This window comes from Spinacia oleracea, chromosome 1 (assembly GCF_020520425.1).
Source record: "Spinacia oleracea cultivar Varoflay chromosome 1, BTI_SOV_V1, whole genome shotgun sequence".
In the NCBI taxonomy this organism is placed as follows: Eukaryota; Viridiplantae; Streptophyta; class Magnoliopsida; order Caryophyllales; family Amaranthaceae; genus Spinacia; species Spinacia oleracea.
The window spans coordinates 73,915,275-73,987,363 of NC_079487.1; the positions used below are offsets into that span (position 1 = coordinate 73,915,275).

At 37.3% G+C, this 72,089-nt stretch overlaps 2 protein-coding genes, 2 long non-coding RNA genes and 1 other non-coding gene across 16 annotated transcripts; 4 read left to right on the forward strand and 1 right to left on the reverse strand.

Moving 5' to 3' along the window:
* Positions 1 to 7,307: 7,307 nt before the first annotated feature.
* On the forward strand, positions 7,308 to 7,414 carry LOC130466479 (small nucleolar RNA R71). Its single transcript, XR_008926704.1, has one exon. It is a non-coding gene; the product is annotated as a small nucleolar RNA R71 (small nucleolar RNA).
* Positions 7,415 to 12,113: 4,699 nt separating this feature from the next.
* LOC110793504 (putative pentatricopeptide repeat-containing protein At1g12700, mitochondrial) lies at positions 12,114 to 15,982 on the forward strand. Of its 2 annotated transcripts, none has more exons than XM_021998388.2 (4): positions 12,114 to 14,089; positions 14,195 to 14,245; positions 15,363 to 15,520; positions 15,642 to 15,982. In XM_021998388.2, the coding sequence occupies exon 1, from the start codon at positions 12,251 to 12,253 to the stop codon at positions 14,012 to 14,014; it is 1,764 nt and encodes a 587-aa protein (XP_021854080.1). In that variant the 5' UTR covers positions 12,114 to 12,250; the 3' UTR covers positions 14,015 to 14,089; positions 14,195 to 14,245; positions 15,363 to 15,520; positions 15,642 to 15,982. The 2 variants fall into 2 exon arrangements, with proteins under 2 accessions (XP_021854080.1, XP_056690316.1); XM_056834338.1 differs by having other exon boundaries at positions 15,722 to 15,982.
* A 4,054-nt stretch (positions 15,983 to 20,036) lies between these two features.
* Positions 20,037 to 35,544, forward strand: LOC110793503 (uncharacterized). Of its 8 annotated transcripts, XM_021998382.2 has the most exons (11): positions 20,295 to 21,827; positions 21,926 to 21,984; positions 22,934 to 22,992; positions 24,741 to 24,821; positions 31,414 to 31,574; positions 32,835 to 33,108; positions 33,181 to 33,268; positions 33,351 to 33,478; positions 34,070 to 34,151; positions 34,223 to 34,355; positions 34,525 to 34,752. In XM_021998382.2, the coding sequence occupies exons 5-10, from the start codon at positions 31,425 to 31,427 to the stop codon at positions 34,257 to 34,259; spliced, it is 759 nt and encodes a 252-aa protein (XP_021854074.2). In that variant the 5' UTR covers positions 20,295 to 21,827; positions 21,926 to 21,984; positions 22,934 to 22,992; positions 24,741 to 24,821; positions 31,414 to 31,424; the 3' UTR covers positions 34,260 to 34,355; positions 34,525 to 34,752. The 8 variants fall into 8 exon arrangements, with proteins under 8 accessions (XP_056690328.1, XP_056690319.1, XP_056690323.1 ...); XM_056834355.1 differs by lacking the exon at positions 24,741 to 24,821 and having other exon boundaries at positions 20,285 to 21,827; XM_021998385.2 differs by lacking the exon at positions 24,741 to 24,821 and having other exon boundaries at positions 20,285 to 21,576.
* LOC130465559 (uncharacterized) lies at positions 28,234 to 39,285 on the reverse strand. Of its 4 annotated transcripts, none has more exons than XR_008925670.1 (3): positions 37,291 to 38,070; positions 29,817 to 30,351; positions 28,234 to 28,446 (listed from the first exon to the last, which is right to left on the reverse strand). It is a non-coding gene; the product is annotated as an uncharacterized lncRNA (long non-coding RNA). The 4 variants fall into 4 exon arrangements; XR_008925668.1 differs by having other exon boundaries at positions 28,234 to 28,563; XR_008925669.1 differs by lacking the exon at positions 28,234 to 28,446 and adding an exon at positions 28,710 to 28,848.
* Positions 39,286 to 40,062: 777 nt separating this feature from the next.
* Positions 40,063 to 42,130, forward strand: LOC130465945 (uncharacterized). The gene is made up of 3 exons (XR_008925968.1): positions 40,063 to 40,800; positions 41,143 to 41,206; positions 42,084 to 42,130. It is a non-coding gene; the product is annotated as an uncharacterized lncRNA (long non-coding RNA).
* Positions 42,131 to 72,089: the final 29,959 nt, after the last annotated feature.

A 72,089-nucleotide genomic window follows, 5' to 3' on the forward strand; every position in this document is an offset into this window, starting at 1 on the left:
ATATTAAGCTAAGGCAAATAATCAAACTGGAATATAACAATATTAAGGGAATCTAGGGCAGCGGTTCACCATAAATGCAGACCGGGATTGGACAACGGACAATAACAATTAATTAACAATCATAACTAGGAAAACATGCATCTCTCGAATCTTATGAATTCCTTAGGATATAACAACTAGCGGGCTCTCGCTACGTACTAGAAATAATTCCTATCTAATAGCCACAGACCAAAAACATCAGATTTATACCTCTCGGCGCATAATCTAAGGTTAATCAAACTCAAATCAAAATAGTCCGGCCGAACAGAATTGACGAGCAATAATAATAAGCTATAGAAATTATAATCAATCAATCAAATAATCAAGTCCACATATAATCCCAATCATGCATTCATGGATCTCCTAAACCCTAGAAATTAAACTACTCACTCATGATAACTAATAACAAAGCGATTAACATAATGGAAAACATGATCAAAGCAATAGAATAAATTAAAGTAAGAAACAATACCGACTTGAAGAACAATGGAAATTGAAAGCTTGCGTTTTTATATAAATCGAACTAAGTGTTTGAATTGATGTAGAGAGAAAAATAAAACTTAGAGAAATAAACTAAGGGTCTTTTTGCTGGAAAATAAGATGTTTACTAAAAATAAAAGGGCTAGTATTTATAGTTTGCCCAAAATACAAGCCAAAAACCGGAAAGAAAAAACGCGAAAAAGCATAAGGGGTTGGCGTCGCCCGATCGGGCGGCTCTTCGCCCGATCGGGCGAATCACTCGATAGTCGGCCCGATCGGGCCAAAATCCGCCCGATCGGGCGGATTGCGAAATCTCCACAAAGCCTCCAGATTGACCGCCCGATCCGCATCGGGCGAGCTGCGCCCGATCGGGCGCGCGTTGATGAACTTGCCTTGCTTATACTTCCTTCCGATGGTTGCATTTCGCCCTCAGCTTCCAGGGCGATTTGCAATCTTCAATGTATCTCGCCCGTATCACCAAGTCTAACTCCCGGGGCTCAACCATAAGCATCTAAGGCTCCCGAAAGTCGACGATGGAGGTCCCGAACTTCTCGGACTCATATAGTGGCCTTGATCAACAATGAAACGGGTCTAAAACGACCCATTTCTCATAATCAAACCTGAAACTCAAGGCACACTCAATAACACACATTAGTACTAGAAACGGCTCCTAAGAGCACGTTTGATACATAGAAGTACTAAGGGACGGGGGTAAAAACTCTATATAAAACGCATATATCAAACTCCCCCAAGCTAGATCTTTGCTTGCCCCTAAGCAAAGAAATCATCGATGAATACATAAATCAACTTCACCCCAAACACATCTTAAAACAATGGATACGATTCAAGGCAAAATCCAACAAGCATGCATCAATGTCAACCAATCAAATTCATTCAGCCGCCAATCCACCTCAACAATCGTCACGCAAAGCGAACTACAAGTGTACAATGGAATTCAAGACTAGTGCTCACACACTCGTCACTCATTTATGTGGCGGATAAAAATTGTACCCGTTCGCTCCCCTCCCAACATATATGTGTACAATGCCCTCCCAAACTCACAACACTCGTGTGTCTAGAAAAACATGCACTCAACCTAGTAGTCGACTCGGAATGTGTCATGTCATAACTTGCATTGATAAACAACTACTTTCACATTAATATGACTCTATGCACAAAGGTCGGAAGGTCTTCAAAGCTTGTAATGATAGGCTTAGGTAGAGGTGCGGTAAATTTGGGTATAATGTGAGCTTTAAAGCCTTGGCTTTGGGGAGCATAAATCCTAAAAACAACCGTGATCAATCAACATAATGACCATAATCTCCCACTCAACACATGACAAAACAACAAATAGCCAACACCATACTTTCTTGCATTTTTTTTTCACAATTGTAACCAATCACTCATAAGGATATGAATTTGCAGAACTTGATTGAAACAACACTTTGAACTTTTTATGAGAGTAATAGATTTTTCTCTTTCTTTTCCTTTTCAATCTCTCTTTTTTTTCTTTCTTTTTAGAAACCTTCACATTTGTTTTGTTCTTTCATCTCTTTTCATTTTCAACTCATTTTCAACAACAAACATGATAAGACGAACTCCTTTTTCGATACCTACTTTGTGCTCAAAATGTAGCACATTACAACTCCCTCACCTCACTACTATTAGCTCCCCCAAGCTAGGTTTGGGACTAGTAACCAATGGGGTTTTTCATGGGCTTGTAATATGGCTAGTCACCGAATAAAAGGGCACAAGCAACAACATGGGTAGAAAAGGAGGGGACAAATGTATCTAATTTCATCTGAAGGCTACCTAAATAGAAAAATGCCTTCGTCCTCCACAATGTGCATGTATATGAGTCATAAAACACTACTAATAGTTGCAAATCAATACTCAAAATCAATGACACACCAGGAAGCTATCACACATCCTAACCAAATCAACTAGTCAAGCACCAAGTCCACAAATAGTTGGTCAGAGTTGACTCATGTTAAGGCATCAAAGCAATCGAATATCAAATCATGGCTAACGCATCCACATTGCTCGTCATCAAATACCAAGAATCAAAACAATTTTCAATCAAAGGGGCACAGGGAAGCATGATATTGTATTCATCGGAACGTATTTTTGAATTTTTGTATTTTTGTATTTTTGTATTTTTTTTTTTTTCTTTTTCAAAGCAATAAACTAATTTAGAAAGCATTAAACATACCAAAATAAACACACTAAAATAAAGAAATGCGAAAATAAAAGAAAGACATACCTACAATGTACAAGTAGTGTGAAACCCCCCCCAAACCAAATCAGACAATGTCCTCATTGGCTCAAGGGTATCGAACCTCATCATCAACATCAGCATCACTGATGGCCTTGGCCATCATCACCATCATCATCACCATCATCTCTGCCACCATGCCCACTAGGACCCGCTCCCCACCCTCCGTACTGGGTGGGTGTGAAGGTGCCCATAGAACCCGGAGCTCCATATCCCTCCGCGGGATAGGTAAACCAGGTAGGGTGCTCGTAATCTGGGGCAATATAGCCCTGCCTGGCATACTGATCATAAAATGGGAACATGGTCCTCTGGTGATCAGCTGCGAACTCCCGGAACCCGAGCTCAAGTCTGCTCAACCTCTCATCAATGGACCCCTGATCCTCATGAACTACCGGGCCACTCTGGGGCCTCCCCGTGTCTCGACGCCCCCTCCTGAAGTAGGTGCGAGGCTCTGGCTGGTACTGATGGGGCTCTGGCTGAGGGTCAGGCTGAGGCTGGGGGTCAGGCTGAGGCTCTCGCTCAAATCCAACAAATAGATAATGAGCCTGACCGGGTCTGAAACTAGTGCGGCCCTGAGGGTCAGGCAAGGTGAAAAGCCTGTTTCCCTCGAACATCCAGTACATGGCTCCCGGCCTAAATAACCCGTGCTCCCCCTGCAGCCTACGGAGTCCAGCAAAATAAGCCAAATCAAGCAAGTTGCTACCCAGAACTGGGATCTGGTTAGCCTCAGTAAAATTGGCCGTGGCCATGGCTATGTGGGTGATCAACCCACCAATGGTAATCTTGGTAGTATGTGTGGAGGTGGCTATGGGGTAAAATTGAGAGGCCATGTGATGTGCAAGGTTCATTTTGTAGCTCTCCTCTCCTTCGGAAACGTAGCCACCTAGGATCTCTAGCTCCGTACTTCTAATGTTCTGGGTCTCATCCCTACCAAAGATAGTAAATCCTAGGAACCTGTAAAAGACAATGGGTACCGGGTGTTGAATCTTGGAAGCATGCAAATGTTGCATACTCGGGGGTTATCATTGCCCGTAAGCTTTCCCCACATGGTACAGTTATTGTGAGTCTCCTTGGGTTTCCTACTATATGTGGTAGACAATCCAAAAATCCTACCAAAATCAGATAAGCTCATGGTGTAGGTTCGGTTCATGACACGAAATTGAACCGATGACACGGTTCGATAACCATCCCTACGAATATTAAAACTACTCAAAAATTCTAGAGTCAACCGCCTAAATGTGAGACGGAGCATACCATACATGCTACTCATACCAACACCAACAAAAACACGTTTTACATCACGCTCAATTCCCATTTCATGCAATGATTTTTGACATATAAAGCGAGTAGGGATTACCTCCCTCAATTTGAGGTGCATGAATCGTGCTCGTTGCTCCTCCGTAATAAAGATGACATCCGGAAAATCTGTGTCGGGCTCGAATTGCGGTGGTGGAGGTGGTGGTGTCGGTTCCCGAGCTCGGCTTGTGGAAGCCTCATGTTGATTTCTTGGTACCCTCGTGCATTTTCTTTGTGGTCTATTTGCCATTGATGAAAAATCTGAATTTTTGAGTTTTTTGAGTTTTTTTGGGTGAATTTGGGGATTTTGTGGGGATGAGTGAAAACTTAAATCGATTAGGTGTAGGTTGTAGAGGATGATGAGGGGATGATTTTGATGAAAATTTTGTTGAATTTGGTGGAGAATTGAGGGAGATATGGTGGTTGGAAGTTTTTTTTTGAGGTTGGGGTTTAATGGAGGGAGAGAGAGAGAGTTAGGTTGAAGATGAAGAAGAAGTGAAGAAAGAAAGAAGAAACCGTGTACTTGTCGCTGAAATCGCATCTCGCCCGATCGGGTAGGTTCTATCCTTTTCAAAAGTCTGAAGCTGAGTGAGGCGACATTCCGCCCGATCGGGCGGTTTGCGATCCTTTTCTTCTGATTCGTACGCGCCCGATCGGGCGCAGCTCGCCCGATCCGGATCGGGCGATTTGCGATTGCCTCTTTTCTTGACTTTTTCTGCCCAGAATTCCTCCTTGACTTTTCCACAAATTTTCCTCAACCGCCCGATCGGGCAAAATAATTTCGCCCGATCGGGCATTCCACTCGCCAGTCCGCTCGATCGGGCATGCTGCGCCCGATCGGGCAGAAATAAGCTTTATGAAAATCATCCGTGCGCGCCCGATCGGGCGCAGCTCGCCCGATCCGCATCGGGCGATTTGCAGTGTGCTTGGCCTTGAGCTTAATTTCACTTTCTCGAACTTGGGGCTTTAGGCCTGCACATTAAGAAACACCCAAACAGCGTAATGCCCTCTTCTCGCCTCACTAACACCAAAAACAATACTTAAACACACGTAGGTAATAGAAATACTTAAACACACGTAGGTAATGGAAAATACTAACTAAGCACACAAAAATTAGAATCAACAATCAAGCTTATACTACTAAGGCTATAAATGGATAATGAAATACTCATCCCCTATTAGATTGATGTAATGTCCCCATTACACAATCTCCGCTTATGCGCAGACAATAGACATGAAAGGGATGAGAGCCACGACAGCTCATCGAATGGGGGCACCAAAGATGGTGCCACCTGGTGTCACATCGATTACCTTGGATGAGCTGTGTGGTGCGGGAAGTGACAGATCACGACCCCGATCGTGAATACGATGTCCACCGTTTACAGAACTTTCGGCCCCTTGGGTCGTGGCATCATCAATCCGTCCCTTCTTTCGAACCCATGCCGAAGAGTGTATACTCCGATCACCTCCACCTGCAAGACAATTTGAAACATGTGCTTTTTCCGAGGAGTTATTTGAGTTAGTATGAGTCAATTCGGTATTAAAATAATCATTAGAAATATTGACTCCAAAACATGACTCCTCTACCATAGGGTTCTTAGCAACATGGGTTAAATTGAAAGTAACCTTATCATCTCCCACATTTAGCGTCAACTTGCCATTCTTGACATCTATGATTGCCCCCGCAGTGTGTAGGAAAGGCCGACCTAAAATAATAGGAATTTGCCTATCCTCTTCCATGTCTAAAACAACAAAATCAACAGGAATAAAGAATTTACCTACTCTAACAGGCACATCTTCTAAGACACCTAGGGGGTATTTTACAGATCTATCGGCCATTTGCAGAGTTATGTTGGTAACTTTTAAATCACCCATGTTCAACTTAGTACATACAGACAGGGGCATGACACTAACACTGGCACCTAAATCACATAAGGCTTTGTCAATAAAAAGGTTGCCAATATTACACGGGATAGAGAAACTCCCGGGGTCCTTCAACTTGGGTGGAGACTTATTTTGTAGTAAGGCACTGCACTCCTCAGTAAATGCAACAGTCTCCACCTCACTAAATGCTCTCTTCCTAGTCAAGATGTCTTTCACGTATTTAGCATATGCAGGTACTTGAGTAATTAATTCAGTGAAAGGGACTGTTACCTGCAGATTCTTTACCACTTCTAAGAACTTACCAAACTGCTTTTCTAGCTTGTTCTTTAGCTGACGATGAGGGAAGGGAAGTTTGATAGGTGGAACTTGTATCTCAACTTTCTTCTCAACCCCTGTGTCAGCTTCCTTATCCTTGACCACCTTCTCACTTTCTCTTGGCACAACACCACTAACAGATACTTCAACCCCTTCCTCTATAGTCATAGGTGGCCCATCATACTCATATCCACTCCGCAGAGTGACAGCATTTACAGACTCTCTGGTCACAGGCTGTGAAGGGAGTTGACCTTTGGGTCTCTCTGCAAGAGCGGTAGCCATTTGTGCCAACTGTTTATCCATGATCTTGTTATGAGCAGTGAGGGCATCGATTTTGGCATCCTTTTCGCTTAGAGATTTCTGCAATTCCAACATCATATTCCTCATCTCTACAAGCATGGGATCAGGTTGTGTGGGTTGAGGTTGTGGTGGTAAGCCAGGTGATCCACTAGGTTGCGAGTTGTAGTTGCTCCGCGGTTGGTAGGGTTGTTGTGGTGGTAGAGGGTGTTGAATTTGGTGGGGGTTCTGAACATTAGTACTCCTATATGATAATAGGGGGTTATTTTTATACCCCTCATTGTATGAGTTGGAATACGGATTGTTCTGCTTGTAGGACTGGAATGCATTGCATTGTTCGATGGAGTTTCGGCATACCTGTGCATAATGGCCCTGCATCCCACAACTATTACAGACATTAGCAGATTGGGCACTCATTGCAGCGACACTAGCATGTTGGGTGGATTGGGAAGATGCGATCTGTATATTGTCGAGCTTGTGATGTAGGGCAGTTAGCTGAGCAGTAAGTTGTTCAATAGAATTCATCTCATGCTTAACACCTCGGTCGGCAAAACCTCTAGGATTCCCATATTGGGCACTATGGATGGACATCTCCTCAATCACCTCCAAAGCTCTAGGCACCTCCAGTTGCATAAATCTTCCACTGGCAGCTGAATCCAAAAGACACCTAGACTCATTACCCAGACCATTGTAAAACTGCTGAACCAGGAACCAGTCATCCAAACCATGGTGTGGGCACTCTCTTTGCAAGTCCTTGAATCTCTCCCAAACTTCGAACAAACTCTCATCTACTTGTTGAGAGATACCTAATATCTTACCCCTCAGACGAGCTGTCTTCTCAGGTGGGAAATATTTAACATAGAATGCGAGGGCCAAAGAATTCCAATCGGTGATTTTCATAGCTGCGCGGTTGAGACTGTTAATCCATAGCTTGGCCTTCCCACTCAATGAAAATGGAAAGAGTATCTCCATAGTCTGCTCCGGTGTTAAATTCTTCTGCTTAATGGTGGCACAATACTGAATGAAAGACTGAATGTGGAGATTGGGATCTTCACCCTTTTCCCCACCGAATTGGTGTCTCTCGATCATGTTTATCAGTTGGGGTTCAATCTTGAAATTCTCGACCGCAATGGAAGGCATGATTGCCTTGGGAAGCATAGACAGACTTGGTTTAGAATAGTCTGTAAGCCTTGGCACAAGTGGGGGTGGTGGTGCTTGGTCACCCATCTCTGAATCTGTATGGAATAGATTGCTAATCAGATGGTCGGATTCAGAGTCAGAATAGTCTCTCAACTGTTCAACGAATCTACGCCGTCTACGAAAGGTCCGTTCAGGTTCAGGATCGAACGAAGTCAGATCGCTGGTATGGACAGTCCTGGGCATAAACAAGCAAGAACTAGAAAACAGTCGTGAGATCCGGTCTCAAGGAACGGGAGTCCCTTGAGAAGTGACAAACAATAATCCAGAAAAACAATTAATAACAGAAAATAAAACCGTTTCCCCGGCAACGGCGCCAAAATTTGACAGGCTAAATCGCACTCCTATCAAAGATAAACCTAACGTTCACCAACTAAAAATGTAGCAAGGGAAGCAGGGATCGTATCCACAGGGAAACAATGTTCTTTCCACTATTAATTAACTAATCTAGACTACTGGTAACAAAGAATTGGATTGGTTTGTATATTAAGCTAAGGCAAATAATCAAACTGGAATATAACAATATTAAGGGAATCTAGGGCAGCGGTTCACCATAAATGCAGACCGGGATTGGACAACGGACAATAACAATTAATTAACAATCATAACTAGGAAAACATGCATCTCTCGAATCTTATGAATTCCTTAGGATATAACAACTAGCGGGCTCTCGCTACGTACTAGAAATAATTCCTATCTAATAGCCACAGACCAAAAACATCAGATTTATACCTCTCGGCGCATAATCTAAGGTTAATCAAACTCAAATCAAAATAGTCCGGCCGAACAGAATTGACGAGCAATAATAATAAGCTATAGAAATTATAATCAATCAATCAAATAATCAAGTCCACATATAATCCCAATCATGCATTCATGGATCTCCTAAACCCTAGAAATTAAACTACTCACTCATGATAACTAATAACAAAGCGATTAACATAATGGAAAACATGATCAAAGCAATAGAATAAATTAAAGTAAGAAACAATACCGACTTGAAGAACAATGGAAATTGAAAGCTTGCGTTTTTATATAAATCGAACTAAGTGTTTGAATTGATGTAGAGAGAAAAATAAAACTTAGAGAAATAAACTAAGGGTCTTTTTGCTGGAAAATAAGATGTTTACTAAAAATAAAAGGGCTAGTATTTATAGTTTGCCCAAAATACAAGCCAAAAACCGGAAAGAAAAAACGCGAAAAAGCATAAGGGGTTGGCGTCGCCCGATCGGGCGGCTCTTCGCCCGATCGGGCGAATCACTCGATAGTCGGCCCGATCGGGCCAAAATCCGCCCGATCGGGCGGATTGCGAAATCTCCACAAAGCCTCCAGATTGACCGCCCGATCCGCATCGGGCGAGCTGCGCCCGATCGGGCGCGCGTTGATGAACTTGCCTTGCTTATACTTCCTTCCGATGGTTGCATTTCGCCCTCAGCTTCCAGGGCGATTTGCAATCTTCAATGTATCTCGCCCGTATCACCAAGTCTAACTCCCGGGGCTCAACCATAAGCATCTAAGGCTCCCGAAAGTCGACGATGGAGGTCCCGAACTTCTCGGACTCATATAGTGGCCTTGATCAACAATGAAACGGGTCTAAAACGACCCATTTCTCATAATCAAACCTGAAACTCAAGGCACACTCAATAACACACATTAGTACTAGAAACGGCTCCTAAGAGCACGTTTGATACATAGAAGTACTAAGGGACGGGGGTAAAAACTCTATATAAAACGCATATATCAGTAGACATACCGCGTTGTACAGGGAAGACTTGTCCTCATAATCGGCCACCAAATCCGCAACCTCCTCATCCATCACATTTTTCAGAGGCACCTCAGGACGCTCATCCTCGTCAGACACTGCAATCGGCTTAGCCCGAAGACCCTTATCCTTGGGTTGTTTGTCAGGCGACTCTAAGATAGAGTCGCTTGGAGTACTAGACTCACTGCAACGCTCATCAGTGTTCGCATCAACAACCATGGGCTCCTTCCCAGGCCGACGACCACATGTAGACGGCTCTCCAGCATACGTCATTGGCCTGGAAGCTACAAAATTTTCAGTGTTAAGTTCCATATTCACCAAAATCGGCACCACAAGGGTGAGAAAACTCCCGATAACTCCTAATGTGGTAACGAAAGGCTAAGGGTTCTACATCCAGCACCAGCTTTGAATTAGGAACATTATGCGAATTAGGCCGCAATTCCCTTTCCATCCGAGCTCGTAGATCATGAAGTTGATGTTACCTTTGTTCAGCGACAGTCAGCGGCGCCATAAAATCGGAACGTTTCTCGACGTAGGCAAATTGGGAAAAGGGAAGAGAATTAGTCCTAGGAAAACCCCAGCCTGCAGAAGGTCTGCTAGGGCGTTCAGGCAGGACGGTTGGTTCAGAGTTCACACCCAACCCAATACCCTCTCCTTCAGAAACACTACCAGAGTCGACTAGAAGGGGGAATCACCAGAAGACAACCCATCATCATCATACCCAATCCCACTAATCCTATTCGCACTATCACCACTACCCGACATATTTAAGGAAAATAAACAAATAAAAGTGGATTTTGAAAGAAAAGGAAGAATTTGTACCTCGATATCATCCAAAAGCGAGGCGGGAAGAATTGCAGAAGTAACCACTAAGAATCCCACGCAATCGACAGAAAGAACGACTAGAAGAACAACAACGACAACTAAAGCAGCGGGTCTAATAAATGAGAAAGTTGAGACGGAGAGATTTATAAATAATAATTCTTTCGAAAGGAGGAATAAAAACCGATAAAAATTAAGAATGAGTGCTAACATATATGAGTCAAAGGACGATAGCCGAAAAGTCACCATTAATGTCAGTTGAAAAGACATGGGGTCAAACACGTCAACGGTTAAGATTTCACATCAAACGAAGCAAACTCGTAGATCACGACACTTGGCGAATTCAAAATCAAATTATCCCGCCCCACATCCAGCAAGAAGAGTAAACATCCACACTCAGCAAAGTAATCCAGTCATCTCCAGAAAAGCAAGGGGGCTAGTCATCTCTAGAAAAGCAGGGGGCTAGTCATCTCCAGAAAAGAAAAGGGGCTAGTCATCTCCAGAAAAGTAAGGGGGCTAGTCATCTCCAGAAAAACAAGGGGGCTAGTCATCTCTAGAAAAGCAAGGGGGCTAGTCACATCCAGAATTAATGAGGAGCTAGTCAAGCAGGCAACCCAGACCTGATGGGGGCTAGTTATGAGATAAAGTTTGGGTGACATCTACTCAACTAGCACCTTTTTCCCACACTCTCCTCTTTTTCAGAGCAACTACAACAGTAAACGTACTACAGTCACTCCAAGGGGGCTAGTTGTACAGGGTCTTCCTATATTTTTTTAGAGCAACTACAGCAGTAAACGTACTACAATCACTCTGAGGGGGCTAGTTGTACGGGATGCCCTACCGGCATGCCGGCAGGACACCCTCCATTGGCAGAATGGTCATAAAGGCCATCCAGAGACATTTGGTCCCAGTCGGCACTATAGCCTAATTAGGTCCAGCCGACCTAATTAGGAAGGTAAGGCCACGTTAGCCTATAGCTATCCTATGGATCATAATCCAGATTGTCCGTACGAGTCACCCGCCTATATATACGACCCTCATTAATTGCCAAAGGTACGTAAACTCACCAATCATTCTAAAATTCATTAATTGCAGAGCAATCAACATTACTGACTTAGACATCAGAGGGGTGATACCTGGACCAACCCCGAGGCCAGTTAACCCATTTCACTATGCAGGTTACAGTCGGACACAGGATATACAATCTCAGGCCAGGCCTTTCAACCGTTCCAACTCCACAACTGGAACACTTTGTATAAATAAATAACAACAAAATGCTTTGGAAAAAATATTTGCAACAAGAATTAAAAATATATATACTATTTTTATTAAGATTTGAATGAAAAATATATATTAAATGGATGCATGGATGATAAACGGAAGAAGGGAGGGTCATTCTATCTGATCCCATCCATCACCCGTATCTCATCTGTTTAGTTTGGATATACATACATATAATAGTTGAGTGCGTCGAGGCGGATATCGGGCATGCAACAACAAACACATATCAACTAAAAGACAAACAGCTAAAAGACAAAAAAGGAAGTACCATTCATGTAAAAAAAGTACCATTCTAATACCATTCTGTAAAAAAAAGTACCATTTGTGTTTAGAAAAGTACCATTTAATTATTATTTTTGTCCTTTTTCCTATTTTGTCTTATGTTCTGATATGTATTTGGACACACATATCAGATATGTGTTTTTACTTCCTCATAATAGTTGCGGCCTTGCTGGTGGGTCGGGTGAAACAAACCTGGCGTGAAGGTGTGCTTGCGTAAGGTTGTCCGGGCACGTGCCTCGCCCTCTCTAACAGTATGCATCGGCTGCAAATTTGAAGCCGTAATTTGCTCGCATGAACTGAACTGAGTCTGAAAGAAAACAATGAGGATGCTTCGCCACACTGGTAACATTCTCTTTCTTCATCATTTTTCCATGTATTCTCTATTTCAATTCCGTTTCCGAAATTACTGTATCGGTGTAAATAAAATCGATAATATTGTTGATCGTCAATTATTCATCAATTATGTTAGAGAACAATCCAAATTAGGGTTTTCCGATCTCAGTCTCCCCCTTTCCATTTTCCGTCAGATGACCTCATTGCACCCCCTCCCTTCAATCATTGATTTCTGCCTACTCTTTACCGCCATGTCGAAATTGAAACGCCTTCAACCTTATTCAACCATAATCCCTCTCTCCAGGGAGCTTGAGTTATTCGGGGTTCGCCCAGATCAGCATTCATTGGGTATTCTTGCTAATTGTTATTGTCATTTGGGTCGTGTTGATTTCGGGTTTTCGCTTATGGGTAAATGTCTTAAGCTTGGGTTTCCCCCTAATTGTGTTACATTTAATACCTTAATCAATGGTTTTATCCTTTGTGATAAGCTGCCCCAAGCTAATGAATTATTGAATAAGATTATTAATCAGGGTTTTCAACCTAGCATTGTTACCTATGGTGCTTTGGTTAAAGGACTTTGTAGGATTGGCCGCAATGCCGGTGCTATTAAATTGCTTGAAAGGATGCAATCTGGTCCTTTGAAGCCTTGCTTGTTCATGTACACCATGATTATCGAGAGTCTTTGTAAGGACGGGTTGTTAAACAAGGCTTTGGACCTATTCTCTAATATGAAAAGTAAGGGTGTTAAACCTGATGTTGTTATTTATGCCTCGTTGATTCGAGGTCTCTACAAGTGTGGGTCTCAGAAAGAGGCTAAGCGTTTGTTGTGTGAGATATTAGAGAGCAACATTGCACCCAATGTTCAGACCTTTACCACGCTGGTTGACATGTTTTGTAAAGATGGAAGTGTTGATGAAGCACACGCCATTGTAGAGTACATGACTGAGTGGGGTAAGACTGCAGATATCGTCACTTACGGTGCATTACTTCAAGGATACTGTTTGCGTGGTCGGATGAAAGATGCCGAGAAGCTACTTGATCTCATTGCCCAAACTGGTTGTGAGGCTGATCTTATAATTTTGAACACTATGATTAAAGGATATTGCAAGACTAGAAACATTGATAAGGCCTTCGACTTATTCCAAGAGATGTTTCAGAAAGGGATGACACCTGATGTTGTTGCCTATACCACTCTTATTGATGGCTTTTGTAAAGCGAGGAAACTCCTGCCTGCACGTAAATTGTTCAAGGAAATGCAATCGCATGGTATTTCTCCTAATGTTGTCACCTATGCTTCATTGCTTAACGGCCTGTGCAAAAATGCTCTGCCTGATGAGGCAATGGCTTTACTTGAAGGTATGGAGGGTAATGGTGTTAAGCCTGATATTATCATTTACAATAACCTAATTGATAGCCTGTGTGAGGCTGGAAGGTTTAATGATGTATCGAATTTGTTATCTGATCTTTCGTTCAAGGGTTTGCAGCCTGATATTAAAACATTCAATATAATGATCAAAGTCTTCTGCAAGAAAAGGCTCATGAGTGAAGCAACTGAATTACTGACTGGAATGGAGGAAAAGGGATGCTTTCCAAATAGTCTAACCTATAATACAATTATTAGAGGATTTATTACCTCCAATGACTTATCAAGTGCATTATACTATCAAGATGTTATGGTTAACAAGGGCTTTGAAGCTGATGTTAATACATTATCTCTGTTCACTGGCTGCAAAAGTTCAGAATTGGCATGAATTTATGATGATTACAATTATTGGGAGTTTTGAATTTGGTGCTCAGATACCCTATACTGTAGGATTGTGCCTCAGGTATTTCTGTAGATGTTCTATGGTTGAGTTGTAGTTCTGTATCACTTTTATAAAACTTTGTATCACTGATTATTCACTGCATAATTCTTGTCTAATTGTATTCAGTTTGAAGCCTTCAGTCAAATGACTTTGCTGGCGATCAACCTTTTACACATGGTATTCTCTTTCCTCTGTCCTCTGTTTGTGTCCGAGCTCACACCATTCAACTGTCTTGTCGAACGATGAAAACTTTATACCCTGGAATTAATTTTATGCGTTCATACTTATATACTTTTGATACAGTAGTTTGAACTGAACTTCTTGTATGTTATACTCTTCTCTTTAAAGACATTTGGTTACAGTGGAAGATATTGTGAAAATTATAACCCGTCAATGGAATTGAAATCAGAATTTAGAGAACCCCCACCAAGCAATTCTACATATGGTCAAGATAAAAATATCCTAACTGCACTACTATAGCAGAAAAATTCAAATGATGCATGCTCACGACTCATGAGTCAGTCACCATGGCAAGTATAAGATGGCTTCTTGTCGATTGAGTTATCATCAATCAGTTAATTGTTAAAAAAGTAATGCATCGAGGAATGAGAACTCACATAAATTTATGATTTGTTTATAAATACGAACCGTTGAAGAAATTACTTCGTATGTTTTTCTGATGATCCTATCTGGTCAGTCACTAAACACAGAACTTTTGAAATGCAGTTTTGCCACATTTCCTGGTCCTTTCCTATTCTAGGTAGGAGAAGTGTTTGAAAGTGTTGAAATCCAGCATCCTGATGTAAATCACTCATGTTGCAACCTTCAATAGTGATTTTTTATGTGAATTTGGTTGAGGATATTATGAATCTCTCGATCCAAATGTCTGGTTGCTGAGCATCTTATTTCTATACCTTGCGTGGGAAAACAGTGCACTAAAGTTTGTATTACTAACAAAGTGGTACTTAGATACTTAAAATGTGAGCTATGACCAAAGTGTTTGATTCTGAAATTCTGGGAATATAAGTGTCAAAACGTCGAGGCTTTTCTTTAGTACCAATCAGCAACCCTTTCTGTTTACTCTTTCCTTAAAAAAAACAGGTCTTTAGGGGAATGATTTATTTATGAAAAGAACAGGTGTATTGCTGCTCAGCTTCCTAGGATTTTATTGTTAGCTTCACAGAAATAGATCCTTTTGTTGGTGCAAGTTTGTTTGATCCAAGAAGTCTTGACACTGCCATGATTCAGAAACTGATTACCTATTTTAATTTACCCTGATTATGCCTCTTCCTAGTTGATGGCATAGCACTTGGATCAAAGAAGGCTGATGCAGAATTGCAGACAGTGAGGAAATTTTCAATAGGAAACATTGATTGAATTGTTTATCAAGAAATTTCGAGAAGCTCTCTGCAGTAATGAAGGCTGATGCACACAACTTGAGCTTCTTATATGGTATGTAAATTTGGCTATGAATTGTGTCTCGTGATCCTTTAGGAGATGCGAAATTCAACTCACTTAGATCATGGATTTATGATTCATTGTGGTACTCAATATTGTTTTGGTTCGGAATTAGGTACATTACATATAGGATTCTTCGATTATCCAAGGAATATTAGGAGTGAAAGGCTCATCCTTAATACATCCCTTTTCCAGAAGTTGGCTAGGTAATCTGCTGCAACAAGCGGGAATTTTCTGATGGGAATCGTGAGAGGCAACTTTACTTGCACAAGCACATCTCCCTACCTGGAATTCATTGCAATTCAAAAGCACGAGATCATTATGAATATTTCTTTGTTTTGTTTTTGGCAAGAGATATTTCTTTGTTTTTTTTTGGCAAGAGATATTTCTTTGTTTTTTTTTGGCAAGAGATATTTCTTTGTTGAAGAGTTAATACGAAGTATTGGATTTCTATCATCATTATCATTATTATTACCCCATTGCCTCAAAGAGGCTCCCGCAAGAAGCGGGGTAAGGGTGGGTCGGACGTACGTAACCTTACCCCTGCAATTGCAGAGGTTGTTTCCAATTGACCCAAAAGCGATAACGGGACAACAATGGGACGACCATCTTCTACTTCATGGAAAGGAAGCGAAGAGGTATTAAGAGCCATTTTGATTTAGTCCATCACATCCCACAACCAAAAGAACAAATGAATCTTTGGCTCCATCCACTAGAGGAAAAAACCTCAAGTGCGGGCTCATTTTAAGGGGTTTAGTGCGGGCTTTTACATGTGCAGCACATGGCCTGCCCGCACTTGATGTTTCTCAAGTGCTGCCAAAATATTGGCAGCACTTGATGTTTCAAGTGCTGCCAATTTGGAAAATGACCCCGCACTTAACATATTTTGTGCTGCCAATTTTAGAATATGAGCCCGCACTTGATATATTTGGTGCTGCCAATTTTGAAAATGAGCCCGCACTTGATATATTTGGTGCTGCCAAATTTGAAAATGAGCCCGCACTTGACATATTTGGTGCTGCCAAATTTGAAAATGAGCCCGCACTTGACATAGAAATGGGCAGCACAAGCATAAAAATGAGCCGCATTTGGCCTATAAATGAGCCGCACTTGATCTAGATTTGTTGTATAACCGATTTTCCTGCTACATATTACAATTGGACCACGCCACTGATTAACCTCCATACATCATATAAAAAGCACCCAATTATATAGATAATTAAATTAAATAGTATATAATTGTAAATATAAAAGTCAATTACATTACAATCATATGAAAAACTAGCTAGCATCCATAATTTAAGATTCAGTACAAGAAAATATCAAAGACAATCACTGGTAATGAAGTTTGCCAACATTTCTCGAACTTCATCTATCTTCCTCAAAGGTGAAAGGCCGCTCCCTCGGATTATTGAATACCTTAAAAAAATCAACCATCAAAAAATATATATACACTTTAGTTATATTATAAATATTGAATTGTACAATAAACTAAGACTTAATTTGTTCATAATAAAGAAATAATGAACCGTATAATAATAAAATTGGTTAATTTCAGTCCCAACTTTCATCTAATGAACTTAAATAAATGTTTTAAAGTCCTTCCATGTTTAATAAACTTAGTTTTATGTTTCAAAGACTCATTCTCACCCCATTTTGGTGAAGTTATACACATTTAAGCCTTGTTAGTTCATTATCGGTCACGTTTTAACTAAAATGGCTAATTTCGGTCCTAACTTTCAACTAACGAACTTAAATGAGTATTTTAAAGTCCTTTCATGTTTAATACACTTAGCTTATGTTTCAAAGACTCATTCTCACCCATTTGGTGAAATTATGCACATTTAATTAGACTCATTTGATCATTATCGGCCACATTTTGACTAAAATGTCTTATTTCGGCCCCAACTTTCAACTAATGAACTTATATGAGTATTTTAAAGTTTTTCCATGTTTGATACACTTAGTTTTATGTTTCAAAGACTCATTCTCACCCATTTAGGTGAAGTTATGCACATTTAAGCCTCGTTAGTTCATTATCGGTCACATTTTGACTAAAATGGCTAATTTCGGTCCCAACTTTCATCTACTGAACTTAAATGAGTATTTTAAAGTCTTTCCATGTTTAATACACTTAGCTTATGTTTTAAAGACTCATTCTCACCATTTTGGTAAAATTATGCACATTTAAGCCTCGTTAGTTCATTATCGGTCACATTTTGATTAAAATGGCTAATTTCGGTCCCAACTTTCATCTAATGAATTTAAATGAGTATTTAAAAGTTTTTCCATGTTTAATACACTTATTTTTATGTTTCAAATACTCATACTCACCCATTTGGTGAAATTATGCACATTTAAGCCTCGTTAATTCATTATCGATCACGTTTTGACTAAAATGGCTAATTTCGGTCCTAACTTTCAACTCATGAACTTAAATGAGTATTTTAAAGTCTTTCCATGTTTAATACAATTAGTTTATGTTTCAAAGACTCATGCTCACCATTTTGGTGAAGTTATGCACATTTAAGCTTCGTTAGTTCATTATCGGTCACATTTTGACTAAAATGGCTAATTTTGGTCCTAACTTTCAACTAATGAACTTAAATAAGTATTTTAAAGTCTTTACATATTTTATACGCTTAGTTTTATATTTCAAATACTAATTCTCACCCACTTTGGTGAAGTTATGCACATTTAAGACTCATTTGATCATTATCGGCCACATTTTGACTAAAATGGCTAATTTCGGTCCCAATTTTCAACTAATGAACTTATATGAGTATTTTAAAGTTTTTCCATGTTTGATACACTTAGTTTTATGTTTCAAAGACTCATTCTCACCCATTTTGGTGAAATAATGCACATTTAAGCTTCGTTAATTCATTATCGGTCACATTTTGACTAAAATGACTAATTTCGGTCCCAACTTTCAACTAATGAACTTAAATAAGTATTTTAAAGTCTTTACATGTTTGATACACTTAGTTTTATATTTCAAATACTAATTCTCAACCATTTTGGTGAAGTTATTCACATTTAAGACTCATTTGATCATTATCGGCCACATTTTGACTAAAATGGCTAATTTCGGTCCCAACTTTCAACTAATGAACTTATATGAGTACTTTAAAGTTTTTCCATGTTTGATACACTTAGTTTTATGTTTCAAAGATTCATTCTCACCCAATTTTAGTGAAGTTATGCACATTTAAGTTTCGTTAGTTCATTATCGGTCACATTTTGACTAAAATGGCTAATTTCGGTCCCAAATTTCATCTAATGAACTTAAATGATTATTTTTAAGTTTTTCCATGTTTAATACACTTAGTTTCATGTTTCAAATACTCATTCTCACCCATTTGGTGAAGTTATGCACATTTAAGCGTCGTTAGTTCATTATCGGTCACGTTTTGACTAAAATGGCTAATTTCGGTCCTAACTTTCAACTAATGAACTTAAATGAGTATTTTAAAGTCTTTCCATGTTTAATACACTTAGTTTATGTTTCAATGACTCATTTTCCCCTTTTTGGTGAAGTTATACACATTTAAGCTTCGTTAGTTCATTATCGATCACATTTTAACTAAAATGGCTAATTTCGGTCCCAACTTTCAACTAATGAACTTAAATAAATATTTTAAAGTCCTTACATGTTTGATACACTTAGTTTTATATTTAAAATACTAATTCTCAACCATTTTGGTGAAGTTATGCACATTTAAGACTCATTTGATCATTATCGGCCAAATTTTGACTAAAATGGCTAATTTCGGTCCCAACTTTCAACTAATGATCTTATATGAGTATTTTAAAGTTTTTCCATGTTTGATACACTTAGTTTTATGTTTCAAAGACTCATTCTCACCCATTTTGGTGAAGTTATGCACATTTAAGCCTCGTTAGTTCATTATGGGTCACATTTGGACTAAAATGACTAATTTCGGTCCCAACTTTCATCTAATGAACTTAAATGAGTATTTTAAAATCTTTCCATGTTTAATACACTTAGTTTTATGTTTCAAAGACTCATTCTCAACCATTTGGTGAAGTTATGCATATTTAAGCCTCGTTAGTTCATTATCGGTCACGTTTTGACTAAAATGACTAATTTCGGTCCTAACTTTCAACTAATGAACTTAAATGAGTATTTTAAAGTCTTTCCATGTTTAATACACTTAGTTTACGTTTCAAAGACTCATTCTCACCATTTTGGTGAAGTTATGCACATTTAAGCTTCTTTAGTTCATTATCGGTCACGTTTTGACTAAAATGTCTAATTTCGGTCCCAACTTTCAACTAATGAACTTAAATGTGTATTTTAAAGTCTTTCCATGTTTAATACACTTAGTTTTATGTTTCAAAGACTCATTCTCACCATTTTGGTGAAGTTATGCAATTTTAAGTTTCGTTAGTTCATTATCGGTCACATTTTGACTAAAATGGCTAATTTCGATCCCAACTTTCAACTAATGGACTTAAATGAGTATTTTAAAGTCTTTCTATGTTTAACATACTTAGTTTTATGTTTCAGATACTCATTCTCACATACTTTGGTCAAATTATGCACATTTAATACTCGTTTGATCAAATTTTTTTTTACTCAAGTAGCTTAGTAATACTTGTGTCTACTAGGAGTACTAATGTGTCACTAGAAAACTGCAACACTTATAGGAAGAGTAATAGGACTAATTCGAGATAGTTTTATGAGTTGCAGAATGGCTTTTGAAGTGTTTTGTGTTTGGTATGTAGGTGGTACAGTTAGTCTGTGAGAGGAAGCTGTAGCTGTGTGGAGTGGGATCCTGGCATAAAAATTAATTCTTACAGACTCACTGCCAGCTGATTAGTGTACATCTTAATTTTAGCCATCTGATACTCTTCTCTTTTTCATTTGGAAATATTTTTAATTTGATGCTCAGATCTACCCTTTCAACTGGATTTTGAAATTTTGATCTCTTTAGTAGACACCTTTGGGATCTGGTTGCAATAAAAGATGTACTAACTGACCAACAAACTTAAGTTGAAGAGATAGAAATCTTAGAATATGTTGGGAACCCATGGTTTCTACTTATTATGAACTGTAATTTCTTCTCCTGACATATGCGACTGCATTCCCTACAATAATAGAGGAGGGAAGACAACAATCAGCAGTTGGTAATTCTAGATGTGAACTTGTGACGGAAAGTAGTGGTCGGGATACTCTCTGTTTCACAATGAAGTTAAATCTTCTTTGCTTAACACATCTATTCTAATATTTAATAGCAGGGAGGTTTAAGTGTCACGTGGCCTCCTCCTGATTTTACAGATTTATTTTTAATTTTTAATTTTTTTTAATTGGAAGCCTTGCGACAAAAAAAAAAAAAGAAGGCCAACCGACACCTTCTTCTTCAACTCTCCAACAACTCTCTCCTCCAACTTATACATCGTTCATCAATTCAATCACCGATTTCTTTTAAGCTTAAAACATCAATTTAATCATCCCGATCTGCAGTAAAACTATATCAAATCACAAAAAAAAATTCCAAAAAAATAAAGATCTGCTGTGATACATCTCCGTAATTTCCTTTCCTCTACCAACACTGCTCAACATCAACTATGGTTTTCTGTTGGAATCGTCTCCTTATATGTTCGATTTTCTATTTCAATGGTGATATTAATTCGGGTTTCGATTAACCCAATTATTTTTCTGGGTTCGATGTTCATAATTGTGAACAAATTCGTTCCAATTCATCTTCGATCACGAGCTTCACAAATTAATTAACTATGGTTTTTTGTTCGAATCATCTCCGTATATGTTCGATTCCTATTTCAATGGTGATATTAAATCGGGTTTCGATTGACCCAACTACTTTTCTGGGTTTCGCTGTTCATAATGGTGAACAAATTCGTTCCAATTCATCTTCACGAGCTTCACGGATTAATTCCAACAATCGAATTCATTTTGATGTGGCCGAGGTTAGAATCGATCATCAAAGTTACTTTTGATTTTTCATGGAGGATTGCTTTAATTCGACAGGCAGCTCTGTTTTACTTCAATGGTAGCTTCACAGGTAAATTCTCTCATACTAATTTTTTTAAAAAAAAATTAAGAGGAAACTGATATGTATTAAGTGGGTAAGATTCGTTATATTTTTCCTATTTTCTATCATTAAAAAAAAATAAAAAAAATTAAAACGGAATGTAGCGATTCAATTGGTAACCGCTTATCTGAACTTTCTCAAAAAAATAATCTTATATAAGGTTGAATGCTAGAAACCGAATACATAAGAAATAAGAAATTGGTCCCAATTGGTTTCAAAATGTAAGTTGCTTAATTGTATGATGTGCCCGACAATTTTACTCGATTGTATACCATTATTGGCAATCAAGTTAACATAATCTCTGTTTTTTCTTACACAGAAATGAATCATTGTAGTGTTTATCGTAGTCGACTTTCTACCTTTTTTAATTCTATTTCGGTAAGCATGTTAATCCTAAATGTTCTTTGACATGTTTATTGCACTTCATTTACTTTTCTGATTTTTGTTGTGTTTATGGGTTTAGATTCTATCTGGCTTTAGGCTTTTTGTGTGTGATCTGTATGGGTTAATGTAAATGTTTAGAGAAATCTATTATTAATTTTGGTTAAAGGTGTTGTATAGTCTGCACTTTAGAATCCCCTCTGCAATATGGGTCAAAGTTTTATTGTCCATGTTCTTCGAATAGTTTGAATGATTGATTTAACTTCACTTTTCTATTTTCTAAATGGTTATTTTGTTGTTCTCGAAATCCTTGATTAGAAATGTGTTATTTACGCCCAAGTAATCTAAACCTTATACTAAGTATTACTTGATAATTTAGATCCTTTGTCAGTTTATTTAAGAATTGATCAAGATGTTAATCCTAATTGGTTATTTATAAATTTATTATTATAGAAGTTCAATAATTTGTCAGTAAAGCAAATTCAGTAAGTTTGATTTTTAGATATCATAAGAATTATAGAATTAATGAAAGCAAAGTATGTGATTGTAAATCTGGAATTCATCTGTAATTCTCTGGATTTTGGCCCATTTATATTTCAGTTTTCCCTCTATTTCTTTTTGGCTATGGATTCTAATGAATATTTTACAGTGTCCTTTCACTTCCGTAGCCATTTCTCTGTTAAGCTTTTGGCTATGGGTATTTGATTCTGGCCTGTTGCACTTCGATTGTAAATATTTCTTGCATTCTATTATTTATCTTTCATTCATTGTTTTGTTTTTTGTTTGATTAAGATCTTCTGTTGGAGAAATTTGGAGCAGTCTTTTCATGGGTTAAATGATAAATTTTGACATGAATTTGATTTTCCCTTTATCATATTATATACTTCTTAAGTTGCATCATTCTATTACTGCTAAATTTTCATAATCTCTGTTTTTTCTTACACAGAAATGAATCGTTGTAGTGTACATCGCAGTGGAGTTTCTACCGTTTTTAATTCTATTTCGGTAAGCATGTTAATCTTACTTGGTTATTTTTTCAGTAAGTTTGATTTTGATATATCATTAAAATTAGAGAATTAATGAAAACATCCCTACCCGTCTAGAGTCACAGACATCCTTTCAATTTCTGAATATGATTTTCATATCAATATTTTAGGGAGAGGAGGCAGATCTCCTTGAGTTAAAAAAGTCAGTCATTTTCCAATTAGTGTCAAGTGTTCTAGGAAATTGTTGGGTTTTGTTGTCCTACAGTAATATTCAAATAAGTATGATTTCAATTATTCTATTGATGTGTTGTCATGGTATGATTGATATTCTTTAAGTGGTGTGATCATGTTAAACAAATTGTTATGTTAATTTACAGGTGTTCTGGTAATTTGGAAAAAATTGGACTTGATTTGAGTGGCAGTATTTTCAGGTTTCATTAAGATGTTTTTGATGGATTATCTGTCAGAATGTTTTTGTGTTAATGGTCTCTAATTTGGATAGAATTAAACGGTTAAATAAAACAGAAAGAAATCATGCATGTTATAAAACAGAAATAAATCATGCATGTTAACTATTGTCAAAAAGAAATGCAACATAGCCAATGACAGTAATAGATGGCTGAAAAAATCACTTCTGGAGTGCAGAGTAAATTTGTACAAATTTATTTAAAAAATCAGCAAGAATGATAAATAATTAGATATTAGAAAAACTGTACCGTAACATTCTCATCCTGGTCAATTTTATAGTGCATATCAGTGTTTACTTTTAGGACATGGTTGATCACTTGCTTAATGGGTTTATCCCATTCTCATGTTTTTCACAATTAGAATTATAAATTTCTGGAAATTTTAGTTTAAGGATGAAGGGTTTGACGAGTAGCAGTTTGTGAAGTTCTTAAGTGTGTTTCACAGGGGAAAGAATTTGTGCATCTTAACCTGCCTTTAATTCTTACCTATATGCTAAACCAGTTCCTTGATACTTGGAACCTTTGACAGTTAGAACTGCATTCATGACATAATGCACATACTAAGAACTTCACTAAGATCTCCAGTAAGTTTGAACACAACCTATAGATTTTAAATTACCTATTTTAATGAGTAGCAGAGACTAATGACAAAGGATAGTGAAAAAGAAGCTATGTATGACCTCTTTCATCCATAATCTTCGAATACCTCAGTAAATAGTAAATGCTTACACTGTAGGAAAACTGAAATGCATATACACACATGGTGTCATACATCAGACCTTATTAAATGCAACAGCACCAGATGCAACAATTCTCAAGATATTGTGGATAATTCAATGGTTAACATGAAGAGCAGAACAAAATTCGACCATTACTTACTCACAAACATTGTTGTCTAAGTAGTGCAACAGTGGCTACCACTAACTTCCATCCCTACTTCCTATCCTTAAGAAAAAAAATAACATATGAAATTCTCATCCTGGCCTTCTCTTTGGTGGAGTCCCGTTGCCATACTAACTCTAATAGCCATACTATCTCCATTAAACAGGGGGGTTATACCAATAAAGAGTATGCAATAGGTTTCCTAAAATAGAAATTAAAGGTAAATGATTGAGTATTGAAGGAAACGGAATGGTGTTTGCATACATTTATGTCATTTATGTAAAAATGGGACTAAATAGAGACCAAGCTTTGTTGTTGTAAACTAATTGGCACACAGGTGTGATCTGAATTGTTCTTTTGAGGTTTTTTTGATGATTTATTGATCTTCTGTGATTTATTTTTTTGACACGTGTTCTAGGCATTTGCAACAAGGTAGGAATTTATCTGGGTTGCAGGAATTACAAGTATCTTTTTAGGAATTGCAAATATAATCCATCAGGTAATATTTTGAATTGGATTTCTTAAATATAATCCATCAGGAAATATTTTGAATTGGATTTCTTATGGATTATTTGCCTTTTTAGATTAAAGAATGTGAGTATGGTAATGGTCTCTAATTTGGAAATGAAAGAAAAATGTCCTTTTTAGATTAAAGAATGTGATTATGGTAATGGTCTGTAATTTCGAAAGGAAATAAAAATGTTCATTAAAACAGATATAAATCAAACATTTAAAGCAGAAGAGTAAAATGAAAAGAAAATTCCAGATATGCAGATAAGGAGACAGTAAACAGAAACAGTTGGTTCCATTAAGATTAAAAAAACATAGACTATTAGAAGAGCTACATGTTGATACGCGTAACAACTACAACTGCATCTGCATCTGCAAACACTTCCTTAAAGTTCATTCCTAATATATTGTGAATTGATCAGAAGAGTTAAACTCGCAGTGGTTGGTAAATTAAGTGGGAAATTTATAGTTGTGCCTTTTGGTTTAACTAGAAATATGGGAGTTTCAAAGAAGAAAAGGGATGGAGGATTGTGGTGCTGTTATTTTTATTATGTTTTACAGTTATAAACTATAAAATTTAAAAACTTTGCGGTTAGGTAAAATGAAATAGAGTAGATTATACATTCGATTTAAGTAATAGGTTTGGAAAAAGTATATATTTGGTTTTGAGATAATTAAAACTTGAGTTTTTCTTTTTAAACTTATTGTTTACTTTGATAACATCAGTTCATAAATATTTATTTTTAATCCTTTTTTTAATAGATGGAGGAACACCCAATGAATCCTTACAGTCTAAGATGGTCATACGGACAGACCATGGTTGAATATTTAACAACACTAATAGAAACATGCAACTTTTGGGGAATAGTTATCATTGGAGGAAATAACAATTTCACCACCGGACCAAGAAGAGTTGATGTTGTATTGAAAACAGTTCCAGACCTAGAGCCTTGGATCCCGGCCGATTAAAGAAAAGTATAGCGACGTATTAACCAATGGCGGAGATATACACCCAACTAAATTCAAATATTATGGGATTTCTTACCTTGACGCTGATTTCATGGGAACATATCTAATAGAAAAATTGGCCGAATGGGAACAAAATCAAGACAACGAAATGGGAGAAGTAATCAACATTGAAGCATCTTAATGGAATAATATACAAATTGGAAGCTAAGATGTTTATAGATATATATGTATTTAGATATATAGCCTAGCTTAAGTTGTATATTTGTGAAGTAGTCCCACATTATTTTCTTCATGCAATTATTAAATATGCATATAGACAACCTAACATAGGTTGTATTTCTTTATTTACTGCTAATTTAATGTATAAAATAATTGTTATGTGTTTATGATAAAATATTGTTAATTCGGTCTATTTTTTACGAATTACATGAGTATTTTATATATGAATTACATGTGTATTTTATAATCTAATAATCACATTTGCATAATGTTTGTCACTCTTTTTGCGTTCTAATTATAATATAAGGTTTTTTACAAAGTTAAATGTCCTAAAAAAATCACAAATCTTAAAATAGCTGCAATATGATAAAAACATTGACGGATTATAGGCATAATAACTAATGAATCAACAATTCAAATATTCACAACTAAATTGTTTACTTAATCTTTCTTATTACTTTATTTGCCACATAATTCAATAACTTAAGGATGGACAAAGTAAACAAAGCAAAGCAAGCTCGGTTCTTAAGGAAGTGCATTATGAAACAAAGAAGGAATTAAAAAAGGAATCTTCAAAACCAATCTGAGTAACCAACAACTTCTCATTTAATAGAGAATATTGGTAAGAAAAAAATTAACATTCATTATCATGTTTTAATTAAATTCATAAATAATTTAAACAAACTTGTTCTAACAAAGAATTAAAAAATAATTAATAGGAAATGAGACAACATCACACATGAATATTGATTTTTTAATAACGTAAATAAACTTATAATCATACTATCTACTAACAAAACAAATAATTAATCAGTTTATATAAACTCCTTCTTTCTTAAGGAAAATACACTGAGGTGTGGAACTTTGGCAAACCAACGCATACGTGCAGCGATTGTGGAGCAATTATGTGGTTTGAGGAGCGTGCCAAAAAGGATTCAAACAACAGTCTAACAAAATTTTCAATCTGTTGTAGAAAGGGAAAAATTAAGTTACCTCTTTTACAAAACCCTCCAATATATCTACAACAACTCCTCCAAAGTGAAGGTCCACAACTCAAAAAGCTTAAAGAACAATCTAGGATGTTAAACTCCATATTTGCATTAACGTCAATGGGAGGAAAGGTATAGAATCAATCAAGGAAATTCACCATATGTGTTTAGATTGAATGGCCAAAATCACCACAAGATAGGATCATTACTACCACAAATCGGTGAACGACGAAGATTCACACAATTATACATTTATGATACGGAAAATGAAATTTCAAACAGAATTAACAGTTTGGGCAACAATGGACAACACTCAAATTTAAATCCAGATATTGTTGACGGTCTGTCAAAGATGTTTGACGAACACAATGAATTAACTAAGGCTTTCTGAATGGCAAGAGAGAGGTTTGAAGCAAATGATCTTCAACCAGTCCGCCTTAGATTGATTGGCACCAGACAAAAAGATGGTAGACAATATAACCTACCAACATCATCAGAAGTTGCTGCCCTAATTATTGGTAATGGTGACAATGAAAAAGGCCACCGTGATGTAATTGTGGAACACCGATCAGAAGGCCTAAAAAGAATATCAGAGTTGCACCCTAGCTTTATGGCCATGCAATACCCAATATTATTTCCATACGGTGAAGATGGATTCCGAACAAATATTCCTCATGCCGATCAAGAAACAACAACAAGGGCTAGGAAAATGGTAACGATTAGAGAATACTATGCATTTCGTTTCCAATAAAGACGTCGTGAGTCTATATCAAGATTTAAACTTGGAAGATTAAATCAACAATATTAAGTTGATGCATTTACATGCTTACAAGAGTCACGATTAGAATGGGTTAGGGGAAACCAAAAATCAATAAGAAAGGAAATGTTGCGAGGACTTGCAGATGTAGTTTCGCGTGGTGACACAACCCCTTCATCTATAGGACAACGCATAGTGTTACCTTCATCTTTCACAGGAAGTCCAAGATATATGTTGCAAAACTATCATGATGCACTAGCAATTTGTAAATGGGCTGGCCCGCCGGATATATTTGTCACGTTCACTTGCAACCCAAATTGGCAAGAGATCATTAAATTTTTGACAATAATTTCTGGTCAAAGGCCAGAAGATCGGCCTGATATTATAGCTCGAGTGTTTAAAATAAAACTTGAAGAGCTAATGGAAGACCTAAAAGATAGAGTCCATTTTGGAGAAGCCAAAGCAGGTAAAAGATAATAAAATACATTAACAATAACATTAATTCTATATTTACTTTAATAATCTATTAAATGCTATCTTACTTTTTACAGCAATATACACAATAGAGTTTCAAAAAAGAGGATTACCCCATGCACACATTTTATTGTTCTTGAATGAAGAAGATAAACCAAGGACATCCGAAGACATTGATAGAATAATCAGTGCAGAACTGCCAGATCCTGAAAAAAACCCAGATGCATTTAAAGCCGTGGTTCAACACATGATTCATGGTCCTTGTAGGGTGATAAACCAACGATCTTCATGCATGCAAGAAGGAAAGTGTACAAAGTACTACCCTGAAGAGTTCACAAATAAAACAAGTATTGGTGAAGATGGTTACCCAGTCTATAGAAGAATAGATAATGGGAGAACTGCTGTCAAGAATGGAAATGGAAATGTCATTGACAACTCTAACATTGTACCATACAATATTGATTTGCTCATGAAATATGATGCTCATATGAATGTGGAGTTATGCAACAAATATAACACTACAAAGTATCTCTTCAAGTACATGAACAAAGGTCCTGACGTGGTAGTTGCATCAGTTAAGCAAACAAACGTTGATGGGGTTCCGGTTCCTGAAAATGAAATAACTGTTGGTGAGATACAATCTTACCTCAAATGTAGATATGTATCGGCAGCTGAAGCATGTTGGAGAATATTTGGATTTGAAATCCAATATAAATATCCCCCCATAGAAAGGTTGAGTTATCATTTGGAAAATGAACAACCAATTGTGTTTGAAGATCATGAACATTTAGATGGTGTGTTGGAACGAGTAGGAGAAGCAAGAACTCCATTTACACAGTGGATGGAAATTAATAAAATTAGTGCTAAAGCACGTGAGCTTACTTACGATGAATTCCCAACAGAATGGGTTTGGTTACGTGACGAAAAAAGGTGGAAGCCACGGACATTAGGAACCAAAATTGGAAGGATCTATTATGCGCACCCGACCTCTAGGGAACAATACTACTTGAGAATGCTTCTCAACAAAGTAAGGATCCACCAGCTTTGCAAAAATTAGAACTGTGAACAATGTGGTATATTCCACATTCAAAGAAGCTTGCAATGCTTCGGGACTGTTAGAAGGAGATAATGAATGGCATGAAGCACTAATTGAAGTTGCAACTTGGGCAAATGCGATACAAATGAGGAATCTATTTGTCACACTATTGTTATTTTGTGAAGTCTCAAATCCAAAAGAGTTATGGGAAAGACATTGGAAAGAATTATCCGAAGACATTGTATTTAGGCAACAACAACAAAGGTGTACCACCCACAATTTGACCCTATCAGACAACCAAATCCAAACCTACACTTTGTGTGAGATAGAACAAGTCTTGAATAGAAGTCATCACTCCCTACGGGAATTCCCAACTATACCATTTCCGGATATGTCACTTCTACTAGATGAGACAAATAGGCTTATTATAGAAGAACAATTGTATGACACAGAGTATTTAGCAACAGAAGCTTCACAACTTGAAAGTGGTCTAAATCAGGAACAAAAAGAAGTATATGAGGCAATAGAAAAGCTGTTTACCAAAGAAATGGCGGATTATTCTTTGTCTATGGAAGTGGAGGAACTGGGAAAACATATTTGTGGCGTACACTAATTTCCAAATTGAGGTCACAAAACCATGTAGTCATAGCTGTAGCATCATCAGGAATAGCAGCTCTCTTGCTACCCTCCGGAAAAACAGCCCACTCAGGTTTCAGCATCCCGATAAACATACATGAGAAATCATGCTGCAGAATCAGCCAGGGATGTAGCCTAGCATTCTTGATACAGAATACTAAACTAATTATATGGGATGAAGCTCCTATGGTACATAGACACGCATTTGAGGCACTTGATCGCACATTTCGAGACATAATGCAAGGCATTAATCCTGCTGCCAAGGATCAGGTTTTTGGAGGGAAAACAGTAGTATTGGGTGGTGATTTCAGACAAATATTACCTGTTATCCCTAGAAAAGGAAGAGCTGAGATTGTTGATGGATCAATTAGCAAATCCAACACCTTATGGCCTCACTGTAAAGTATTCAAGCTGACCATGAACATGAGATTACAAGGCACTGCAGACCAGATTGGAAAACAAGAATTAGCTCAGTTTAGTCAATGGTTTTGGATGTTGGGGATGGAAAAATACATGCCATAGTAATGGAAGGGGAAGAAGAACAAAACTGGATAGAAATCCCAGATGATATCTTATTGAAAGACAATGGTGATAAAAAGAAGGCCATAATCCAAGAAATATATCCAGACCTCTTAAATAAGTATAGAGACCTAAATTACCTAACTGAAAGAGCAATACTTACCCCCAAAAATGAAGGAGTAGATGAAATCAATAATTATATACTGGGAATGATTCCCGGAGATGAACATATTTACAAAAGTGCTGATAGAATTTGCCCATTCACAAACACAAGTACAAATGATGAAGTTCTTTATCCAACAGAATTCCTCAATACTTTGCAATTCCCAGGAATACCAAATCAAGAAATACGATTGAAGGTGGGTTGTCCTATTATTCTGACACGTAACATTAGTCAAAGTGAAGGACTATGTAATGGAACAAGGCTGATTGTGAGCAGGTTAGACACAAGAGTGATTCAAGGTAAGGTAGTAACAGGTACAAATGTAGGTAAACAGGTGGCCATTCCCAGGGTTGAAGTGTCACCAACTGATAGTACGCTGCCTTTCACTTTAAAACGCAGACAATTCCCGGTCAAAGTGTGTTTTGCAATGACAATAAACAAAAGTCAAGGCCAGACATTTAAATGTGTTGGAGTTTACTTGCCAGAGCCTGTTTTTAGCCATGGCCAACTATATGTTGCAGTTTCAAGAGTCACAAGTCGAGGTGATCTCAAAATTTGTATAGGCAGAGATGGGAATACGGAACAAGAAAGCAAAATCACAAAAAATGTAGTATATAGGGAAATATTTGAAACTTTGTAATATCAAAAAACATAAAAATATTATAAAATACTAACAAAAAACACAAAAAAATAACTCCAGGTTTGTGATTGTTTCTGTTAATTATATTTTATTATTTCCTTTAATGAAAGCATGTGTTTTTCAATTAAATGTATTTTTCCATTACTATATGAATCTATTGACATATGTTAATAATGCAGGGGTACACAAGATGGAACCTACAAAATACTATGTTTCTGATCTGGATGCATCAAGGAAAAAATGGAAGATAACAGCTCGACTTACTCGCCTATGGGAAGTACGATACGATGCTAAGAATGTTGAACCAGATACTCTCGATATGATACTCCTTGATGAGCAGGTAAGTAGACTTTATCTTTAAAAAACTATCATTTTTCCAAAACTAAATTTGGTTCAAAAAAATACACACCTCTGTAAATATAACACTTGATAGGTTCAAAACTAACACTAACAGGTAATGCAAACTAAATGGTTGTGACATAATAGAAAGAATAACTAATTGTAATTAGAAAGTGTAAACAGTTTTAAACTGAAAATCCATATCCATAATTAATATTGCAAACGAAGGTTGATCAAAATGTCAGAAATGATAAAAACAGGTAGTGAAAAAAAAATAGGAACACAAACTTCCATAGCCGCTTAATGAACTAAAATTCCAACAGAATAACATCAAGTTATTCAAATTCCATGGACACAAGAATTTTGGCATGAACAAATAGTACATTCAGAAAGAACAAAGGGGTGTTCTTTGTTGTTGCCCTTTTCGATTGTTGTTTTTGTCCAATATTTTCTTTGTTATAGTTTATGTGAGATGCATAGCAATTAGTGGTAATTCAGTTCAGATAAAAGCAAACTTTGGGTCATATTTGATGAAGTGAAGTCACTTTTCTTCTTATTTACATCTATGATCATCATAAATGAATTTCCGGTCTTATTGTTCTATATGAACTAGGTGCAGAAACATAATAATTTAATCACTGATTGGGGCTTCCTATCCTCCTGGATCAATAGAGTAGGAGTAATTCATCGCTTATGACTTTCCAATAATTATTGTTCCCATTTATTGAAAGATCCATAATTACAGACATTGCTCTGTAGTCAAATATGAGTTTTATCAGCATGTGGCTCATGTTAATTGTTTCATTTACAGGAAATTTGTTTTTTCTTTGATCTGGACTTTTCTTCTGCCATTTTGATACACCATTTGAGGTTCATGGGTTTGACTTACTTGATTAAATCTCAGCATTTAAAAGAATATGTTAGCAGTAGTGGAGAAAAAGCCAAGAAACAAAACAGTAATGTGCCTGCCTATTGGTCAGAAACTTAGCAGGGATAATTTTAGTCTGTGAAGCTGGCTTTTTTATTGTAAAATATACGGCCCACTTAACCTTTTAAACTGGATGAACACACCCAAATCACTGCATAGTTGATCTAAATTACTTAAAATATGAAAACCTTGATTTCTAAGCCTGATACATTGAAAATCATTATAAGGACTACTCAACTCACTCTATCTTATATTTGAGTTCAAAATAAATTAGCAAATGACATGTTTTTGGGGAATTGTTCTTTTAAATTAACTTCCTTTCTCAATTTGTAGGACAACCATATCCAAGCAGCTGTGCCTAAAAATCTAATTACTCATTTCAAGGACAGGCTACATGAAGGGAGAATTTTTACTTTCAAACATTTCAATGTTACAAAAACTAAGCGCAAATTAAAGCCTGTTTCAAATGAATACATGATATGGTTCACTTCATTCACTTATATAACACCGGAAGAGGAGAACATTGCTCAAATCGCAATACACAAGTTTCAAATTAAACCTTTGGAGCACTTGCAAGAGCGAAGCGGTAGAAATGACATACTTACAGGTGATTTTAGAAAATAGGAAATCTGATTAAATGAAATATATCATATAATTGACTAACTCTAAACATGTGCAGATGTTATTGGACTTCTGACCGGTGTAGAGAATACGGTGACGGATGGAGAAGGAAATGTACGAAAGAAATTGTACATTCAAGATCAAAGGTCAGAATATAAAATATAACGTGTAAAATAATAGTTCTTTCAATTATCACATTAACATTTACATTAATACCTATTCATATAGGAAACAACAAGTCACAGTCACTCTTTGGAACGAAGTAGCAAATTCATTCATACAGGAAAACATGTTGCTGACTGGAATTGAAGCAAACATATTGGTTATAACAGGAACCCGTGTCACTCAATACTTAGGTAAAAATTATTTGTAATAATCTGTCATGATATCCTTCTGTCATTATGAAACAAGTCAACAGAGATGAAATGTGTAATACAATACAGGCTTTTAAAAAATAAAATGGACAGACGATGAGTGCATATGATTTAATGAGTTGCAAAATGGAATTATAAATTAAGTTAATTAAGTCTGCTAGGTGTTGCCGTAGACACTCTGTTTGTGAAATTTTTGTAATTTCCCTTCAAACTTTTTCCAAGTGTTTACAATTAGAATAATATTTTCTTTAAACTTCTTCATACATTCAGTCCATTCATACTTAACATGAATACATATGATGGTAATTTAGTCTCATATTCATATGGTTAGCAGCTTGGTACAACATTGGACTTAGTAACTGGTGTTTTACAAACTAATTTGCAAAATTGGCACATTATAATGTTTATTTGATTATACACAATCGTTTATGAAAGCAACTTCTGAAATATAAGACATTAACAGGAACAAATACATAAGTCCTTGATGAATATGTAACTATGTAACTATGTTAACAGTTTTTAACGATATAAAATATATAAATGGTAACTAATACAAATAACTTTTTCGTACAGGAAATTACCAGTTGGGATCTTCAAGTGGAACAAAAATTTACAGGAACTTGAATATTGCAGAAGTCGAGGAATTCAAAAAGGCGTAAGAAAAATTAATACATATAAAGTGTGGCAAAGTTGTTAAACCATATAATAATAATTTCTTAATTACAGTGTAGGTGAATTTATTCCTGAAGTTACACAATTTTAAATTCCACAACCAGAAAGCAAAATGGAAATAATGAGCAAAAATCGCAAAACCATAGAAGAACTACAACAGCTTTATTTGGAACAAGAAGATAACCAGGTAATATTGAATTTCTTCAGTTTTACAATCTCATTCTATATATATATATATATATATATATATATATATATAAAACATAAAGTGCACATGACCATAAAGCACTTTATGTAAACCATAAATAAGACATGTACTGTTATTTTGCACTAAAAAAACTATATTTGTTACATAGGATATACCAATGACATACACTTGCAAGGCACAAATCGAAATGCTTGATGTGAGAGATTTTGGATGGAAATATGAGTCATGTCGAGTTTGCAAGACAAAGCTTGATGAAGACCATATGTGCAAAAAGTGTGGAGTCATAGATGAATTCCCAACTCAAAGGTATATAAAACAAAGACACGCAATACAAGATTTTCTTCTTTTTCCAAATAAGTCGGAAAATTTATAAATACAATTTGTTATTGTAGGTATCGAATAGTGATAACAGTCAAAGAAGGAGATGCGTATATGAGGATCGGTATGTTTGATAAAACTGTGGAAAAAATTGTACAAATGCCAATATCAGCAATGATCAAAATAAGCACACAGGTAAATTATCCAAATAATTCGTTAATACTAAATCGTTATAACTAAATCATCAATCGGCGACTAACAAAGGATCACCGCAATTTGTAGCAATATGGAGATGAAAAAGTTCATGAAAGATTTGAAAATTGCATTGGAAACTCATTTGTTTTTAAAGTACAAGTAAACAAAAGAGGATTCACACAAGAGCTCACTGCTATAAAGGTATTCACCCTAGATGAAGAGAAGGAAGATAACCAAACTCAGTCCACAGACCTTACACAAACCTTGGTGAGTTGACGTCATTGTTATACAATTTAAATTATGCTTGCTATAACTTTTTTAATTAAATATGTATGTCCAGGTGCAAATGGCAACAAACAAGCGGAGCGCAACTGAAATAGAAGCCTCTACATCAATATCAACACACCAAGGACTTAAAAAGATTAAACAAGAAAAGTAAGTAACCATAACAAAATACAAAATTAAAATAATATATGTATGAAATGGAAAACTAATACCACTTTTTTGCAGATTAAAGGGAAAAGAATAAGGTTCCTGGGTGTGGAATGGAGGACATCAACAACACAAGAATAAAATGTTTTCGTGTCTTATATTAGGTGTTGTAAAAACATTGGACATATTGCTTCTTAGATAGTAAATATTATGTTTGATATTATCTATTAATTTGGTAGAACTTCAAAAAAAAATGTAATTCTAAAACTTATTTAGCTATTGTATAAAGGATTTACCTTTCATGTAAGTATTAGACAAAATAAAGACTCCTGTAAGTTATATAATTTATTATGCAATAAAATAAAAAGATTAAAAAACACCCTGTCTTTGAATAAGTGTTAGGAAAAAATTAGTGTCACATTTAGCAATTAAAAGGTATACATAATTTTCTTTGTTGCTCAAACTGCAAATCAATAGGACGTTCCGTGCATCGCACGGGCTTGAAACTAGTTAGTCTTAGTTCTTAACTATAGTGGACTTAGTTTATGGAAGTGGCGTAGCTTTTCTTCAGGTAGTATAAATATATGATGATCAATAACATCAATTCTTTCCCATTTCAAATTAGGGGATGTGATTTTTGTTTAACTATAAATTCCTGTAATTGATTAATTTTGTTTTAACATTTAATCGGAACCTAGCACGAATAAATACTATCATGAGATACTAACCTCAGCAGATTATCTAGCAGTAATACTAATTACATACAGTCTCACAGCAGTACCCAAATTTCACACTGCAAACCTTGAACACTACCTAAACTAAGCACCTTATCAGTGCTCTAAGTAGTAACCACTATCTAGTAGCATATATAGAGCTTGTTGCACCATTTTTTAATACAAAGTACATTAAAAAAAAATTATTCAAAATTAATGTAACTACAATTTAATTTCTAATGTAGTCATCTATTAAAACAAATAGACCTTTTTGTCTCTCCAGCATGGCAACATTTATAAAATGACTTCAACCCAAAAACAAATATCTATGTTTTGGATGCTTTATTTAAGCAGAACACCTTCATTAGTAGCAGCCTGTTTAGAATAATATAAAGATAGAAGAATTTATCTCCATCATATTATTTCATACTAAAAGCTTCCAGTAACGAAAATCGAATGGAGTACAAAACAGGGGAGGAGGGAAGAACCTCTTTCTAGTAGAAGCAACATTTCTCTACAACTATATCAACGTTAGATGTATTTCATAGTTAAACAAAACTCATTAGGCTGTGAACTAACCAAGCTTAAGGTAAACATTACTAATGCTACTAATACATTGATCATCGACATATCAAAATGATCCTTAAGGCCTGAGATTAATCCTGAACTCCTGATTGTTTATTTCCTGAAAACAAAGCCTAGAAGAAAAAAAAATAACACATAGCACCCTCTAACAGTCTTAGCCCTCCACCATAGCACTCATACTTGCTAGTGAATGGTGATTGTTATTTTGTAATCTCTCATAAATTATGCTCCAAGCTCAAACCTTACAAAAACTCGACCATTTTGGAGCCTAAAAACATCCAATCTATTGCAGAACAAATGCAAAATCCCCACAAGAAATCTACCAACCAACACCGCAAAGTAGCACAATGACATTCTTTTGGCTTTCTGCTAAATCACCACCTGAACAAACCCTTTATTGTTCAATGTGTAATTTAGTAAACAACAGCCAGCACAGTGAGCATTACAAAGCAAAAAAAGCATGACTAAATCGTGGTATGCTAATCAAATAATTTGGAAAAACACCAAAACAAGCACAACAGGATATATTTAACAATTTGAAACCTATCCTATCAGAAAAATCAAAACATACTGTATAAAACGAATCTCGCAACACCAAAAACCCAGAATATATTTAACATTTTGGAAAATTGCAAATAAAATCAACAGAAAAATCGATTGTAGATAATTACCGAGAATTGCAGCACCAGAGAAGGGGAGTTGGTCGGCAGAGGCGGCGGCGACGACTATGGATACAACACCAATTACAAGAGACGCTGCGGTAACGGAACAACAGTGGCGGTAACAGCAGTGGCGACGCGACAGGAAGAGGAAGAGATCGGTGGTGACGGAACAGTTGCGGCGGCGCGGCTTGTCGTGGTGTGTGATGTGAATTTTGAGTTTCGGGCCTTGTTAGAAACCAAAGAAAAAGAGAACTACGGAAGGGGAAGGAGGAGAAGCTGGAGAATGAAAAAAAAGAGCTTAGGTTTAATGGCAGAGATCCAGAAAAGGGGAAGGAGGAGAAGAGGGAAAATTAAATTTTTTTAGAAATATTTTGTGCGGCTCCTTTCTGAAATGAGCCCGCACCTGACTTTGAAGCCCGCACTTGAACTTAAGTGCTGCCAATTTTCTTATTGAGCCCGCACTTAAACTTAAGTGCTGCCAATTTTCTTATTGAGCCCGCACTTGTGAAAATGTATTTTTTTTGTGCTCTCAAGTGCTGCCAATTTATTAAATGAGCCGCATTTGAAGAGAAGCACATGACGATTTTTCCTCTAGTGATCGGAAATGGACAAGAAGTATTGGATTTCTAATCTTTAAAAAATATATTTTCAGTTGATTCACTATTGTATTTAGTGATATTGATACGGAGATAGATTAGGAAATACATAGTTTCCTAATATCTGTTGAATACGTTTTTTTTTGAATGTATCTGTTGAATACGTTGGATGTAGAATGGTAGTGTTAAAGTCCTAGTATTACGTTAGAATAGGAGTCAGTGTTTGGGTAGGAGTCAGTATTTGTGTAGGAGTTTGCTTCCTATAAAAGATTACGTTGATGATAATAATATTCAAGCTTGATGGGCCTAGGTTAAGGTTCTTTTTTTTTTTTTTTTCTTTTCCCGCAAATTAAATTAAGACGAATTACGTGAGATTGAGAAAATAAGCAAGTTTGGGAGTTAAACCCTCCTATTGCCGTGAGATATGGCAAAGGGGTATGATGAGAAAACCCCACTAAAGGCAGAAGAACTTGTCAAAACACAACCGAAGATCTAGCGAAGGTCCGGGAAATTTCATCGCACCAATTAAATTATGTGGCATCAACATTGCAATGATGGGAGGTAGTGGGAGTGGGAGTGGCAGCGGCAGTAACTCAACAAACAAAAATAGCAGAGAGTAATGCAGGTGGCATGCAGATGGTCTCGTGGGAGTGTCTAGTACACAAGTGTAACAAATTCTGGATATACTAACATCAAAATCCAAGGCAAACCTGCAGTGTACGACAAATACTATACTTTGGATTGTTGATACAGGAGCATCAAATCATGTCACCTACGATCTGTCGATTTTAAAGAATGTGCAGACAGTACCGGATTGTCCCGTTGGACTCCCGGACGGCCAATTCACGAATGCGAATCAAATCGGTTTGATGGAACTAGAAGGGGGATTGGTGCTTAATAATGTGTTGTTTGTGCCTAGATTAAATTGCAATTTAATTTCTGTAACGCAACTAAATGATGAATCAAATTGTTCTGCTCAATATACTGACATAATATGTGTTATACAGGACCGATCAACGAGGAAGATAATTGACTTGGGTGAACGAGCATATGTAGTTTGTTTTTTCCGTGGTATTTCATCGGTCTAAGTGCGTGCAATTGAGACTGATTGTGTAGTAGATTTATGGCATCAACGCATGGGACATCCGTCCGAAAAGATTTTGAGACTTCTTCCTCCAGTACGAATTGCGGTTCGAACAAGTAATAAAGTATGTGATATCTGTTCTCGTGCAAAACATACTAGAAGTAGTTTTCCTGTTAGTGAAAATAAAGCTAGTAGAATGTTTGAACTAGTCCATTTGGATTTGTGGGGGCCCTACACAACTCGTTCATCTTGTGGAGCTAAGTATTTTTTAACTATCTTTGATGATTTATCTAGATGTGTATGGATTTATTTGCTTCGTAATAAAACCGAGGTTGAGGATATGTTTATGAATTTTGTTGCAATGAGTAAACGTCAATTTAATCAAGAAATTAAAATAATACAAAGTGATAATGAGACGGAGTTTAATTGTAATACCCCGAATTTTTAAAGCTTGATTAATTATGCTAAATTATTTTTATTTAGCTTAAAACCGTTTTAAATCTTAATTTCAAACTTTATTTTAATTAACGAAGTTTTATTGCGATTAAGTTTTTAATATCGTTACACGATTTATTTATTTTTCAGATTTTATAATTTAATTTTTACGAGCTTAAACTACCTTTTTAAATCTTGTTTATTTCGAATTTTTGATAATTTCGGAACGTTTTTATTTTATTCGAAAATTAAATGTATTTTATTGTTATCGATATTTTACAAAAATTATTTGAAAATCTGATTTTAATAAAACATTCCTATTTATATCAATTCCTAAATATAGCAAAGAAATTTTCAGAAATTTTTCCTAATTAAGTAAAATTACCAAAATGCCCCTAAGGAACAAATTGGCATCTTTCTTGCTCCTTCCTTGCTATTCACGTACAAACAAGAACATACAAACAACAACAAGAATGAAGGAATTCCTTCATTCCTCTCTAACCACAATCCAGTCTACATTCACTTGCTTAATCCCCAAGTATTTCAGCTTCTTCTTCACTCAACTTTTCACTATAATCAGCCATATATGTTTCATTTTTTCTCAACCAAAAACTGAAAATCAACTCCTTTGTTTCCTTTGATTCCAACCACCACCGTCAACCAACATCCACCACCACCACCATCATTTACTACCCACCACTGACCACCACCACCTTATCACCCCTCAAATCAATCTCCACCCCAAACTCCTCCCTGTTCCTTCGACCAAAACCGGCCCGCAGTGCCGCGTTTCCTCACCCCCTTTTCGTCTCTCTTCCACGCCACCTAGTGCCACACCACCACTCCGCAACCACCTCCGCCGTCTCCCCAAACCGTCCCCAATCCATATGGACTGTGAACCACCCCTTCCCCGCCCAGAATTGACCGAAAAACACCCCTCAAACTCCCCTGCCTCCCTCGTCTTTTCCCTCTGCCGCACCACCCAACCTCGCCGCCACCACTTCCCAGCCACCGCACCACCCCTCTATTAAATTTCCGCCCCCAAATACTCCGGCGAACCATTGTTCCGCCACCCAAAACCACCCAGAAAATCAAACACAAAACTCCCCTGCTTCTCACCCAAAATCGCGCTCCTCCTTCTCTCTCTCGCTGCTCCGACGCCGCGAACCACCCACCGCCGCTGTTGCCTTCACCGGCGCAATTCAGCGGCACCGAGCCACTCAGCCGCCTCCTCCCTTCCCTCTTCTCTCCCCTTCGTGCTCCCTTGTGCCCCTCCCCTGCTTCCCTTGTTATTTTTCGAGATTCCCAGGAAACCAAAATCCCATTTGGTTTTTGCTGCTTTTAATCTCTTGAACCATTATCCAAATTAAGCCCAACCCTTTGTTTTGGCCCAAATACCCCAAAGTAAGCTCTTTTTATTTATTTAAACACTCATATTAATCAATTGTTATCATACAAATTTAAATGATGATTTCAGATTTATTTTGTGACTGAAATTTTGATGTAAATAATATTTTCGTTAATTTATGAAATTTAAATAAACCGATTTATAGAATATATATATATATATTGATTAAAATGACGTTTAATAATATTTTGAAGGATTATATTTTTTATTAAATTAATTATTTCAAAATTCACTACCTATAAATTATTATTGATAAAATATTAGTTTTTTTTATAAAATATTAGTTTTTAAAGTATTTATCGTTTTAATACTAATTCGATAATTCGATACTTTGAAAGAAATCAGACTCGGAGCTCAGGACGAACGAACCAAGGAAAAAGGCCTAGCAATCATGGAATTAAGGTAACGGTTATTGCTAGTACCCGCAATCCCTTCGAAATGTATTTATGAATGATGTTATGAATGATTGATGTTTTATAATGATGTTTTATGATTTGCGGGATTACAAGCATGATTTGATTGAATTATTTTATGGTAATGCAGCTTTATGCAAATTATTGATTTAACGAATTATTATTCCTGAAAGAATGATTTTATGAAATAACGAAATTTAATGGTTTTGTTGAACCACCCTGAATGAATGAGATTTTCCTGATTAATGTTCTATTAAAAGAAATGTAAACATGATAAATAAAAGTGTAAGAACTGGTCAAGTTCCCCTGATATGGAGCCCAGGCTCCCCCTGATAAGAAGCACTGGCTTCCCCTGATATGGAACCAAGGTTCCCCCTGATAAGAAGCACTGGCTTCCCCTGATATGGAACCAAGGTTCCCCCTGAAATGAAGCACTGGCTTCCCCTGTTATGGAGCATTGACTCCCCCTGAAATGAAGCACTGGCTTCCCCTGTTATGGAGCATTGACTCCCCATGTTATGAAGCACTGGCTTCCCCTGTTCGTAGGAGACGTCCTACCATGTTTTCCTGTAAAGTCCTGACGACCAGAATAATACTGTTAAAAGGAAAAAGGTTAATGAAATGATGTTCCTGAATTAATATTCCTGAAATAATGTTCCTGAAATGATGTTTCTGAAATGACGTTCCTGAAATTAATGTTCCTGAAATGATGTTTTTGAAATGATGCTTCTGAAATATTGATTTATTAAATGTTTTACTATATTCTATTCTCCCTGTTTATTAAATAAAATGAATTGAAATGATGTCACGATGCTAGGGTAACTTGTTACTGAGTCTTCGGCTCACCGTTTTGTTTTCCGTTTTAGGTACTGCTGGGGACCACGGAAACGAGTAGTGGCGAGGATTTCACTATGTTCACCTAAGTTACTGTTAAGTTGTAACAAGTTTAAGTGAAGATTCTTAATTAAGTTACGTACTTTGATTAAGGAATTAAAAAGGATTATTATGTTAATTTTGGAGTTTAATAGCTTATGATTGATGGTTGCCTTGAAATTCCCAAGAGGGAGTTTCGGCAGTAATGTCCCGACCGAATTAGGGTAATTCCGCTGCTAAGTATGCTTTAATAATTGAATTAGAGGTCGGGGCGTTACAGTTTGGTATCAGAGCCAAGGTTCTGGACCATAAGTGTTAAACCTTACGGGTTTTGCGCATAGTAGAATTCAATAGGCTTTAAGCAAAGAGTTTTAAAGAATAAAAGAATATGTTAAAATCATGTTAAGTTAAAATGAAATGAGTGTGAGTGTAGGAACGAGCTGAAAAGGGATTATTTTCCTATTATGTATGTTTTCCTGATTGAGCACGTTATGCAGAATGTCGACTATCGAGGTGACTAACGATATTAACGATGGAGCTCACAACGAGCACAACGTCCATGTCAACGATGACGCTATCTACGAGGATGTTGCCCATGATGATCCCTATGACGATCAACCTATCGAAGATCACAAAGAAAGGATGGAACGATTAGAAACCGTTAGCACGATGTTAGCTGAATTAATCAAAGATACTCAGAAACAGAAATCGACGAATGCGAACGAAAATGCGTCAATGTTCAAGAAGTTTTCATCCCTGAACCCACCATCTTATGATGGCAAGCCCGACCCTGTAGAATTTGAGGATTGGATTAATCGCATAGATCAGTTGTTTGAAACCTTGCAATGTCCTAAGGAATGGAGAGTCGATTTCGCTGTGTTTTACTTAACGGGTCAAGCAAGTTTATGGTGGAAAGTTAATAAGGAAAGGAAGAATGAGCCTAGATTTAGTTGGACCGAACTGCAAAAGTTATTAAGAGACAAGTTTTATCCACCATCCCTGAGGAAACAAAAGGAAGACGAGTTTTTGCACTTGCAACAAGGAACAATGAGTGTTATGGAATATGCAAACAAGTTCATGGAATTGTCAAGATTTGCACCAGAGCTGGTATCGACAGAGCAATCCAGGATGAACCGTTTTGAGCGAGGTCTTCATTTGAAATACCAAGATAGGTTGGCAACTCAAAGGTTTACTTCCTATCAAGATATGGTTGATATTGCAATTAATGTTGAACGGGTTGTACTACTTCGAGAAGCGCAAAATGTTGGTGATAAGAGGAAGAATGATAATCAAAACCATGGAGGAGCTAAAAGGCCAAACCAAGGAAACCATAATTATAGAAGAGACCAAGGTCATAATGATAGAGCAACTCGTAGTGTATGGTGTGCTAAGTGTGGAAAGAGAAACCATACTGAGAGTGAATGTCGTGCAGGAACGAAGACGTGTTATCGATGTGGAGGAAAAGATCATTTTGTCAGGGACTGCCCTAAACCACCTCCCACGGATACTGGAAGAGCAACCTCGACCAATCATGAACGAAACAACAATAATGCTAGGGTTAATCATGATCCACCACGACCACCAATATCTGGAAAAGCTTACATGATGAGAGCTGACAAGGAAGAAGAAGATGACGCCAACGCTGATACCATTTCAATTTAGTTCTTATGTACGTTTGAACCTAAGTTTCTTGTTTTAGATTTGAATCATGTCATAGATATTTTGTCAAGGACATGTTATGAAATGTTTAAGGATCATTAATGTCCTCAAGGAAGTTTATGAAAGAATTAATAAAAGCATGATTTTGTGGATATGAATTGTTTTAAGGAACTTTTATGTTTATGAATTATTTAAGGTTGAATGATAGAGTAAACAGGAGTATGAGTTTATATTTCATAAATGGAAAATCATCACTTAACTCAAGGTTATTAAAGGTTCAAAGCATTTAAGTTATGACTTATGGGTTATTTCCCCGCACCCTTCATAATGATTGTTTGTGGTTGTAAGTACCTAAGTGTATTTTCATATATGTTAAGGAAGCCAAGCTAGAATATTAAAAAGTTATGCAAAAATATTATGTGATCGAGACCAAACATGATTTATGGTGAAAATATGAAATTGAGGTTACACGTGGAGTTCTGAGGATCTTACCAAAGGAAGTAATCAGGAATTAGTCAGTCAGTAAGGTTGATGGTGTTTTCAGTATACCTTTCCACATCATTTATAGGGATTGTTTTTGAAGGAATGCTTGATTATCTCCATAAAGAAAGCTAAGCGAGAGAATTAAGGTTTTGCAAAATGTTAAGTGGAAAACATGATTTATGGTGATCGAAAAGATGAAACTAAGTTTGCATAAAGTTTTGGGGATCTTACCAATGTAAGTTATCGAGAATTAGTCTGCCTATGAGGTTGATGATATTAATGAATGTTATGAAATTCAAAAAGAATTATGAATGATTGAGGAATACGATGGAATTGAGAATAGAAATCGACAAAATGACATGTCTGTAAAACCAGGTAGTCTAAACTAAGTTTCTGGAAGCTAGATTGTTTATGATAAAGGCATGCTTGATGGCTTAGCATTATCCGCCAAATTCGAGGTTTGTAGACTTAAAATACTAAAGGATAAAGCGAAGTCGTATATTTACGATGTATTTCCTGTCACGTGAATGGACTCGAATCCCTGCAACGAACGTAGGCAACAAAGTCGTTTGACGTAGAAGAAAAGATTGGAAATCGAAATCGAAACGAATCGAATCGAATAACGAAAGTCAACGATAAGTTTCCTGCAACAAAGAAGCCCAATGGCAAATGAAAGTGAAATGTCTCTAATTGTTCGCCCATAAACGATATGATGTATGAATGACTATGTTTTCTATGGTCAACCATGCTCGTGTGTTAGATCAAATGATTATGAATGTTATGCTTATGTTGAATATGAAAATTTTCAGTTTATGAATTAAGCCCTTATGATATGGATTATGTTTATGCTGACATGATTGTACTGGTGATCTAATTATTATTCATGGAAGCCGCCTCCGATGGAAGTTCTCCTGAGCTCAGAGTACGAGATTGATATAATAAATGACTTTTACTAATTATTTGATTATTGAAATTGGTAGATAAATATTATCTTCATTACATATACGTATATTTTCAGAATTATAATTTTGCATTAAAAAGTTACTATTTTCGGTAGAAAATATTTTCAAACAAGATATCACAAAGTAAAATGCATGGGAGCGTAGTCTATGCTAACAAGTTTGCCCCTTTTATGTTCTTTGCTCCTCGATCCTATTTTATGAAGTAAAGTGGAGATACTAAAGATGATGGCGGAATGTAATTGGCCTTAATGACGATTAAGGATTAATATATAATTTTGCCCCTTTTGTACTCTTTACTCTTCGATTCTAGGTCCCGAGTTGAAGCGGAATCCTAAAAAGATGATGGCGGAATGAAGGCTAGACATTGTCGGGATTTAAATGGTGAGATCTTGGTTTTAAAATAAAACATCATACTTTTATTCGAGCGTTTTCAACTTTCAACAAACATTTTATAAATCTAATTTTCAAGTTTCGAGGACGAAACTTTTTCTAAGGGGGTAAGAATGTAATACCCCGAATTTTTAAAGCTTGATTAATTATGCTAAATTATTTTTATTTAGCTTAAAACCGTTTTAAATCTTAATTTCAAACTTTATTTTAATTAACGAAGTTTTATTGCGATTAAGTTTTTAATATCGTTACACGATTTATTTATTTTTCAGATTTTATAATTTAATTTTTACGAGCTTAAACTACCTTTTTAAATCTTGTTTATTTCGAATTTTTGATAATTTCGGAACGTTTTTATTTTATTCGAAAATTAAATGTATTTTATTGTTATCGATATTTTACAAAAATTATTTGAAAATCTGATTTTAATAAAACATTCCTATTTATATCAATTCCTAAATATAGCAAAGAAATTTTCAGAAATTTTTCCTAATTAAGTAAAATTACCAAAATGCCCCTAAGGAACAAATTGGCATCTTTCTTGCTCCTTCCTTGCTATTCACGTACAAACAAGAACATACAAACAACAACAAGAATGAAGGAATTCCTTCATTCCTCTCTAACCACAATCCAGTCTACATTCACTTGCTTAATCCCCAAGTATTTCAGCTTCTTCTTCACTCAACTTTTCACTATAATCAGCCATATATGTTTCATTTTTTCTCAACCAAAAACTGAAAATCAACTCCTTTGTTTCCTTTGATTCCAACCACCACCGTCAACCAACATCCACCACCACCACCATCATTTACTACCCACCACTGACCACCACCACCTTATCACCCCTCAAATCAATCTCCACCCCAAACTCCTCCCTGTTCCTTCGACCAAAACCGGCCCGCAGTGCCGCGTTTCCTCACCCCCTTTTCGTCTCTCTTCCACGCCACCTAGTGCCACACCACCACTCCGCAACCACCTCCGCCGTCTCCCCAAACCGTCCCCAATCCATATGGACTGTGAACCACCCCTTCCCCGCCCAGAATTGACCGAAAAACACCCCTCAAACTCCCCTGCCTCCCTCGTCTTTTCCCTCTGCCGCACCACCCAACCTCGCCGCCACCACTTCCCAGCCACCGCACCACCCCTCTATTAAATTTCCGCCCCCAAATACTCCGGCGAACCATTGTTCCGCCACCCAAAACCACCCAGAAAATCAAACACAAAACTCCCCTGCTTCTCACCCAAAATCGCGCTCCTCCTTCTCTCTCTCGCTGCTCCGACGCCGCGAACCACCCACCGCCGCTGTTGCCTTCACCGGCGCAATTCAGCGGCACCGAGCCACTCAGCCGCCTCCTCCCTTCCCTCTTCTCTCCCCTTCGTGCTCCCTTGTGCCCCTCCCCTGCTTCCCTTGTTATTTTTCGAGATTCCCAGGAAACCAAAATCCCATTTGGTTTTTGCTGCTTTTAATCTCTTGAACCATTATCCAAATTAAGCCCAACCCTTTGTTTTGGCCCAAATACACCAAAGTAAGCTCTTTTTATTTATTTAAACACTCATATTAATCAATTGTTATCATACAAATTTAAATGATGATTTCAGATTTATTTTGTGACTGAAATTTTGATGTAAATAATATTTTCGTTAATTTATGAAATTTAAATAAACCGATTTATAGAATATATATATATATATATTGATTTAAATGACGTTTAATAATATTTTGAAGGATTATATTTTTTATTAAATTAATTATTTCAAAATTCACTACCTATAAATTATTATTGATAAAATATTAGTTTTTTTTTATAAAATATTAGTTTTTAAAGTATTTATCGTTTTAATACTAATTCGATAATTCGATACTTTGAAAGAAATCAGACTCGGAGCTCAGGACGAACGAACCAAGGAAAAAGGCCTAGCAATCATGGAATTAAGGTAACGGTTATTGCTAGTACCCGCAATCCCTTCGAAATGTATTTATGAATGATGTTATGAATGATTGATGTTTTATAATGATGTTTTATGATTTGCGGGATTACAAGCATGATTTGATTGAATTATTTTATGGTAATGCAGCTTTATGCAAATTATTGATTTAACGAATTATTATTCCTGAAAGAATGATTTTATGAAATAACGAAATTTAATGGTTTTGTTGAACCACCCTGAATGAATGAGATTTTCCTGATTAATGTTCTATTAAAAGAAATGTAAACATGATAAATAAAAGTGTAAGAACTGGTCAAGTTCCCCTGATATGGAGCCCAGGCTCCCCCTGATAAGAAGCACTGGCTTCCCCTGATATGGAACCAAGGTTCCCCCTGATAAGAAGCACTGGCTTCCCCTGATATGGAACCAAGGTTCCCCCTGAAATGAAGCACTGGCTTCCCCTGTTATGGAGCATTGACTCCCCCTGAAATGAAGCACTGGCTTCCCCTGTTATGGAGCATTGACTCCCCCTGTTATGAAGCACTGGCTTCCCCTGTTCGTAGGAGACGTCCTACCATGTTTTCCTGTAAAGTCCTGACGACCAGAATAATACTGTTAAAAGGAAAAAGGTTAATGAAATGATGTTCCTGAATTAATATTCCTGAAATAATGTTCCTGAAATGATGTTTCTGAAATGACGTTCCTGAAATTAATGTTCCTGAAATGATGTTTTTGAAATGATGCTTCTGAAATATTGATTTATTAAATGTTTTACTATATTCTATTCTCCCTGTTTATTAAATAAAATGAATTGAAATGATGTTACGATGCTAGGGTAACTTGTTACTGAGTCTTCGGCTCACCGTTTTGTTTTCCGTTTTAGGTACTGCTGGGGACCACGGAAACGAGTAGTGGCGAGGATTTCACTATGTTCACCTAAGTTACTGTTAAGTTGTAACAAGTTTAAGTGAAGATTCTTAATTAAGTTACGTACTTTGATTAAGGAATTAAAAAGGATTATTATGTTAATTTTGGAGTTTAATAGCTTATGATTGATGGTTGCCTTGAAATTCCCAAGAGGGAGTTTCGGCAGTAATGTCCCGACCGAATTAGGGTAATTCCGCTGCTAAGTATGCTTTAATAATTGAATTAGAGGTCGGGGCGTTACATTAATTGTCTACAAGGTTATTTTTTTAAGTAATGAAATTTTGTTTAAATCATCATGTGTTGGTACCCCTCAGCAGAATGGGAGAGTAGAACGAAAACACCACCTTTTAAATGTGGCACGAGCATTGCGTTTTCAAACACAATTACCTATGAAATTTTGGGGGGGAGTGTGTGTTGGTTGCATATTATTTAATTAATAGAACACCTACTCCATTGCTTGAAAACAAAAGTCCGTACGGGATGCTTTTTGGTAAAGTTCCCTCGTATGAGTTAATTCGTGTTTTTAGATGTTTGTGTTACGCTCACAATCAACGGAGTAGAGGAGAAAATTTTGATTCGCGAGGTAGACGATGTATTTTAATTGGTTATCTGTTTGGAAAAAAGGGGTGGCAATTATTTAATTTGGAGAGTCAGGAATTTAGCTAGAGGCTGCTTCAGTTCAAGTGGAATTAATAATGTTAATCCAGAACTTACTCTTGACTGAACTCGTAGGGTCACACAAATAGTAGGTGAATGGATCAAGTATTTAAGTGAATATATTATTCATTAAGTATTCCATTTATGAACATTCGGAAACGACGGATCTCGGTTCCAGTGGGAGTTGAAATCGTCAAAAGGCAAAATAAAGAACACTCCGGAAATAATGATATTGCCGGAAACGGAAATATGGTTCATGACGGAAATATAATATTATCCAAGTCGTAGTTGTTGCCGGAAACGGAAACATGGCTCGTATCGGAAAATATTATCGTAAATAGAAATTGCCGGAATCGGAAATATTGTCGGAAACGGAAATATTACCGGGGAAATATTGTTCAAAAAGGAAATTATTTTCGGAAACGTAAATATTTGTTCGAAACGGAAATGAATTCCGGAATCGAAAAACGAAACGGAAGCTCGACGAGCGACAAGCCGGCAAGCGAGCTGATCCATCGCTCGACGAGCAAGGCAACATCCATAGGGCCGCGCCCTGCAAGCAAGGCCGCAGCCATGGGCCGCGCCAAGCTACAAGCAAGACAGCAGCCTCATGGGCCGCACCAAGCTGCAAGCAAGGCCGCATCTCATGCGCCGCGCCAAGCCTGCAGCAAGGCAGCAGAGCATGGGCTGCGCCCAACCTGCGAGCGTCGTGTGCAAGGCCTGCCGGGGCATGGGCCGAGGCAGCACGCACACCCACGTGGCCCATTGTGGTTGCTTTGGGTTGTTCGTCTTGGGCTCCAAGAAATATCCGATTGCTTAATTCCCAAGTAACCTTGGATTAAGTATTCCTAGTTTTACTAGAATTCAAATAATTAAGAGTTTAATTATAGTTGCGATTCTAATTGAATAAGAATTTCAATCCCAGTAGGTTTGGTAATTCTATTCCTAGTAAAAACTCAAATACCTTATTTCCTACACTATAAATATAATGCTAGGGCCTCATAATTAAAACACATCAATTGAATTGAAATCATATTCTTTATTCCCATTGTGTTCAAGGGAGAACATAATACAAGCCTACCCGAATACATAAAACCTTAAGTAAAATCCTGGTTGGTTAAACCTAAGGCGTATCCGAACGTGCTGTGGACTTTGTACGGAGGGGCAAAGTTTGGGGCTCTATAAACTTGTTCTTGTTCGGTTCTGGAGCAGCTAGAGAAGGCACGCATCACATTGTATGTCACCTAAATTATGCTAATTGACTATGTGACAATTAATTTGGATTATGGCTTTATGGTTTTTCCGCATGAATTATATTGTTGTATTGTTCATAACCTAACAGTGGTATCACGAGCCTCCAATTAATTCCATAATCAATTATGGTTAACATGGATTAAATTTTATAAACTTGCAATGAATTAAAAAGGGTGATTAATTTCGTGTATGTAATTAATTGCAAATTCGTGCGAATATTTGATTATATGTTCGCAGGATTTTTCGGCAGTTTTGTCAATAATGGTCGAAATCTTATGTTTTTATAGTGAATTTCTCATGTAAACGACGTTTTAAAATTTTGACAAAAATCAAAGATTTGATGCCGAATCCAGAATTCCCAAATTCGAAGTCCAATTATGACTTTTTGGAGCTTTTAATTTTTCAAATGCAAAATTTGTAATTTTTATGATGTTAAATTAAATATTTGCGAATCTTGTATGTAAATCTTGAATCTATGATTGACCCTCCTGTATATGTTTAACAATTTTAAGGTCTAATCTTGTTAATTATATAACCTAATTTCTAATTATAATTAATTCGTTGAATTTCAAATAATTTAGAATTTGTTTTGAATTTCATAATTAATTGATAATTTAATTATGATCGTATGATTAAAAACCACCATAAAATTTGTTAAAATTGAAAAGCTTTAAAATTTTATGACCTAGATTTTAATCCCTAAGAATATATGTAATCGGAAATTAATTTGAAGATTTTTCGCCTAAATTTAGTGAAATTAATATGATTATTAATTTGTCGTTAAATTTAAATATAAAAGTTATTAATTTTTACAAATCTGTCACAAATCTTGCACGCACGAAGCAATGGAAGCTAAGTGTTACCCTTAAGGGGTGTTGCATAGTGCGGGCATGCGACGACGAGCAAGGGAGCTCGTTGCCCATACGGTACGAGGCAGCGAGCAAGCACGATCATGCGCGTGCGGGCACAAGCCTGTGCGGTGTGTGCTTGTGCGGGTGATCGAGCAAGGCGAAGATGCGTCGTAGCGCAAGGCAAGAGGCAGGCCAGCAGCACAACGAGCAAGGGAGCTCGCGTGCCGCATCGCCAAGCCCCCTGCCCAGCGAACAACATCAAGCACATCAAGGGCAGTTGCGTTGCTTGCTGTGGTGCATCACTCGACCAGCAACAAAGCAGGCCATGGGCGCTGCACTTGTGCACACGGCCCAAGGGCGTTGCGGTGTGGCTTGCTTGGGCGAGGCGTGGGCTTCGGCCTACGCCTTGCCTTGGCACGTTGGGTCGTTCGTTTAATTTTTCGGTTGAAAACGATTTTAATTAAATTTAATTTCGTAATTTAATTTTTTCTCTGAATTTAATTTTGATTAATTTACTTATTATGAATTATTTTATACTAATTATTTTAATAAAATTAAAACCTTGATAAAATTATATTTAATTAATTTTAATCAACTGGAAATAATATTAAGGGATTTAAAATTATTTTATGTAAGCTTTAAATTTTAATTAAATTTGTAAGTTTCCGGTTGGACTAGAAAATACAATTTTATGTTTAAAATTTATAAAGCATTAAATTCTTAGTTTTAGTGGGAGCTTTTAGTCATTAAACTCTTGATTAGGTCTATATTCCTTTAAGGTTAAAACAACTCGATTATAACTAATAAGGTTGAATAATTTGTAGATTGTTGGAACCTTTGATTAGTTGCTGCAAATATTTATGTGATGCATGATTTTTCTACTGACTTGCTATGTAGGCCATTCGTTGATAAATGAATGGATGAATGGTATATTGTAAATGTACTTTTTTGCAGGTTATGGAAACTGACTAGTATCGCCCAAATAGGATACTAAATATGGTATGCGTACAGCGTACCATTAATTTGAATGTAAAATTGGTCTTATGCACTAAAGTTTTTATTTAAGTATGGTATGCGTACCATCAAATAGTTGTAATTAGTTTTAATTATAACATATCCTATTTGAAGAAAATGACGCCTCCCGTGGTGAAATTGAAGACGGAGTTTCCAATCCATTTTTAAAGACGGAGTTTGAAGTTGAAGCTTCAAGATGAAGTCCGGCCATACTAGATCACATTTAAATCTTATGCATGCTTTAAGTTATTTATTGCTTTAAATATGTCTTAATAATGCATGAGATTATGGCTTGATTATGTTGCATGATTAAGGATTTTAGTTCACTTAAAATATAACCAACATAGTAAAAGCCTTAAGTTCCAAACTTTAAAAATTGAGTTAAAAGGTGACATTCTAAAATAACGCTTACTTGGATAACCTTTACATCAATCTAAGTAATAGTTTTATGCCATAGCGAGGTGTTACTTGTTGATTCTAAAGAGGTAAGGTACACAAATAATTGTGAGTACATGTTAGTTTTGGTGAAACTCAAAGATATTTATAAGGAGTCCTTTTATGTCATGGCAAATGGGATAGGTTTACCTAATAAGTTCTTAGACGTACCTATCAACCAAGAGTAGTTTCTAGACTATTAGCAAAGGATTTGCTTACCTAAAATATTTTACAATTGATTCAGAACACATAATGTGCTTGATTCTTCAATGATTTAAGGATATTGGAATCATTTTATTCACACCTGTCGGAACACAAAAACTTGATTAAAATGCGTAATAAAAATTGAATTATGCATGTATGCTAGAATTTAAATTTATTAAGAGAAAGTATGAATGGTTATTTAATTGTTTATTCTTTTCAATTGTAGTTTTAATTATGGCAAACAAAAATTCATTCAACATCCGGTCAATTCTCGAAAAGGAGAAGTTGAGCGGGAAAAACTTTCTTGACTAGCAAAGGAACTTGCAAATAGTTCTTATGCAGGAAGAAATGGAGTATGTCCTGGAAGAGGCGATGCCCGAAGCCGCGGGCGAAGGGGTCACTCAGGCAGCCCTCAATCGTTGGATTGATGCCAACAAGGATGAAAAATGTCTAATGCTTGCAACCATGAGTGCAGATCTACAGAAAATGTTCATCAACTCAGATGCTTTCACAATCATCACTGAGTTAAAGAACATGTTCCAGGACCTGGCTCGAGTCAAAAGATTCGAGACTCATAGGCAAATTCTTGACACCAAGCTCAAGAAGGGTGAGCCCATAAGTCCACATGTTCTCAAGATGATTGGATTAATTGAGAATATGAGTCAGCTGGATCAGCAGTTCTGATTGGTACCTGCTCTTTGCACTGACTGTGAACGAAACATCCGGCCTTGTACAAATCATAGCATACATGATGGATCCAATAGCCGAAGCGTATGGAATTCCACTCATCTTTCTATGCTCATCAGATGTATTGGGACATCTTAGATATGTGCCATGTGTCATGGGTAGATGGCCTCTCTTGGCTTACATCATATTGAACCTAGCTAGCACTTTGTCAATGTAAGTGCTATGGCTTAGTCCAATCATCCACTTAGATCTATCCCTATAGATCTTGATGCCCAATATGTACTGTGTCTCTCCTAAGTACTTCATTGAGAAACACTTTCCAAGCCAAGTCTTTACAGACTCCAACATAGGAATGTCGTTTCCAATAAGTAGTATGTCATCTACATACAAGACTAGGAATAAAATTTTACTCCCACTGACCTTCTTGTATACACAAGATTCATCCTGATTCTTGATGAAGCCAAACTTATTGACTGCTTCATCAAATCGTCTATTCCAACTCCTTGATGCCTGCTTTAATCCATAAATGGATTTCTTAATCTTACATACCTTTCCTTGATTCTTTTGATCGACAAACCCTCTGGTTGTGTCATAAACACAGTCTCTTCAAGAACACCATTCAAGAAGGCAGTTTTGACATTCATTTGCCATATTTCATAATCATGAAACGCGACAATCTCAAGGATTAACCGAATAGACTTAGACATAGCGACTGGAGAAAAGGTTTCATCGTACTCAACGCCGTGAACTTGCCTGTAACCTTTTGCTACCAATCTAGCCTTGTATATGTATACAATTCCATCTTTGTCTTTCTTCAATTTGAAGACCCATTTGCATCCGATAGGTGTAAACCCATCCGCAAATCTACCAAATCCCATAATTTATTTTCAGACATGAAGTCTATCTCGGATTTCATGGCCTCTAACCATTTAGTGGAGCTTGGGCTCGTCATAGCTTGCTTGTAAGTCATAGGTTCATCACTATCTAATATGAGAACATCTAAGGTTTCAGTCAAGAGGACGCCTGTCCATCTGTCCGACTGAACCTTAGTTCTATGTGACCTACGAGGGGCAACAACGTCTTGAGGAACTACTCCCACTAGCTTTTCTAAAGGCCTTGGAGGTTCTTCACCTTGAACTGCTTCTAAAGAGTTCTTGGTTCGTTGTTCGTCTCGAATCTCTTCGTGGTCTATTATTCTCTCACTTGTCAATTTGGAAATATGATTTCTTTCCAAAAAGACACCGTCACGAGAAACGAATACTTTATTCTCTGACTTGTTGTAGAAGTAACACCCCTTTGTTTCTTTTGGATACCCAAAGAAGAAACATTTGTCATATTTTGGTTCGAGCTTGTCCGAAATTAATCGCTTGACATATGCTTCGCAACCCCAAATCTTTGGAAAAGACAACTTTGGAAGTTTCCAAGTCCATAATTCGTATGAAGTCTTTTCTGACGGAGCACGATTCAGTGTGAGTACTGCTGTTTGCAACACATGTCCCCAAAACTGTAAAGAAAGTTCGGCTTCACCCATCATTGACCTGACCATATCGAGTAAGGTCCTGTTTCTCCGTTTTGACACTCCATTCCATTGAGGTGTCCCCGGAGCAGCCAATTCAGAAAGAATACCGCATTCTTTTAGATGATCATCAAACGCGTGGCTAAGATATTCACCTCCTCAATCTGAACTTAGAGCTTTGATTTTCTTGCCATGTTGATTCTCTACTTCATTTTGAAATTCTCGAAATTTCTCAAACGATTCAGACTTGTGTTTCATTAAGTAATATAGCCATATCTACCGAAATTGTCCGTAAACGTTATGAAATAGCTGAAATAACCTCTCGCTTTCGTTCTCATAGGCCCACATACGTCCGTATGTATTAGCCCTAGTAGTTCGCTTGCTCTTTCTCCCACCTTTGAGAAAGACCGCTTTGTCATTTTGCCAAGTAAACAAGATTCGCATTGATCAATCTTCTCTAAGTCGAATGATTCTAGAACGCCCTTCCTTTGAAGTCTTTCCATGCGTTTTGTGTTTATATGGCCTAATCGACAATGCCACATATATGTGAGATCGGAATCACCAGTTTTAGCCTTTTTGGTATTTATGTTACAAATGTGTTTGCTCGTATCTAGCACATATAGACCATTTTCTCGTGGTGCTGAACCATAAAACATTCCATTTAAAGAAAAAGAACAACTATTGTCTTTAAATTGAAAACTAAAACCTTTAGAATCCAAACTTGAAACGGAAATGATGTTTCTGGTGATACTAGGAACTAGTAACAGTTTTCTAGTTCCAAAACAAAACCACTAGGCAAAAAAATAAAATAAGATTCTGCGGCTAATGCAGAAATCCGTGCTCCATTTCCCACGCGTAGATCCATCTCGCCTTTATCAAGCTTTCTACTTCTCCTTAGTCCCTGCAAATTGGAACATAAGTGTGAGCCACAACCAGTATCTAATACCCAAGAAGTAGAATTATCAAGATTACAATGTAACATACATACCTGAACTAGAAGGAACGTTCTCGTTCTTCTCATCTTCCTTTCTCTTCAAGCAATCCTTCTTCCAATGCCCCTTCTTGTTGCAGTAGAAGCATTCAGAGTCGGAAGGAGAACGAGTCACCCTCTTTTTTTTACCAGAACTGGTGTCGTTGGACTTAGGTGTGGGCGAAGCCTTGCCCTTACCCTTCTTGCCCTTTCCCTTGCCTGATTTCTTGAAGCCTTTGCCCTTACTCACCATAAGCATGTCATGCTTATTCTCTTGCTTGAGCGTCTTTTCAGCGGTTTTCAGCATACCATGAAGCTCAGTAAGAGTTTTCTGCATGATGTTCATGTTGTAATTCAACTTGAACTGATCATATCCATTATGAAGCGAATGGAGAATGATGTCAATAGCCACTTCATTTGAGACGTCAAAATCTAGAGCTCTCGTGTTCTCAAACAATCCGATCCTCTTAAGAACATGCGGGCTCACTAGTTCTCCTTTTTTGAGCTTAGTCTCAAGGATCAACCTCTGAGTCTCGAATCTTTCGATTCTGGCTTGGTCCTGAAACATGTTCTTCAACTCCGAGACGATTTGGTAAGCATCCCAGTTAATGAACGTTTTCAGAAGTTCAGGATTCATGGAAGCAAGCATCACACATTTGACATCCCTGTTGGCCTGGATCCAACGGTTAAGGGCAGTTTGAGTCACTTCCGGCCCGGCGGCCTGTGGTAACTCTTCCGCAAGGACATATCTTTTTCCTCATGCATTATAAAAAAATTTACAAGTTCCTTTTCCAGTCGAGGAAATTGTTGCCGTTCAACTTCTCTTTGTCGAGAATTGAACGTAGGTTGAACGAGTTGTTATTGTTTGCGGCCATTTGATTACTACATTTGAAAAGAATTTGCAATAAATAACCATTCATAACTTAATAACTTTGAAATAAAATGCGAACATGCAATCATTAAAGCTATTAAACATTTCATTCATGCTAAAGCAAAACATGGTCCAAAATGAATGAAACGATTCCAAGACCCTAAAAGTCCTAAATCCTTAAGCATCTTTGGCATGTCTTAAGTCTTTTAAGATTCTAGGTAAGCAAAACCTATTGCTAGTAATCTCCAAATTACTCTTGGTTAATAAATTAATACCATAATTTATCCCATTGCCACAACATATGCCATTGTTGTTTGAGTTAAAACCACAATCAACGTGTTCCTTTGGGATACCTTATCATCTAAGTCTTGTCTTGAAGCATCCAATCTTCTTCACCACCTTGTTAGCTTGGCATCGTCTTGAACTTCATTCAATGCTAACTTAAAGTTCTAAACTAGAAATACTTGAAATAATTAAAAATTATATCAAAATTTCAATGGTACGCAGACCATATTTAAAACATAACATTCAAAGATAAAACGGTTCGCATACCGTATTTAACTATCCTAGATTGGCCACACTAGTCACTTTGAGTACCTGCATTACATAAAATATATATTCTATGCATTCATCCATCCGTATCCTAAAACGAATGACCCAAGTAAATATGCAAGTATTTACGTGATTTATTTAAAAATCACGTTCACGTAAAACGCGTCCTAAAAGATTAATCAATTCCGAATTATTAATACTTAGAATTTATTCTAATCAAAATTTAATTTAATTAAAATAAAGTTGCCCTACGAAAATAATTAAAATAATTATTTCATTTTAATTTCATTAAGCGGCTCCCACTCAACCAAAATTTTATTTCGGATAATTTAATATTAAATATTTAATTAAACTCACGGCTAGACCCAAGTTAAATTAAATAATTAAATAATTATCCACCGAACAAAAACGCAAAATTTTGTGCAATACGGGCTAGGCTTGCGCCCAGCCCAGCAATGCCAAGTACGATGTGGCCGTACGAGGCCTCGAGTCCCATCGCCCCTGCCTCACAAGCCCCATCGCACACCAACCCAGCCATCACTGCTCGTTGTGCTCGTGCTGTGCGCAAGGCAACGCAACATTGCTGATGCTTGCTTGCTGGTCGCAATCCAAGGCATGGCCTGCCTTGCTCGCTCCTTCGAACAACGCGCGCTGGCACGCCAACTCGCTTGCTGGCTGCCCGCGTCGCTGCGCTTGTGCTGCGGGGAGGCAGCGCGCATGGGCTACGCCGAGCCATACTCACCGCACTCCCCTTGTCTCGTGCCTTTCGTTCGTCCCATACGAACCAACTAATTTAAAAAAATAATTTTTCAATTTCACGAAACCATATTTGCATTAGTTATTTTTCAACAAATTAACAAATTAATCGTTTTTATTTTCGAAAAATAACAAGTTGACGATTTAATTAATTTTTACAGCAATCCAATTTTGCAAAATTTATTAAATCTAGGCTAATAATATTCAAATTTAATGAACGAACAATGTCAACAAAAATTTGAACATTTTGATAATCGAATCTAAAATTTTAAATCGTTCTAAACATTCAAAATTCAGATTTTTACCAATTTGGTTTAAGTGACGATTAAAATTAACGAATCTAATCAAAATTTTAATCCAATAATTTTTAAAAACTTCCACTTTATAGGAAATTATATTCCCTTTCCTAATTAACCAAATTTCCAGATCTAAATTATTTTAAAGAAAAAATTGCGATCTAAAAATTAGAAATTTGGGAAAAGTGAAATTAGGTTTTATACTTAACATTTATGGCCGAAAATTTTACCAAAATTTTAAATATACCCAAGAACAGTAGGGAAAAATTTCAATCCATTCCGAGAAGTTTAGGTCGCCCAATTAATTGAAATACTTTCCGAAATTGTTAATTTTAATTAGTTAATTAACAAAAACTCCCACAAACTCATACTTCGAGGCCTGTTTTTGCAATTCCGTTCTCATGAGTTGATCTTAGAAAATCGTTTTCAATCAGATTAGGGTCAGAAAAATCGAAATTTCGAAACTTTTTGAATTTAGAACATATTATACGATTCATCCAATAATCCACAATATTTCGTAGATTCAACAAAAATTCCGAAAAATTCGATAGCATACAAAAACATATAATTCATGCTAAAAATTACTTTAATACATAAGGCTCTGATACCACTGTAGGGGAATACAGTGAAATACATATAACATGTGCGGAACAATCCCCAAAGCCAGGAAACATGTATAAAGCACAAATTAAGCAAACTTACATTCGAAGCGTGTTTTCCCGAGTTTATGATTCACGAACATGAACAAAGAACTCCAATCGTCGTTCCTCTATTTGGTTCATCGACACGTTCAGATCCATCTTGAGATTCCTAGCTTAGACAATGCTCTAGAGTGTTTTTTCTTTTTGGGAAGAACAGTTTAGAGTGGAGGCAAAAACTGAACGTACGTAATTTCAGAATTAGGTTAAGGTTGGAAAAACAAGTTGGAGTATGGAATATAACCCTTAGGTTATATTGTGGCCAAGGCACAAGGCCTTAACCGGCCACACACATGTTCACACATACCGAAGCCCACACTCGGCAACCGAGCATCGCAGCCGTGGGCCTTGGGCGTCGCTGCTATGCTCCCTGCTATGCTCCCTGCGCTGCGCGCACACGCCACGCCTTGCGGGTTGGCTGCTTGCTGCACGCGAGCTGCTGGTTCGTTTGGCCTTGCGCGCATGCGCGCTTGGCTCGATGGGCCGGCAGCTCTGTTGTGGCTCGTATTCACGACCAACGCCTTACGGCTATTATTTATCGTATCGTATTCGACGAATCACTTGTCGTACGATTAGATTATTTGTTTTTCCTAGCTTACTAGGATCTTACTTAAGGTTATATGTATTCGGGTTAGGCTTGTATTATGTTCTCCCTTGAACACAATGGGAATAAAGAATATGTTTTCAATTCAATTGATGTGTATAATTATGAGGCCCTAGCCCTATATTTATAGTGTAGGAAATAAGGAATTTGAGTTTTACTAGGAATAGTATTACCAAACCTACTAGGATTGAAATTCTTATTCTATTAGAATTACAACTATAATTAAACTCTTAATTATTTGAATTCTAGTAAAACTAGGAATACTTAATCCAAGGTTACTTGGGAATTAAGCAATCGGATATTTCTTGGATCCCAAGACCAACAACCCCACGCAGTCACAAGGGCCCACGTATGTTGCGCGAGTTGCCTCGTCCCACGGCGCTGCGGCCCACGCCTCGGCAGGCCTCGCAGCTGCTGCACGCTAGCTGGACACAGCCCATGTGCTGCTGCCTTGCCGCAGGTTTGGCGCGGCCAATGAACTGTTGCCTTGCTTGCAGCTTGGCGCGGCCCATGGGGCAGTTGCCTTGCTTATAGCTTGGCGCGGCCTCATGGATGCGGCCTTGCTCGCAGGGCACGGCCTCATTGCCGTTGCGTTGCTCGCAGGCGCGGCCCATGGTGCTGCCTTTGGTTGTTGAGCGATGGGCCGGCTCATTTGACGGCTTGTCGCTCGTCGAGCTTCCGATTCATTTTTCGATTCCAGAAATCATTTCCGTTTCGAACAAATATTTACGTTTCCGTTAATATTTCCAATTCCGGAAATAATTTCCTTTTCCGACAATATTTCCTATTCGAGTAGTATTTCCGTTTCCAGCAATATTTCCGATTCCGGCAATATTTCTATTTCCGATAATATTTTCCAATATGAGCCATGTTTCCGTTTCCGGCAACATCTACGACTTGGATAATATTTATATTTCCGTCATGAACCATATTTCCGTTTTCGGCAATATCATCATTTCCGGAGTATTCTTTATTCTGCCTTTTGACGATTTCAGCTCCCACTGGAACTGAGATCCGTCGTTTCCGAATGTTCAAAAATGGAGTACTTAATGAAAAATATATTCACTTAAATACTTGATCCGTTCACGTACTATTTGTGTGACCCTACGGGTTCAGTCAAGAGTAAGTTGTGGATTAATATTATTAATTCCACTTGAACTGAAGCGGCCTCTAGCTAGGCATTCAGTTCACTTGATCTCACTTAATATATTAACTTGTTAATTAATACTGAACCGCATTTATTAGACTTTGCATTGAATGCATACTTGGACCAAGGGCATTAATTCCTTCACTCTCCCACTTGTCCTTAGGGACAAGTGTGCATTTCCTAATTCCTTTGTCGCTTGATGCCTGCTCATGAACATAAGGTAAGAGTAGTCATCCTTATTATCTCCAGAGGTATTTCTCGGTTTCAGAGTTCAACAGATCAAATAAACAGATAATCATAGCCTATGATTCATCTGAGCACGACCATGCATTTTTCGGTTTCTAGCTCTCCGAGTGGCCTTTTACAACTTTCAGCATCTCATCCCGATTTATGAGAGGACAATCCCAATCTTGTGATCTTGAGTTTAGACTTTGTTTGATAGGTGATTACCTGAGAAATGCCGTTATAGTCTCCTGTTACGGTGCGATGCTTGACAAAGTCAAAGTAACCAGTTCTCAAACAAGTAATCTCAAATTACTCAGGTATTGAGGATTAGTGTCTAATAATGTAATGAAATTACTAATGACATATTTTCATCTCTTACAGTAAAGTTTCATAGGTATGTCCGATACTAATCTTCTCAAGTATGTATCTATGCAAATGATTGCGACATTGCCATGTCCACATAGTTCAAGAAACAAAAATACTAGTCATCTTGCCTTCTAGTCGTCTAGCGTTTTCTATGCGTCCACCTTTATAGAAAACTTTCGACCAGGGACCATTTTCAACTTTTGACATTCAAGTTCACTTGATAGACATTTCTTAGTCACAGGAGTGGTCCTGACAGTCTATCTTGAATATATCGTCAAATTGAAAGGACTCATCATTTAATAAACCACAAAATTAAATGGAAAAATGAATTCGATTCATTTATATGAATGGTTAACCAAAATGTTTTACAAAGTATTAAACTCTAAAACTTTAAAACAATTATCAAGGACATCAAAGCCATTCTCCAACATGCTTGGTTCCCATAGCTGCAGTGTGCAAGTTGTGCTTCGCTTGCGGCAGAGGTTTAGTTAATGGATCTGAGATGTTGTCATCAGTTTCAATCTTGCTTATCTCGCCTTCTTTTCTTTCAACGAACTCTCGTAGAAGGTGAAATATATGAAGTACATGCTTGACTCTTTGATGGTGCCTAGGCTCCTTTGCATGTGCAATAGCTCCATTATTGTCACAATATAGAGCTATTGGTCCTTTAATGGAGGGGACTACACCAAGTTCACCTATGAACTTCCTTAGCCAAATAGCTTCCTTTGCTGCTTCATGTGGAGCAATTGAAGGAAATAATGCCCTTGGTCCAAGTATGCATTCAATGCTAAGTCTAATAAATGCGGTTCAGTATTAATTAATTATGCAAGTTAATAATTCAGTGAGATCAAGTGAACTGTATGCCTAGCTAGAGGCCGCTTCAGTTCAAGTGGAATTAATAATATTAATCCACAGCTTACTCTTGACTGAACGCGTTGGGTCACACAAATAGTACGTGAACAGATCAAGTATTTAAGTGAATTAAATACTCCATTTATTGATATTCGGAATCGACGGATCTCGGTTCCAGTGGGAGCTGAAATCGTCAAAACGCAAATTATGAATACTCCGGAAACGATGATATTGCCGGAAACGGAAATATGGATCGTATCGGAAATATAAATATTATCCAAGGCGTAGATGTTGCCGGAAACGGAAACATGGTACGTATCGGAAAATATTATCGGAAATGGAAATATTGCCGGAAACGGAAATATTGCCGGAATCGGAAATATTATCGGAATCGGAAATATTATCGGAATCGGAAATATTAAATATTTGTTCGAAACAGAAATTAATTCCGGAATCGGAAATATTAAATATTATTCGAATCGGAAATAAATTCAAGAATCGGAAAACGAATCGGAAGCGCGACGTACGAAAATAAACATCGGACAAGCTTCCTAGACGCAAGGCGCAGCACGAAGTTAGGCCCGTGCCTAGCAAAGCCCGCGCAACAGTGAGCACACGAAGCAGCAGCCCACGCCCAACCAAGGCAGGCCCAGCCAAGCGCAAGGCAAGGCCAGGCCCAGCCAAGGCAAGGAAGCAGGCTGGCGCGCCCAACATGGGCCGTGTACCAGCGCTGATAGGCCGAACCAATGCGCGCGCGCACATCGCCCCTCGTGGGCTGCTTGTGCGTGCGTGTTGTTGTGTTCGTGCAAGCCTCGAATCCTTAGTCGCTTAGGATTTGTCCGGTCAGATTGTTTTCCTAAATTCACTAGAGTTAGTCGTTTAACTAAACACTAAAAACAAAGGTTTACTTTAAGTCTGATTCTAATTGAATTAGTAAATTGAATCCTAGTGGGTTTCTAAGTCCGATAATTCCACCCTATAAATAGGTGATGAATAATCACAATTTATACATCATATTCTCAAGTATTCATATAGTTTTAAGATTAAACGAAGCTTAATAATTTGCCAAATAATTAAGTAAGAATAACATTTAAACCTTAGACTATATTCTAGTTAATTGAATCTAAGGCGGATTGGAACGTGCTGTGGACTATCTACGGAGGGACAAAACTTGGAGTCCTAAACTTGTTCTTGTTCGGTTCGGGAGCAGCTAGGGAAGGCACGCGTCACATGTATGTATCTTAGATTATGCTAATTGACTATGTGGCAATTAATTTGGATTCCTGGCTTTATGGTTTTTCCGCATGAAATATATATTTTATATTTGTCATAACCTAACAGCAATGTACTCCGCTTCAGTTGTAGAATCCGCAACGGTGCTCTGTTTAGCACTTTTCCAGCTTACTGCACCTCCGTTGAGGCAGAAGAGAAACCCAAACTGTGATCTGAAATCATCTTTGTTGGTTTGGAAACTTGCGTACGTATAGCCTTTAACAATTAATTCATCATCTCCACAATTACCCAGGAAATCATCTTTGTGCCTTTTCAGGTACTTCAGAATATTCTTGGTAGTAGTCCAATGCGCCTCTCTTGGGTCTGACTGGTATCTGGTCGTAGCACTGAGTGCATACGCAACATCCGGGAGTGTACATATCATAGCATACATTATTGAACCAATCAATGATGCATATGGAATCCCACTCATTCGTCTACGCTCATCTTTTTTGGGCACTAAGTCTTTCTTAGAGTCATTGCATAAGACATGGGTAGGTAGCCTCGCTTGGAGTCAGCCATCTTGAACTTTTCAAGCACCTTATTGATATAAGTGCTTTGACTAAGTCCAATCCTCCTTTTAGATCTATCTATGTAGATCTTGATGCCCAGTATGTATTGTGCTTCTCCTAGATCCTTCATCGAAAAAAAATTCCCAAGCCAAATCTTGACAGAGTTCAACATAGAAATGTCAATTTCCGTTAAGTAATATGTCGTCGACATATAATTCTAGAAAAGCAGTTTTGCTCCCACTGACCTTCTTGTATACACAAGATTCGTCTGCGTTCTTCACGAAGCCAAAGTCATTTACTGCTTCATCAAAACGTATATTCCAACTCCTTGATGCTTGCTTCAATCCATAAATGGATTTCTTAATCTTTCATACCTTTTTAGGATTCTTTGGATCCTCAAAACCCTCAGGTTGTGTCATAAACACAGTTTTTGTTAAAACGCCGTTTAAGAAAGCGGTTTTGACATCCATCTGCCATATTTCGTAATCATAATATTCATCGATTGCTAACATTATCCGAATAATCTTTAGCATTGCAACTGGTGAAAAGGTTTCATCATAAACCATGCTGTGGACTTGCCTGTATCCTTTTGCAACCAATCTAGCCGTGAAAACTTCTAGTTTCCCATCCTTATCCTTTTTCAGTTTTAAAACCCTTTATCTTCCTATGGCTTGGTAGCCATCTGGAAAATCGACCAAATCCCAAACTTAGTTTTCAGACATGGAGTCTAATTCAGATTGCATGGCTTCTTGCCACTGCTTGGAGTTAGGGCTCGTCATAGCTTGTTTTTAAGTCGCAGGTTCATTGCTTTCCAGCAATAGAATTTCATGGCTCTCGTTCGTCAAAATACCTATGTATCTTTCCGGTTAAGACCTATATCTCTGCAATCTACGCGGGGTTACATTTCTAGTTGGTTCTTGATTCTCACCAGATACTCCTAAAGATCTCTGAGTTTCAACCTGAATTTCATCTTGAGCATTCTCTAGAGTTTGTTGTTCGACTCGAATTTCTTCGAGGTCTACTATTCTCCCACTTGTCATTTTGGAAATATGATCTCTTTCCAAAAAGATACCATCTCGAACAACAAACACCTTGTTCTCAGATGTATTGTAGAAGTAATACCCCTTTGTTTCCTTTGGGTAGCCCACAAGAATACATTTGTCAGAATTCGGTTGAAGTTTGTCTGAAATTAATCGTTTGACGTATACTTCACAACCCCAAATCTTAAAAAAAAAAATACACACTTGGAGGCTTTCCAAACCATAACTCATATGGAGTCTTTTCGACAGATTTAGACGGAGCTCTATTTAGTGTGAGTGCAGCTGTGTTTAGTGCATGTCCCTAAAATTCTATTGGAAGTTCGGCCTGACCCATCATTGATCGAACCATGTCTAGCAAGGTCTTGTTCCTCCGTTCTGACGCACCGTTCCATTGAGGTGTTCCGGGAGGAGTCAATTCTGACAAGATTCCACATTCTTTCAGATGGTCATCAAATTCATAGCTCAGATATTCACCCCCTCTATCAGACCGCAATGCTTTAATCGTCTTGCCTTCACTCTGGAATTCCTTGAATTTGTCAAAGGATTCACACTTATGCTTCATTAGGTAGACATAACCATATCTGCTGAAGTCATCAGTGAAAGTGATAAAGTAGCTGAACCACCTCTAGCATTTGAACTCATTGGTCCACATACATATGTATGAATTAAATCCAATAGATCAGTTGCTCTTTCTCCAACTTTAGAGAAAGGTTGCTTTGTCATTTTGCAAAGTAAGCATGATTCGCATTTACCATAATCCTCTAAGTCAAATGGTTCTAGAATTCCTTCCTTTTGAAGTCTTTCTATGCTCTTCATATTAATATGGCCTAATCGACAATGCCACAGATAGGTGAGATCTGAATCATTATTTTTGGCCTTTTGGTATTTATGTTATAAACTTGTTTGTCGTGATCTAGCACATAAAGGCCATTGACTAATTTAGCAGATCCATATAACATCTCTTTAAAATAAAACGAGCAACTATTGTCTTTTATTAAAAAGCTAAATCCCTTAGCATCTAAGCAAGAAAAAGAAATGATGTTTTTAGTAAGACTTGGAACATGGAAACACTCTTCCAGTTCCAAAACTAGCCCAGAGGGAAACGACAAATAATAAGTTCCTACAGCTAATGCAGCAATCCTTGCTCCATTTCCCACTCGTAGGTCGACTTCACCCATGATTAAGCTTCTAATTTTTCTTAGTCCCTATGAATTGGAACATAAGTGTGAGCCACAACCTGTATCTAGTACCCAAGAAGTTGAATTATCAAGTATACAGTCTATAACGAAAATACCTGAAGATGGAACGACATCTCTGTTCTTCTGATCTTCCTTATATTTGGGACATTTTCTTTTGTAATGGCCGATTCCATCACAATAAAGACAGCTTGATGTGGACTTGTCCTGCTTTGTCTTCTTTTTGGGAACTGACTCAGCATTGCCCTTGGACTTTCCACCTTTCATGAAGGTGTAGACACCTACTTTTGTCCCCATTCCCGGAAGGGAATGTTCGACGATGAGAACATAAATCTCCCCTTGGCAACCCATCTCCTATAAAATAACGAATCTCAATCACCCTTTCATTTCAGCCAAAGCTGCTAATTATAAGAAACATGCTAAATATAGTAACTGCCGTAAAAGGTAGTTGTTAAAAGTGGAAAAGTCATAAAAGATAGAAACCTGTCAGAATTAGGTGTTACACTCCAACATAAATCCTAAAAGAGATAGAATTTGCATTCTTGGTATAATTCGAAAATAAGAGTTACGTATTAATTAAATTCCTAACGAACCTAGAGTTCGTAACGGGCCCAGACGCATTCCGTCATAAAGTTAATACGCACTAAAAGACTCGGATAAATCTCAAAAGCTATGTGTTCTAAGAGTCCAAATCTGACAAAGAACTCGGCCCAGATCCCATTTTCAACGCCTGGATCTGGGCGCCGAAATCTTCGGCGCCCAGCCCTGGGCGCTGAAAATGACTGGGGTCGTTTTATCTACGGATTCTTTTTGGATTCGTATCTTAAAATCTATCTTTCCACACACCCTTTTCCTATAAATACAGCCTCAAAACCGACGTGAAAACAGACACAATTCCATAATCTGAGTATTGACTCTAGCCTTAAGCCTAAGCCTCACGCTGCGAAATTGATCCAGCGTTCTGTCGCAATCGACCCAAAAGTCGAACAGAACGCATCCTGCCTCTTGTAGCTTGATGAATTAAGCCTAAATACTGGAACATTGCTTAGAAACCCGAGATTCGTTAAATAAAAGGAGAAATAGCAAAGCCAAGTGGTTAGTTTTCTGAGAACCACAACGCACCTCTCAAGGGTGCGTTGTAATGTGTCCCTCATATGATTTAATCGCTTTCATCACCCTTTTATAAAATTGTCAAACTATTAATTTGATTGATCTATCACGCCTAATAAGATAATACCTTAGACAATTGAATTATCATGCTAGGTACCTTAAATCAATTTAAATAAGATAATCACGATCGATTTAGTGTTATGTGTTGCATATTGCTAAACTCAATTCAGAATAGTTTAATAGTTTAACGCATGTCCCTTCAATTATTTATGCTGAGCTAGTAAGGATAACCTGCCTCTGGAGTATTATTGATGAGCACTTCTCTCGGTAGCTACAATCCCCTGAACTCTCAATCTCTGCCCTGCGGGTGTACGTTGAGCGATCCCCACACTAGGGATCACAAGGGAACCTATGACCGTCGTGGTCGAACATAATTGAACTCCCTTTATGTCACGATAACCAGGTTTTGTCAGTTTTTCTCATTGTCGTTAAAAACTGAATGGCGACTCCTATATTACTAGTCGATTGGGTGTAAACTCATAGGAAATCCAATTACACTTGATCTGACAACGTCACGCCCACGAGGGACGAGGTCACGCATTAGCCTCGCCTTTTGGTTAGGCACAACAGCCTCGGTGCCCGCGCATAAAGTATACGTAGCAATAAAAAAATTTCGTAACAAATTTGCTACGAGGACGTATGAAAAAGGCACTCGATTCTAAGAACGACTTATAAAATACACAACTCCTTGCGTCGTCATTAGGCCTCCTATGACGACAATGTTCGGCACCAAAACCGAACACGCTGATTAAATGACCTTGAATGTCACATGGGCAAAGTATTCAAAAAATGATGTTCAAATAAAGTTTTCAAGGAAAAATAATGTTCGAATAATAAATAAATAAATCCGAGTCTAGACTAGGCTATGCCAAAGTACAATCTAAATCCTAAGTCTTAGTTGTCTTATACATAGAATCGGTCCTAATGCTTGGTGTCGTTCTGCAAGTTAAAAGGTTAAACCATATTGAGTCTCCCTTCCTAACATTTAAAAGAAATCAATAAGCACCCACATGTAATTGTCATCCCTTGCTAAGAATCCACGGCCTCAATACTCTCTCTCACCAATAAAAAGAATATATTATGTAATTCAAGTATTTGCAAAATGGAAACATTCACATTATGAAAATCATTCCTCCATAGTCGCACAACCCCCAAAGTGAGCCTAAGGTGTCAATACCATTGGCAAAAAATAAATAAATTAATGGCCTCTAGGCTTATGATCACATTGGGTCACGACTATCATAGTCCTCTCGAGCCACTCGCTCCTTGAAATACTCCTAAGTCCGGACTAAAAGATTTTCCATGAATGCAACATGACGAACCATGAAAATACCCAAATCGGCATGCCATAAGGCTACCATTGGGGTAAAGCAATACACACTAAGAGGGAAGCCGCACTAATGATTCTAGTCTTGCAAAAATGAAAATTCGATCTCCCCAACTAACTACCTTGCCAACATTAAGCAAAATGGCGTATGACAAATGAACACCCAAGGGTTAAAATCTAAAGTGTCAACCAACGAAAGTTATGGTCCAATTAGCCTAAGTCTGAAAGTCGCTTGGTCAAGTATTATAGGCTTACGCCACGTCATTATTTTGAGTCTAGGCCACCTCCTTGTATTCATACACGGATTATAATCAGAAAAATTAATGAAAGTTCGAGTCTAAATCACAACTTCCAATTAAATCCCGGAAACTGGAATCTGAAAAGAAGCAAAAAAAATTTATTTTCGATGTAATTCTTTCGTTAAATTTCAATAAAGTAAAAACAACATTTTGAATCTACGCTATTTGCACATTTTAAGAAACGACTAAATAAGCTTGCAAAGTAAGACAATTTAAAGGTCCACCCTAGGCCTACTAAAATTAAAGGTCCACTATAGGCCTACCAAACGAGGCTCACTCAGTCTCGCCTCATGACTCAAAGGCCACAACCATCTACCTTTTAGCCCAAATAAAAAGGGGGAGAAATCCCAAGCAAAAAAGAAAAAAGAGAAAGAGAAAAGGGAGAGCGAAAAGAGCGAGCCATGAAATACTTAGCCCGTACCTCCCAAAGTGCGAAATTTACCCAAGTAAACGAAGGAAAAGAATTGAGTCAACCAATCCAAATCATACCACAAAAACTACATAAAGTTCTACGATCTTCTACCCTTTCCAATCCTCATGCTTGACTAATACCTATACAAATTATCCTATCTCATTCAACCCATCTTTCAAGCCGTTTCGAGTCACGAATAAAAAAAAAAGACAAATGAAAAGTACATTCTACGCTTAACGTAAAAGATAATAAATAATAAAAAAGAAACTTTGCAAAGCGCCTTCAAAGTTCGTCTAAAAAAAATAAAAAAGAAGCATTTAGCGCACAAAAAAGATTCGCAAATATTTGGCACAAAACGAAAAGGAGCAGCGCAAAAAGGCAACCCAGAACGCGTTTTCAACGCCCAGACCTGGGCGCTAAAAATAATAACGCCCAACCCTGGGCGCCGTTCTTGCTTATCACTTTTCAACTCCCAATTCCTAAAAGTGTTCGTATATTTTCCTATATACATGCAGAAGAATAACGAACACTTGGGGGTAGAAGATCATATAAAATACGCGAAATACGCGCGCTCCAAAATTTTCGTACACTTATTTCACCCTATTTCAAACATTACGATTCCACTCGAACGTACTTGTTTAAAATCGGCATTCTAAGAAACCATTTTCTGGCTAAGAACTACGCAAGACCTGATTCCAAATTAAATCTATTTAAGGCGGATACGTAGGCAATCCATGATTCGGTCCAACCAACTTGCAAAAATGTTAAAGCCTATAGAATAACAAGAATAAAAAATAGAGTCCCTTATTGAAATTTAATTACTTGCAATCCAAATCGAAAGAAAAATTTAAGTCAAAGGAAGAATCCAGGTCATCAAGATGCCAAAATGAACACACATCGAAAAATAATAAGGGCACGTACCCTTTCCAGAAGGAGCACTCACACTCCTAGGCACTTAGCCAATACTCAAAAGATCGCTTTGCCTCAATTGAATGGGGGCTAGCGCGAGCGTCCATGACCTCTAAAGTACTCGACTTGACCCTCCCTAAAGCAAAGTAACTCACTTAAAGACCTTCTTTCACCACTAGACACAATCATAATTGCCAACAAGTAGTAAAGGCAGTAAGCTTGCAATAAAGAGGATTGTTCTACGGCATCGCCCCATCGTTCCTTCGAACTCATGGCACCCGTTCATTGTAATTCAAATGCTTGCGAATCCCCTTTGAAAAAATCAGACATTGTCAATAGGACTTGGTACTTAACCAAGGCTCACCCTACTCAGACATATGACACGGGCATCTAAAATCGAAATCTGAAAGCATCATTAATGAGAAGACATAATAGCAACTGGGGGGTAAAAATTGAAATGAAAGAGCTAGGGAAAGAACTAAGTATACCTTGACCTTTTGTGCAGACATACACCAAGTAAATCTAAGTCAATTTGAAAGCGGTTTATATTCCCGCAATTCTGGAAATGATGGCCCTAAAAGCCTAAAGCATGTGCAACACGGGCACAAGTAATATCTTGACGCCTGCACCCTGGCTTCCAGCAAATCCTTAGACAGCATTCTGAAAATCGTAACAGTATTTTGATTCACTCATGTAATCCTGTACGAACCCTTCTATAAGTCAACTTACTTAGGACACCTCGGATTGTACACTGTAGGACTCGGATTTCAAATAATTTTCAAAGACTTCTTCGAACATAATAAAGTGTCGTTGGTTTAAGCTAAGTATGTATTTATCTCGATGTTGCAAGTGAGTCAAAGAGATTTCTAAATATGATTATGGGTAAACAAAGGCACCTAGCTTTTGGTTGAGGCACACTTCAACATGTGACTACCTTGACCATGGCAATGTCGCACAATACGACATTTACAAGAGAAGTAGCAAATCACTACTCGAACGTACCTCGCACTAAACGAGTCTGGTTCAAACTATTCATGATCCATGTCACCATGAATGCATAAAAACTTATGCCAAGCATTATAGCACCAAGCCAATCCCGTAGCTACAATTGGGGGCTTGAGAAAAACACTCCAAAAATGCTCGAAATGACGATTTTATCGCAAATTCTCGACGCTAATGCTATACACACGTCATAGGGGCACAATCCTAAGGTTTGATCGTGTAAAACGAACCTTAGAATGGCTACAACCCCTCCCAAATTCTAAGCGCTACTTAGAATATATAAAGTCACCCCACTAACAAGGGTAACTAAAAATCGCGAGTCACCAAAACTCCGATCAAACTACTGCACATAACGCTCGCCCTACAAGCGCCCGTTACACAGTCTACATCTTTCCAAAGCAAAAGCGAAAGAAAAATCAAAGATAAAAAAAAAAAGAAACATCTAAGAATCCTTGCATCGAACGAAGTAATAAGCCGTGCACACCCACGCAGAAGGTGCTACACTTGTTCGAGCACCTGAACGAGGCGTGATGAAGTACTCCAATGCAAAAAATA

Bases quoted from the DNA above. Each gene is read 5' to 3' on its own strand.
- LOC110793503 (XM_056834350.1), top strand. From the start codon at position 27,893: ATGTTGCGAGGACTTGCAGATGTAGTTTCGCGTGGTGACACAACCCCT. The intron at 28,233-28,317 runs GTAAAAGATAAT...TACTTTTTACAG, and splicing joins TTTTGGAGAAGCCAAAGCAG to CAATATACACAATAGAGTTT.
- LOC110793504 (XM_021998388.2), top strand. From the start codon at position 12,251: ATGAGGATGCTTCGCCACACTGGTAACATTCTCTTTCTTCATCATTTT.